Genomic DNA, 72,089 nt, shown 5'->3' on the forward strand with positions numbered 1-72,089 from the left:
GGGTTCACTCCTTTTGAGTTATTATATGCTCGAAGGGTACGGGCACCTCTTGACCTAGTCCAGGTAAGCTGGGAAGGGTTATTCCAGGAACCTGAGGTTCCAGTCTTAGAATATGTGGTACAAATGAGGGATAGACTGTAGAGGTTGATGCAGCTCACTCATGACCATACTTTGGTGGCGCAGGAACTGCAGCACCATTATTACAACCAGGGGGCTCGAGAAAGGAAGTTAGAAGTTGGATGGTGCTAGTACCTGCCAGAAAGCACATGTTACAGGTGACCTTAACAGAGCCCTATACTGTAGTGGACAGACAGAGCCAGGTAGATTACGTTGTTGCACTAGATTGAACTGGAAAGCGGATGGGTACCGATCACATTAATAGGTAAAAAAAGGTCCTATGTGTGCAGGCAGTTCCCATAGGCCAGCAGTTAACAGGAGCCCGACTCAACAGATGAAGGGAGTATTGGAGGTAGAGCGGCCTCAGTTCACCAACAGGCTTGGGCGCTCTCTAGTAGTGGTCCATTATGTCGACTTCGGGGAGGCTTGGTCTATTCGGCAACCCGCGTACAGAGTGAGTCCCGAAGTGCTTGACATGATCAAAAGTGAGGTCTACGAAATGCTGGCACTGGGGGGCCAGTATACCATCCAATAGTCCCTAGGCAGCCAGTGTGGTGTTAGTGCCCAAGAAAGTCCGGAGTACACACTTTTGTGTGGATTATAGGAAACTAAACCAAGTGATGGTGACAGGTGCGTATCCCATATCAACATCTCTATATTATTATCTATAGCCCAGACTGTTACGCTATTACAAGGGACCTGTTCCTAATATATAGATCTACTTGCTATCTGGAGTTACACCTATTGTGCCTATTCCATTGGAGTCTTGTTTCCAATATACCATAGTGTCTCTATACACTATTTGGGAAGGATTTTGGATCTATCCAATATACTTATTTCACAGATCAAGACCGTTTAACATTTCATATTATTGTCGGCATTAGTTTAAGAAGTGGTAATGGTATCAGCGCACTGATAATTAATGGTATATTGTTGTTTTTATATTTATATATTTTTATTTTTCGGTATAATAAATTGCCTTATTATATTTTCTACACGTGGATTTATTCATTCATTATAGGTGTAGTTTGGAGCCTCAGCGCTGATTCAAATTGTATATAGTTGTTTCTTCAAGCCCACAGGCTTTTACCAGCAGCGGGACTCCGGACAACACCTAGTTGTTTAATACAAAGACAGGTGTCACAGCGCCGAATTTAAAGAAATTCATTTGATATGCAGATGATAGGCTGATGTTGATGCCAAGGATTGTGCAGAAAGATCTCCAAAATTGAGCAATGAATTGAGAGCCACGGTCACAGACAATATCTTCAGGCAGGCCATGAAGACGAAAAATATGCCCAATGAACAGTGAAGCCAAGGTTTGGGCATTTGGTAGCTTAGTCAGGATAAGTGGGCCATTTTACTATAATGATCCACTACCGCCCAGATGGTATTGGGACTAGATGACCAGGGTAGATCAACTATAAAGAACATTGAAAGATGTGACCAAGGTTAGGTTGGTGTGGGCAAAGACATAAGCTGGCTCGGAGGGTAGCTTCTGGTGGACTTGTTTCTGGCACAATCCTCACAGCAGAGAACAAAATCTTTGACATCGGAAGGCAAGGAAGGCCACCAAATGGTATGTGAGAAGATTTCAGTAGTCTTGGAAATGCCTGGATGTCTAGCTATTTTATTTTCATGAGCTTCAGACAATATGGCCTTCCTGATATGGACAGGTACGAGCAACCTGCCTTTAGGGGTTTCTGGTGGTGCAGTTTTTGGAATGGTTGAAGTGCCTCCCTGAGATTTTGGGCTAACCAGGCAAGAATTGAAGAAGATGGAATAATAGGAAGAGGTTCAGTCGGTGGAGAATGGCAAGAAACAAAACTATGGGAGAGTGCATCAGCTTTGATGTTCTTAGAACCAGGTCTATAGGAAATGATGAACCTGAAGTGGGTGAAAAACAATGCACTGCCCCTTCTAGCCAATGTCCTCATTCTTCAAAAGCCCATTTTATGGCCAGGAGTTCACGATTGCCCACATTATAATTATTCCTGGCAGAAGAGAATTTCTGTGAGAAATAGGCATATGGAGGCAACTTGTGGTCACGAGGTTCCCTCTGAGACAACATTAGAAGTATCTACTTCCACTACGAAATGTAGATCTGGATTAGGGCGTTTTAAGATGGGAGCAGAAATGAATACAGCCTTCAGGACCTTGAAGGCAGAGATAGCATCAGAGGTCTAGTTAACGGTATCGGCTCCCTTGCAGGTTAAGGCAGTTATTGGACATATTGGTGCCACCAGGTCCGAGAAGGTATTATTGAATCTCCGGTAATAGTTTGTAAAGCCATAGAATCTTTGGATTGCCTTTAGATTGGTCAGCCTTACCCAATCCAAGATAGCTTGAACCTGTCACAAATAGTATTAGTTCTGTTGACACCACTCGACGGTACCATATCACCGTACATCTCCCTCCTGGTCGAATGCAGCATTCTCTCCTGACACAAGCGTGACTTCTGTCTGCAGGACTGGAGGCTGCCATCTTGGGTGAGACATTTGCTGGGGGTAAATGTATGAACCTCCGGATTCTTCAACTCCGGCGAGTTCAGCGTCTTCAGGGCTTAAATTTAAAGCGGCGCTGCCTTGTAACCCCTGATCTCATCCACCAATTGGCTTCCTCTGCAGACTATAAGAGTCTCCTCCTACACTCAGCAAATTGCCAGTGCAACACTTTCATAGTTCCTGGTTCCAGATCTCCACAATTGCTGTTTGTTTTGCTGTTTCAATCCTCCTGCTGTATACAGATCTCAACTATTTACCCTCTGAGGGAATTCAGCCTCATCCTGCTGCTGCACTATGGACCTCTCTGTGTGAGTTCAACTTCATCTTGCTGGCTGTTATATGAACTGCAATCCAATAACTCTCTGTGTGAATTCAGCTGCTTCATCTAGTTGCTGTTATATGAACTGCAAACCATTAAACCTTTGTGTGAATTCAGCTGCTTCATCTAGTTGCTGTCATATGAACTGCAAACCAATAACCCTATGGGAGAATTCAGCTGCTTCATCTTGTAGCTGTTATATGAACTCCAAACCATTAACCATTCGTGTGAATTCAGCTGCTTCATCTTGTTGCTGTTATATGAACTGCAAACCATTGACCCTTGTGTGAATTCAGCTTCATCCTGTTTCTGTTATGTGAACTGTAAACCATTAACCCTTGCATGAATTCAGCTTCATTCTGCCTGCTGAAATAAATACTTTGGTTATTTATTCCTCATGTGGATTCACCTTCATTCTACCTGCTTGTGTACAGATTTCAGCTGTTATCTTCTGTGTGGTTCCTCCTCCGAACATCCAGTGTACAGGATTAGAGCAAGCTCTATGAGCAAGGCATTCATCCGGCCTGCAGATTTCACTACAATCCTACCACAGCTAGTCCCAGGGATCCCGAGACGGATCCCAGAAACCTTATTGCTGTGACAGAACCTTACTAGGGTCCATAGAGAACCCAGTGGAAGAAATCACATATTCCAGGAAAGAAATCTTCCGGACTTCAAATTCGCATTTTTCTATCTTAGCGAGCCACAGTGTTCTCTGAGTTTTAAGAGGACGTGCTTGACATGAAGACGGTGCTGCAGTAAAGACTCTGAATAAATCAGAATATTGTCCCAGTATACCACAACAAATGACCGAGGAATCCATGGAGTACATCATTGATTAGATCCTGGAAAACCACGGGAGCATTACATAACACAAATGGCATGACCAGATACTCGTAATGGCCTGACTGTTTGTTAAAGGCGGTTTTCCATTTTATTCCCCTCTCTGATGCATATAAGGTTGTATGCTCCGCGTAGGTCATTATTGGTGAATACTGTGCCACCCTGGAGCTGTTCATACAGAACTGATATGAGCGGTAGTAGGTAGCTGTTTTTACTGGTGATTTTAGTTAACTCACAAAAGTCTATGCAGGGTTGTAGAGTTCCTTTATTAACACAAAGAAGAACTCGGCTCCTACAGGAGAAGGCCTGATAAAACCCTTTTGGAGATTCTCCCTTACATAACCTTCCATGGCCTGCGTTTCGGGTACAGAGAGAGAATATAATCTCCCCTTGGGTAATTTGGAGCCAAGAACTAAATCTATTGTGCAATCATAATCGCGATGTGGGGGTAAAGTGTCAGATGCCTTTTTGGAGAAAACAATCCTGGCTGCCATGATATGGTAAAGGTAACTGATCAGGCAGGGACAGAAGCAACCGGATAGGCAGGGATAAACTGGAGGAGAAACAGGATGAAGCCCAACTAATAATTTCTCCCTTGTACCAATCGATTTCCGGATTATGGTGTTGGAGCCAGAGATGCCCCAATATTAGTGGAACAGAAGGACAACGGATGATATAAAACAAAGACTCAGTATATAGGGACTCTAAAGTTAGCTGCAGAAGAGGTGTTTGAAAAGATATTCTTACCACCAGGTAATGGACCACCACCAAGACCACAGACAGTGATGGCTGTATTAACCTTAATGGGAGCAATTCCCAGGGAACTGGCAAAATCAATATCCATGAAATTCCCAGGAGCACCACTGTCCTGGAAGGCAAAGATGGGAACAGTATATGTACTCCAAGAAATCAAGGCTAGAACCAGAAGGATATTTTTGGAATACATGATCTGCAAAACTAGAGAAACCAAACCTAATCCTAGGCCTGCTCTTAACCCAGTTTATTCGGGCAGGAACGGAAAAGATGGCCCTTACACAGTACACAGTATAGACAAAGGCCCAAAGTACGTCTCTTTGTTCTTTGCTCTGGAGAGAAATGATAAGACCCTAGCTGCATAGGTTCCACAATTTACAGAGGAGAAAACGAGAACGAGGGTGTACAAGAAGAAGATGCTTTCTTCTCAGGATTCCTCTCTTGAATGCATCTATCAATATTCATAGCAAGTTGCATAAGTCCTTCCAAAGAAGTGGGTAAGGGATATTGAAGCAGATCATCCTTTCTTTGATCTGATAACCGAAATTCATCAGAATATTCCTCGGCAGAGTGCCGAACTTGCTTCAGCGACCACAAGTGTAACTCGGCAGAGACCACCCTATCTGGATCCTCCAATAGAATGTCCAATGCATTAAAGAAGGTATCCACAGAACATAGAGTGAAACTATCAGGAGGTAAGCTGAAGGCCCAGGACTGCAGGTCTCCCTGAAGCAGTGAAATCATTATTCCCACTCTCTTTAGCTCAGAGCCAGAGGAGCAGGGTCATAGGCTAAAGTACAATTTGTAGCTCTCCTTAAAATTCCGGAAAAAGGGTCGACCCCCAAAGAAACAACAGACGGGCCTAGAGTGGCCTCTGAAGACTTAGCCGCCTTCACTTGAAGGAATAACAGTTCCTTGACAACCTCGGACAATGTCTGGATTTGGGCTGCCAAAACATGGGCAGGAAAGGGAGTTGTCTGACTAGGGTCCATGTAAACGGAATCTTCTGGCAATTCCTTGTAAATGGCAAGTAAGAATGTAAGGACCACGGCTAATAGGTAAACTTTTAGAACTGAGCTAAAAAGGTATTCACCTTTAGCAGCTGCCTTTTTCATAGAACTAGAATTGCTAAAAACGTAAAATCTTAATTTTCTAAAGGGGTTTCACATATGTCAGCTCTTGCGGTAAAGGTCTGATTCAAATATTTCATACAATCATACGCATCTATCTACCTGCCAAATTCACATTCAGCCAGAGTCTCGTCTCCTTCCATCCTTTGTGCATCTCAAGTTACATATGGAAGGTATGTAGCTGGATTTAGTATATTACACCTCTTAATTGTATTGTTTGCAGGTGCTAACTCTAATTTCGTAAAGCTTGCTGAAGAGACATGCCTAATTTGAGCAGAATTTAGGAGGGCAGATACCACATGTGGTGGGTAGACACTACGTCCTTGCTCTTACTTACCAGAAGAGCAGTTGCTTCTAGATCTTGCCACAGTGTCTAATTGTGCACTGTAGTATACTACCGGTCTGCTAGCATCACCATGTTTTGTATCAAGACTCCTGCTGCACAACCAATAGCTTCAGTACTGTATAACTCACAAGGTTTTTCATAATCAGGTATTCCCACGGCAGGTGGTTTAGTCAGACTCTCTTTAAGGTTGAAGAATTCTTGCCCTGACTCCTCAGTATGTGAGACAAGCTTAGATTTAGAGGATGAGACTAACTCCTGCAATGTTAAAGCCAATATAGAAAAACCTGGTATCCAGGATCTGCAGTACCGACACATCCATAAAAAAGTATGAATCTGTTGCTGGTTTTGCAGTAGTTTCATGTCTTGTATAGCCTGAATCCTGTCCATTGTCAAATGTCTTAGCACCTGGGTGAGACAGTGCCCCAAGTATTTGACATTTGTCTGGCATGGCTGGAATTTATCATTTGCAACCTTGTCCTGTTTGTGAGAGATGAAGCAACAAGTGTTTATTAATAGATGCTGATGACATAAACGAATCAGAACACAGCAATACTACATATTAAATTAGAACAAACCCATTGCTCACTGGAAAGGATTGAAAACAGTAGTTCAAGACTTGTGAAAACATACTGGGGTTATCTATAAACCCTTTGGAGCAATCTGATCCATGTATACTGTACCCCTTTATAACAGAAAGCAAAAAGGTTCTGACAGCCAAGATTGAAGATAGAGCAAGGAACAATAACAGTTAAATGGTTTGCAGAAATATAATTAGAATTACATCAGGATAACAGCTGGATTGGGCACTAAGGGGAATTGGCTCTCAACTACTTTATTAATCCCCCTTAAATCTTCTACTAGTCTGTAGATCCTCCCCCATTCTTTTTAATCATAACGGGAGCTACATTAGCCATCAATCCAGTGTCCTGTCCAACCATAGTCCAAAAGGAACCTGGTATATGTGACAGTATTTCTTCTAACTGTGATGAACTTATCTCTATAACAGAAGAGTGGAACATTGGCCCTGGTGGGGTGTTCAGGATATGTTGTATTTCCTGTGAGTGGTTTCCTGGAATATTTAAAAACACCAATAGAGACACAGCAAATTACAAACCCCATTTTGCATAACAAATCTCAGCTAAGTAAGTAATTAGGGGCCGCTGCAGCTAGATGAAAAGACTGTTTAGTATGCAATGGCCCAATAGCAACTCTGCCGATGCAGACAAGGACGAATGTTACAGGACCTGATTCATTAAGGAAAGTTAAGCAAAAGTAAGCAAGTAAGACAAAACTATGTTGCACTGCAGGGGGAGGTAAATTTAAAATGTGATGGCAGATTTATATTTGTGGTTTATCGTGCAATCATCGGTCCAGTGTGTACCTAGCCAAAGTACCTGATGCTAATCTCTCTCTAGCCTATTGCCAATTCTTTGCCAATTACTCTGCCTCCTGTTATCTGCATGGGGATGGAAGAGTTTTTTTTATCCTGTCTGCATCTTCTAGCATTTCTAACATGCCCTTCTCTCCCAAAGTTATAACACTTTACGGACTGGTGTAATTCTACAGTATGACCAGGGACGGATAAAGCCGAGGTCTAACTGGGCTACAGCCCAGGGGCCTCGGGTATCCAGGGGACCCTTTAAAGTGCTCAGCTGAGCCTGTCACTGTAGTCCTTCTGCAGCGCTCAGTAATCTCCTTACTGAGGAGATCTCGTTAGAGTGAGACTATAGTCTCTCTATCACGAGATCTCCTCAGTAAGGAGCTTACAGCGCGCCGAGGAAGGACTACAGTGACAGGAGAACAGAGAGAGGTAAGTGCTTGGGGGAGGGGGGTGGAACGGCTCACAGGGGGGCCTCACACGGGGGGTGGCTCACAGGGGGGCCTCACGAGGCATTAGAGGCCCCCTTAGCCCAGTGGCCTCCATTCCCTTAATCCGGCCCTGAATATTACTACATCCAGGGTAATTCGCTGGCACTAATGTCTCTGCTCAATGGATATCCCTGTGCTTATTAGTGTGTGGGACAGTTTTATTGGTGTCTATAGCAGAAAATGACTGTGGGATTCATATCCCCATCCTAATCTCTGAGAACCTTCTGATATGAGCTACTGCAGAGATTAAAACAGGCTAATCATCCCTTTCACAGAAATCAATACATTTATTTTTTTACAAAACAGAATATAATTTACAGGGTTCACTGTTTTTCCTAGCTGTACTTTTATTACTATACACATAAGGTGGGGGTGGCGCTGTTGCGTGTTCAGGTTTTGAACAATTCTCTTTCTTTTTTCCTCCGCTAATTTTTCAAACCAAACTTTGCCCTCACACTGCCAGAGATTTACATTTTTTTGATCTTAGCATATAAATCTGATCTTTAACTACCGTATATACTCGAGTATAAGTCGACCCGAATATAAGCCGAGGCACCTAATTTTACCACAAAAAACTGGGAAAAAGTATTGACTCGAGTATAAGCCTAGGGTGGGAAATGCAGCAGCTACTGGTAAATTTCGAAAATAAAAATATTGGGGGGTGGCATCAATGCATTAGATTAATACACAATTTTTTTATTAAATCTCTGTTTGTAAACTAATAAGAGACTATCAGTAAATGTTAATCTGGTGTGGAGGAGAAAGAGGGGTCATTCTTGATGAATTGTCTTGTGACCTTTGAATCTTGGCATGGCCAGATATATGTTTTGTCATGGATGTTTCTTACATGTGATGAGTGTTAGTATAAATGTCTTTAAATTAAGTAGAAACATGGCTCAACTGGAGAACAGGTACACAAAATCTCTTTGAGAGAGAGATTGATTTTACTTACCGTACTTACTGGGATTAAACAGTTGGCATACCAAGCTGGAAATTCCGGTTACCCTGGTGTATTGAAGTCCGTTAAAACGACACTACACAAGGAGCGATCATCAGCAGGGTGTCCCCAAAAAGAAGAAGCAGAGTTTGGCTCCTAACTCACCCCCAAGACATAAGAGCCGCCAATACAACAGTCGAGGAAAGAGAGAGAGGTCTTCAGACTATCACTTCCGCAGTGGAACGCATGTGCGTTCCACAGACAGGAAGTTCGGCATTTGGAACGCAAGTTTGCGTTCCAAATGCCGAACTTCCTGTCTGTGGAACGCACATGCTTTCCACTGTTGTAGTTAAGACCTGAGGGACCGGAGAGGTAAGTTCACTCGTGTATAAGCCGAGTGGGGCTTTTTCAGCATAAAAAATATGCTGAAAAACTCGGCTTATACACGAGTATATACGGTATATTCAATGTATCAGGATCAAAGCTACCAACATTAGTAAATATTTGCACGCACTCAGCAGTTATGTTTGTCCACTTCTCGCAATACACGGGTGCTCTAAGACCCTATTTCCTACTCATAATGTATATTACAGACCCTTTGGGTACTATCTTATATTTATGCTAGTTTAATGTTGTTGTCCCATGTTATGTCAGCCCGGCTCCCAAGGTCTGTGGTCCTTCCGAACGCTATGGTAAGTTAAGAAAATACAGAATTATAACAAATACAGGTACTTGTCCACAATTGCACTTCCGCAAGGCAGGACATATCTAAAGCGAAATACTCTCACTCTTCACACTGGAAACTCTTTCTTCCAATGAGGCCCTCCTTCTCGCCTGGAAACTTTCTTCCTAAGAAGCTCATACTTTCCTGTCTGGAAACTCTTTTTTTGTCCAGTGAGGTTTATCCTTATCTAAGTTTAAGCTATAATATATATATATATATATATATATATATATATATATTTATTGTCGAAGTCAGCAAATTGGATAAAGTCAATTCAATTAAAATCGAGCAAACTTGGTTGTCTTTGTCTGAAAAGATGCGTACGGGACGCTACGACGTACAAGGACACGCTACAGCGTGAAAGGGCGTACGCATCCACTACACATGGCAGCAACAGTAACTGGTCTTTTACCATACATTCGCACAAACACGCATACTTATAAAATAGTACACATTGATGGTAGTTGCAACACATAGTCAGTTATGTCGAAATATAGTAGTATTTATATGTTATATTAGAGTTACATGCATATTAGTGAAATACACGGAACAGGTTGAAGGAATCCCATCATGAGTGATATCATAATGAACCTCGTTACATATCCTACTGTTTGGTTCACTCTGCGAGGGAATCGCAGAGTGCATACACAAGTTATGAATAATAGGGAATTATGAACTACTTAAGACTAAGGAATCTTGGCGGGAAGAGCCGAGCATACCCCCTGGAGAGGTGACCCACTCCTTTGGATTCCTTAGGATGAACTAGCCAATGATTGACAACCCCTTGGACCTTCTGAGACCTAGACCAATAGATGCAAGCTATACCATCTTCATTGTATTACTGTATTTCATTGTGTATATAAGCAGCAGCTTCACATCCAGTGTTCAGACATCTTGTCCCCAGACTTCAGGATTGAAGGACTGCACTGGATCCAGAGCGCCTGCGATAAGTAACGGCTGTATTTATTATTACTTCGCTTGAGCATATTATTCTACTATTTGCGAATAAATCTTTGTGCGTTGGAAACACAACTCGAGGTTCAACAATAGTTATTGGTTAGCGACAATACGCACATAACAATATGATACCCAAAAGTTCCAAGCTATAGAGCGCTTGTAGAGTGCAGATATAAAAAGTGAGTAATTGATACTTAAATTCAGTAGGCAGCTCCCCAGTCGCTATGCACCTGTCTGCAGGTGTGAAACCTAATGAAATAATAGAAGACAGGGGGCGCCACACATAGTGCAATTATAAGTGATACACAGTGGTATTCATCCAGAGATTTATAATTCCCGTACCACATATTCAGAGTAATCAAGCCAGTAATTTATGTGATGAAATAACGACTGGGGAGCTGCCTACTGAATTTAAGTATCAATTACTCACTTTTTATATCTGCACTTTACAAGAGCTCTATAGCTTGGAACTTTTGGGTATCACATTGTCTTTGTCTGCACTTCTAAGCTGAGCTGCTATACTTCTATGTTTCAATATGTTTAGATCTGAGAATATTGAAAGTAGAAGACTTGAATATTGTCAAAAGATTTTTAATGACACTGATATTTTATGTAATGAAAAAGAATCACTAGATGATTTCTTTTGGAATCTAGAGAAATTATTGGCCAAGGAAATTAGAATCTGGTGGAACATAGCTGGATTAGAAGAATACATTAAAACTAAAAGGGTCCCCAGAGGTTTAAGAATCAAAAAAACTCATTCTTTTGGTATAGATAATCCATTGTTTATGAAGGAGTGGGATAGAACGTTAGATGAGTGCTCTATTAATCTAATGAGACTGATCGTGATTGAGAAACAAAAAAATTTAGTATCAATCCAATTAGAAATTAAGGATAAAGAATCCAAGGCTGAAGGCTATAGACCTAAGGAGGATTATAAGATTAATGAGAAAGTGTTACATAAGAAATTAGATAGACTTGAGTCTGAGGTTGTGGACAGAAAGGAGAGGAAATATCAAAGAGATAAAAGGGATTATATGAATAATCAGGTTCATCGTTGGTCTAGACAGCAGAATGATGAAGTATCTTCTAAAGCATTGGATAAAATACAGATTGATGCTAATAGATTTGGCCATAGAACTAGAGATAGAAATGAGTGGACTAATGTATCTTACAAACGTCGAGGTTCTTTTAGGAGACCACCACAACATCTGAACCTGAGAAATAGATTCTCTCCCATACAGAGAGGAAGGTTTTGGAGCACTGAGGAAGATTTTTTTTATCCCTCGCCCAAACCCCCAAAGAAGACACCATTTACAAAAAATTTCATCTAAGAGAGAATATAAAACTAGCATCTCCTATGAAAAGGAGACATATAGAAGAAGAGGCAAACGAGGGGGATTCAAGGGACAGAAAGAGAAGACACTTTTAAAGAAATCTCCTGATCCTAAACCCCTTGATCCCAAATCTTTGGGTATCTTCAATCTTTCTGATTATACTCTTACTTCAGAAGAGCTTCAATTACTTAGTAAGGGGTTATCCTTTGCACCCACTAATGTATCTAATGATTTTCATCTGTTCTTGGATTTAAATAGATTCACTAGAAGACTCACTTTAAAAAGGCATTTTCTAAAAAGGAATGAGAAAATTATTGTATCTTCAGCTCTAAAAAAATCTGCATCAGGTTTAAAATTACCATCACAATTTTATCCCCTTGAATCCAGGGGTAGTAATATAGAGATGTTTCACCAGTTAGTTAAAAATGATCTTTGCCAAGCTAATGTTACAAAAAGATATAAAAGAAACATCTCAGAAAAAAGTGCTAGATAATCTAATGAATAATGAGAGGATTATTATCAAACAAGCTGATAAAGGAGGGGGGGGGGATTGTTGTCCTAAATAGGACTGATTACATTTTAGAGGCTACGAGACTACTGGATGATGAATTATCCTATAGAAAATTAGAGCAAGATCCCACTGCTGAGTTTGTAGAGGAGCTAAAGATTATCCTATATGAGGCTTTGAGAGAGAATATTTTAACTCGTGATGAGTATCTATTTCTCCTCCAGGATTCACCAGTTATTCCGATTTTTTACTATCTGCCAAAAGTGCATAAATCGCTAGAAAGGCCACCTGGGAGACCCATTGTAGCAGGGATCAGCTCCCTTACATCACATTCGTCTCAATATGTTGATTCCTTTATTAAGAAGTATGTCATCAGCTTACTGGCCTTTTTGAAGGATTCCACTTCTCTATTACAACTTTTGGATGATATACAATGGAAAGCCACTTTTAAATGGGTCACAATAGACGTACAGGCGTTGTATACATCTATTTGTCATGACAAGGGAATAGAAGCGGTTAATTACTATCTTCAATTAGATAAGAATTTAGACAATGGGCTCAAAATATTTATTTGTAAATTGATTCGATTCATATTGTCTCGGAATTATTTTAAATTTATGGAGCGCTTTTACTTGCAAATATGCGGGACGGCGATGGGGACTATTTTTGCCCCCAGCTTCGCTAATCTCCTTATGGGAAGATGGGAATCTGAGTTCATCTATGGGGAAAAGAATAATTTTTCTACACATATTGTCTTCTATCGTCCATATATAGACAATATTATTCTGATTTGGGATGGTCCCCTTCAACCATTGGAAGAGTTTTTATGCTACCTGAATATAAATGATTTTAATCTGAAATTCACCTATAAGATTAATAACACCACTATAGAATACCTAGATCTGGTTCTTGAAGGTAAAGACACTCAGATACAAACCAAAACATTTATTAAAGAAGTAGATATAAACAGCTATCTGCATTATGATAGCTGTCACCTTATGAAGTGGAAAGATAATATCCCTAGGTCACAATTTAACCGTTTAAAACGAAACTGTTCAGATGAAAATACATACAGGGAACAATCTCGTATCTTTGAAGAAAGATTTAAGGAAAGAGGCTATCCTGATTCAATCATTTCAGATGCATTGGTAAAAACAAATAATGTGGATAGAAAAGATATGCTGGTGTATAAGAAAAAAAATAAGGAGGAGCGGAAGGAGGTAGTTCCATTTATTACTGAATTTAGTAAAGATGATAGGAAAGTAAAATCTATCCTTAATAAACATTGGAAATGAATCCGTATGGACCCAGTTTTGGGCCCTGTGGTCCCGCCCAAACCAGATATCGTTTTTAAGAAAACTAAAAATCTAAAATCTCTGCTAGCACCTAGCCTACTGAAGAGTGTGACGGATAATAAGGTGACATTCTTGGATCAACTAGGCAAAGGTTCTTTTAAATGCAATACCTGTAATGTATGTAAATTTATTTCCCCTTTAAACCATGTATTCTATGATTCATCACATTTGAGAGAATATAAGATTTGTGATCGTATTGACTGCCTTACGACGTCAGTCATTTACTTATTAGAATGCCCTTGTGGAAAGTTTTATATAGGTAGGACAAGGAGAGCTTTAAAGCTACGTATTCAGGAGCATGTGAGGGCTATTAAAAGCAAGTCAGACCTGCATACAGTCTCTAGACATATCATAGTATGTCAACATTCCGACCCTAGTGGTCTTAAGTTTAAAGGGATTGAGTATGTGGTGTTGGGTGCACGAGGTGGTGATTTGGCTAAAAAAACTTACCTGCAGAGAGATGTATTGGGTGTATAGATTGGATACTTTGGCACCCAAAGGTCTTAATGAAGCCTTTGAAATGACCTCTTTCTTAATGTGATGTCTTATGCATATGAATTTACATTTTCCTTTCTCTTCGTAGGTGATCCCTGTTATGTTATATCCAATCAGGGTATTATATATTATTGTAATAATTTATCTAGCAGTCAGACACTTGATGTATTAGATAGCCATTTCTATGAATTTTATGTATTTGATGTAGTGGGGACCCCAGTCATGAGGACCCACCTGTATTCCTCTGTATTCATGTATATTTATATGTATTGTATCTGATATATGTATTGCTTGTACATTGACTGGCTTATGCCATTCATTTTATGTATGCTATTCATCTCTATATTCGGCCTTGGATCATGTATTCCTTCTATGCACATTGGTTTATGTAGTATAGTATTAACCCTGATTACCGCTGTTAATTAGATTAAGTCACTTGTTGACGATCGCTTTACCGGAAGTGTCCAACCGGAAGTGACGTATCGGGATAGCGATAATCCCGCCCATTCCGGAAATCACAATCGTATTGGCTCCATACTAAGATGTTTCAAGTACTTAAGAACGGGCTGCTATCTGTTTCCCTATGACTCCTTGAAAAAGTCTTCTTGAAGACAAAACGCGTTGGGGGTGTTGATATCTGAGTCCTATGATCATCTTTTGGATGTCTGGATTGTCGCCGGCTGGTACCTTCCTCATCTGCAAGTGTCCGTAGGACAGATAAGCTGTTTTAATTCATGTTTCATGTACGGGCATTTATTTTTATAGAGCCTGCAGTGTGAAATATTGTGCTATTAAATTCATGGCTTTTTAAGCATTTAGGTCTGGTTCATTTACGGTATCACACTATTGTGGCTTGTATTTGAGTTTGCAGCTGTTCATCTTGCCCTATGTCAGGAGGGGATATCTGCTATCCAGGATTATCTTGATTACCAGGTTTTACTCGTGGTGCCATCAGAGGGATTTCATCACATAAATTACTGGCTTGATTACTCTGAATATCTGGTACGGGAATTATATATCTCTGGATGAATACCACTGTGTATCACTTATAATTGCACTATGTGTGGCGCCCCCTGTCTTCTATTTTTTCATATATATATATATATATATATATATATATATATAGTGACAAAAAGGGATATTTTCCACAGTTCCCTGTAAGGGAACAGGTAGGGACACAGTTAGTCTGCAGCAGCAGGCTGCAAACAGGGTTAAGTTTTCCATAGGTTCCTCTCTTAGCACACACACACACACACGTGTTCCACATGGGTGTGATTGGTTTGCTGTGATTTGTTGTAGTGCTTGGGGTGGAGGATAGACACTGTCTGTATGTGTGGGTGGGACCACCGATGCCAGTAAGTGGCCGGTGAGTAGACAGGGAAGTAATGGCTAGCCAGATGTAGGTGGTGGGGATTTTCGTGTGCTGTTACTGGATATGATTGCTATACCAGCATTGGAGCTGTTTTACCATCCTGACAACTGCTAATAAACAGCTAAATGGATCAGCATACCTGTGTCCGATTCCTGTGAATGGTGTACTTTCTCACAATATATATATAATATATTATACAGTACCCTATATTCTAATGGTTTAGCCGCTTGGATAGATGGTACTATTAACAATCTGCGATGCGTACTAATACAAACTATTCATTTTGCTTCATATCCCACATACACACGCGATCACATACATACTTTATTAGTAAAATTTCCTATTGTTGGCAACTTTCATATAACAATTTACTTTAATATATTATAACACAACAGGGTCTCATATATGTATCTATATTTAAATCTGTGACAGTGTAGAAACGTAATATGAACTATTGAAACAAATAAACGCAGTGCAAAGCAATCGTAATTAGGACTATGCAAAACAATTTTACCTTGGTCCCTCCAGATCCACTCCAGCACCTCTGATAGACTCTCAAAGCAGGAATTTGGTTTATCAGCACAAGATGTAAAATACAGGTACTGAATGATATGTGTTCTTACTATGTGTTCTTATCTTATGTGATCTGTCTTTGACAAATCGAAATCTGTAGGTCTGTGAGTCCTAGAGTAGTGTGGTGGGTGTGTCACGAGCCCCCAAACTGTTTCAGCCGTATGTATCGTAGGAAATAAAGATTCTCCAATGCGATCGCTGTGGCTGAAAAGCACAAGATATTTTTTCGCAAAATAGATTACATGTATAGCATGCATACGCTTGGCACCAACATCAAGCTTCTAGCAGAACACTCTGGTTTCCAAAGCCAGAGATAAACAATTTATACACTGTACAATCATAAAAAGCAGTGACTTCTCAAAGTTACTCAGTTACGGTATTAAGGTCTACATTCATAGGTTGGTGGATCATGACCTCCCAAGAACTCAATGCGCCATTGGCTGATTCCTCTGGTCATTGATCCTTGAGGTGGGGGTCATCTTTCCAAAGTGTGTGGCCAGGTGTTCATTCCTCAGGCTCCCGCCTCTAGACCTGTATAAACTGGATCTTTAATGACATCTCTGGAGTTGCTATTTGGTGTTTGAAAAGTAATATTAGTTATAACTAGCGTCCTCAATGCGCCAACACTACATAAATAATACCGGAAACGTTCTAATGCTAATGCAATTAATATGTGGATACATTAATTAGCTTTTTCCCCACATTATATTTTCTATTAAATGATAGAAATACATTAAACTTATTTTCATGTTACTATGATAATGATTGCATATTAATCGCATCGCAACTGATTTTAGTGTCCAGAAATTATTTATTGCCACCCTTTGTTCAATTATTAAGCTTCAACAAGAGAGAGAGAGAAAGAGATAATAAGAGTTCTGGCAGCTTCCCTGGGGCCAAAACTTACATATAATGTGGAGGATTTGGAGAGGGGCTCAATATGTAGTTTGACGAGAGAAAAGTCAATGACCTCTTAACCTTTAACCTTAGATATATTAAGTTTAAAAAAATGCTGGGACATTCAAAATAAGATGGCCAAGAGACAGCAGGAGACATGAGAGATGAAGGAAAAGGAGAAGTCAGGAGAGGGAAAATAGATTTGGGTGTCATCAGCATACAAGAGTTACTGGAGACCAAAGGAGCCTATTATGTCACCAAGGGAGTAGGTGTAGAGATAGAAGAGCAGGGGACCAAGAATGAATCTTTGCAGAACTTCGACAGATCAGGGAAGAGGGGGAAGGTGGATTTAGGTGTGAAAACCGAAAAGGAGTTTGGTTAGGTAGGAGGAAAACCAGGGGAGGACAGTGTTACGGAGGCCTATAGAATGGAGAGTTTGCAAAAGGAGAGGGTAGTCAAGCGGTATTAAAGGCAGCTAACAAGTCAAGAAGGATGAGCAGAGAGAAGTGTCCCTTAGATTTAGAAGAGAGAAGGTTTTGGCTTGTGATATATTTAGCTTTTCAGTTTGCCGATTAACAGATATATTACAAGGATTTTAAACTTTAAAGGAAAACTTGAATGACTTTTTTTGAAAAATGTTTTGCAAAACTAAATACAACTGAATATTACACTTTTTTTATTACAAAATCTTACATTGTTTTAGGTTTATTATTATTATTATTTTTTATTTATAGGGTGCCACAAGGTATCCATAGCGCCGTACAGGGACAGACAGTATCACAGAACAGGGTGAGACAGCATGGTACAGTTAACAAGAAGCACAGTATCTCAGGAAGCTCAAAGTACAGCTAGAGGGGGTGGGGGAAAGGGACAGTCTGCATACGTTGGTAGACTGAGCACAAAAGGTTGGGCACAGATGACAGGTGAGAACCCCAGAGGGGTAAAGATAGTAGAAAGAGGGGTCGAAGGGCAGAAGGACCTCAAGGAGGAGGCTAAGTAGCTGGAGAGCAGAGTTATAAGTGGTGGAGAACAGCTGGAGAGGTGGCCCTGCTCGAAGAAGCGTACAATCTAAGGGGAGGGTTGGACAGATAGAGACACAAGGGTGGGAGGAGGAAAGGGGAAGAATGGAGGCTGAGACAGGGAAGGGGGAATAGGTGGGGGGGGAGGAGAACAACAAGGAGGGAAGTTAAGTGGGAGACTGGAAGCAGGGTAGATAAGTGGGAGACTGGAAGGCTTTTAAGAAAAGGTGGGTTTTTTAAGCCCGTTTGAAGCTGGACAAATTAGGGGATGTTCTGATGGAGCGGGGGAGCTAGTTCCAGTGGAGGGGGGCAGCGCGGGAGAAGTCTTGGATACAAGCATGGGAGGAAGTAACCAGGGGGGAAGAGAGGCGATGGTCATTGGCCGATCGCAGAGGGCGGGATGGAGTGTCAATAGAGATGAGGTTGGAGATGTAGGGAGCAGTGGAGTTAGAGAGGGCCTTGAATGTAAGTGTGAGGACCTTCAACAGGATTCCGTAGGGGAAGGGGAGCCAGTGAAGGGCTTCGTAGAGGGAGGAGACAGAAGAGGAGTGGCGAGAAAGGAAGATGAGCCAAGCGGCTGCGTTGAGCGATGGGGAGCAAGATGAGAGTGGGGGGCGCCAGTAAGGAGAAGGTTGCAGTAGTCCAAGCGGAAGATAATAAGAGAGTGGATAAGAGCTTTAGTGGCATCTTGGGAGAGGAAGGGCCGAATGCGTGCGATGTTGCGCAGCTGAAAGCGGCAGGATTTGGCAAGAGAGGGAATGTGAGGTGCAAAGGAGAGAGAGGAGTCAAGGATGACACGGAGGCAGCGAAGTTGGGGAACAGGGGAAATAGAGGAGTTGTGGACAGTGATAGAAAGGTTGGAAGGGGAGGGGGATTGAGTGGGAGGAAAGACAATGAGTTTGGTTTTAGCAAGATTAAGTTTGAAAAATCTAGAGGACATCCAGGAGGAGATGGCAGAGAGGCAGGCGGAAACCCTAGAGAGGAGGGAGGGAGAGAGATCAGGAGATGATAGGTAGAGTTGGGTGTCGTCAGCATAAAGGTGGTCCTTGAGGCCAAAGGAGCTGATGAGTTCACCCAGGGAAGAGGTGTAAAGAGAGAAGAGTAAGGGTCCGAGAACAGAGCCCTTCCCACCCTTCCACCCTTCAAATGGAAGGGTGGAAGGGGGGAAGAGAGACCCAGAGATGGTGACAGAGAAGGAACAGTCAGCAAGGTAAGAGGTGAACCAGGACAGGACGGAGTGGGAGAGGCCAAAGGACTGAAGGGTGTGGAGCAGGAGCGGATGGTCAATTGGGTCAAAGGCCGCTGAGAGATCCAAGAGAATGAAAAGGGAGAAGTGGCCCCTAGCTTTATCAGAGAAGAGATTGTTGGTAACTTTAGCCAGGGCAGTTTCAGTGGAGTGAAGGGGGCGGAAGCCAGACTGGAGAGGATCAAGGTGGAGAGGCGGTTGCAGACGAACCTCTCAAGTATTTTGGAGGCAAAGGGGAGAAGAGAAATGGGGCGATAGTTGGAGAGAGAAGTGGGGTCAAGATTAGGCTTCTTTAGAATGGGCGATACAAGAGCATGTCTAAAGAAGGAGGGGTAGATGCCGGCGGAGAGGGACAGATTAAAGAGGTGAGCGAGGTGGGAGCAGGTGGTGGGGTAAAGGGAGCGAAGGAGGCGGGAAGGGATTAGGTCCGGAGGACAGGTAGACGGGGGGATGATGAAATGAGAGAGTGGACTTCTTCACCCGTAGTGGGGCGGAAGGAGAAAAGGGGTTGGTGACTAGGAGGAGAGGAAGGTAGATTGGGGGGGGGGGCGAGGAGGAGATTTTGAGTCGGATGGCCTTGATTTTAGAGGAGAAGGAGGCAAAGTCAGTGGCAGTCAGGGAGGAGTGGAGAGGGGAAGGGGGGGCAGGAGAGTTTTGAAGGTGGTAAAGAGGCGGCGGGGGTTAGAGGACTGGGAGGAGATATGGAATATAAAGAAAGATTGCTTGGCGAGAGAGAGGGCGGAGCTGTAGGAAGAGAGAATTAACTTAAAATGGAGAAAATTAGCCAGGGAGCGGGACTTTCTCCAGTGACGTTCAGCCGTACGGGAGCATTTTTGGAGGAATTGGGTAAATTTGGAGTGCCAGGGTTGGGGTTTGGAGCAGTGGGGGTTGACAGAGTGGGCAGGGGCGACCGCATCAAGAGCGGTGGTGAGGGTGTAGTAGAGTGTAGAATGTGGAGGGAGACCGCCAGGTTGGGGTAGGCCTGGGAGGAAAGGGGAGAAAGGAGAGTATCGAGAGTAGAGGGCAGAGTAGCCGGATTAAGAGCATCAAGGTTGTGCCTGGACAAAGTAGGATTGGGCATGAGGAGTGGAGCGGGAGAGGAGGAGAGAGAAAAAGAGAGAAGATGGTGGTCGGATAGAGGAAAGGGAGAAATGGAGAAGTCAGAGAGACTACATAGGTAGAAGACAAGGTCGAGGGAGTGACCAAGGCAGTGGGTAGAGGAAGAGATCCATTGAGTAAGGCTAAAAGAGGAAGAAAGGGTGAGCAGTTTAATGGACGCAGGGTTGGTGTGGTTGTCGATAGGGAAGTTAAAGTCGCCGATGATGGAGGGCAGGTCACAGGAGAGGTGGTGAGGAAGCCAGGCGGCAAAGTTGTCGATGAAGAGGGAGGTGGGACCTGGGGGGTGGTAGATGACAGTGACGAGGAGGTGAATGGGGTAGAAGAGAGTGGGCTTCAAAAATGGAGAAGGAGAGGGAGGGTTCAGAAGGGATGACTCAAAAAGTAAAAGGCGGAGGAAAGGAGTAAGTCCACACCCCCGCCTGGGTGGTGTTTATACAGTGTTTTGTTCTAACAACCCTTAATTTCTGTATATAGCTGTCTTTGAAGGAATTTTAGCTACAAGCCAAATTTCTTTGTTAAAAAATTGGATGAGTAAGCATTCACATACTACAAATATATTAAAAAGATCTGGATTTTACTTCAACTTGTACGTACTCATTTATCCCAATTTCAAAAGTGTGTTACTTAAGTATTGCACAAGAGGGCAGCAATACACAGATTTCTACGCAACATAGGTAAGAATACAGATCATTTGCTTCTTAGACCCGGGCTCCGAAAACATGGGCGTAGACACTGATCACTTTGGAAACACCGACGACTTTTAACTTATTTATGCTCACTGTCGTACATTTAGAACAAAACGTCACCACACGACTTCGTGTATTTTAACTTTGTGGCGGTGGTAACTAGCAGCATATTGGTAATTAACATTTTAAAATGATGCATGTATTGCTGCATTTGTAGGTTTAGCGAGTAACCTTTTATAGTTTATTTGCTAAAACGTTGCCTACCGTATTACACAGCCATCATTTCTATATACTATGCGGACTGCAACACAAAATGGCAAGACCAACTAAAAAATGGCTGCATGTGGCTTCTTTTGTTGATGCGCATAACACTAAAGTGTCAATACGCTTCGCCTTACCGTTGCTAGGAGACCAAAGACTCGTTTTCGTTGTTTGTGAGAGCAGGAAAGCCGGGTAGCGCTAAAGGGTAAGTAAATAAAAGTGAAAATATATATTTATTATAAGTAGGAATAAACATATGATTTTGACGGGAGATTCCACCTTTGTCCTTCGCCAAGAAATCCATGTTATGTATGCGCATGCAATATATACAGTACATATAACCAACCAAACATTATTTATTCACGTTCTGCCTGCAAATGGCACTGCACCGCAAATAGGGGACAGTAAAAGTCAATTCATAATTTTCGAAATAGCAATTTACAATTCTAGAAATGGTTGTACTGCAAATGTTCTTAATTTTATAATCAGGGTGTCTCTGACCTAGAGGGTGGATTCTGGGCACCTCCACCGCTGTCTATTATAAGGTATGCATTAAAATACAAAAACAAAAGGACACTGCTGTGGAAAGTCACTATACATGGATCAATAATATGGTAAATTGATCTGTTTAAATATTTTAATGTTGTATTAAATAAAGGATTGGTTCTTCAAATAAAAACAAAATGTATTTCTCAACAATTAAACAAGAATAAGCAAATTCATACAAAACACTTCATAAAATCTACAAATCTTCAAAAATTACTTGCTCCTTCAGTGGTACCGCTATTTTAAATGGTAATTAATAACCATCACTTTAATCCATGTACTAGTAAAAAAAATGTAGTTTCCTTAGTCCATCTACCACATCAGATTGTAAGAGTAAAATCTCCAAATAATTGTATCCACATTCAAATAACAATAATAATTAATATCTCTAAATCAGAGACTTTGACATTGATGTTAATAGCCCAATAATCATTAAAAGTCCTACACCTCCCACATTAATATATATTAAAAGTCTCCGTTCCGGTTTCCAAGTAGAGATAAAAAGGCTTATATTACCAATATAAGTAGATCTTCCACCCTCCTGAATTAAGGCACCTTGAATTATGAGAGTGATTACAAACTCTGTTAGCCGTATTACTGTTCAATTATTCAATCCATAGTAGAACCGGCGTGTCGTCATCAGTTGTAACAATGTTGGTAAATCACCCACCTTCCAGAAGAAACAGTGATCAGCTTGAGCTGGGAGAGCACAAGCACTACCGTCTATTTAACCACTTTCTTATTTGCTCAGTGGAGTAAGCGGCATGTCGCCTTCTAATAGCCCTTCCAGAGTGTCACGAACGCCCAGCCTGTCACAGATACAGCAATCTGAACAGCTGGCCGTGACTGCCGTCACCTTAGTTACTTAGCAATGAATACACTTTATCTGCCACCACAAAGGATTTATTATGGTGTCCTCACGTTCACCAAAACCACTTATTAAAGTTTCATACTTAAATCACATACACATGTAGCATGAGCCTCCCTGGGCTTCGTAAGTTCACAAAGAATCACAGAGAATACACTAGATTTAATTTATTCAATCTGAAAAATTTCCAAGGCTTATTTACAAAAATTAATAACAAAGACATACAATATGTTGCACAGAAGAGTTTCAGAAAATAAAATAGGAAATAAAATCAGAGTACTACTTACGAGGTAGACTGGCTGTGTGTGAGGGAACACAATTAAAAAGAATGGGACATTTCAGTCTTGATAGACCCCTCATGAAATGCACAATCTGATGTCTAAGGCAAAAGATTTTAAACCATTTCTTGTTTGCAGCTTCACCCCCCACCTTAAGAATTTAGCTGTCAATAAAGACAGATTAATCTCCCAAATGTTACAGGGCTTTCGAAGTGAGCTGAGATCAGAAATGTGCACAGGACCTTGAAGTCTCAAATCTGCTTGTTCAGCTTGGCTAAGTCTAACTCCTCTGCATACACAAACTACTCAGAGATTTATCTGGGCTTGGCTACTTTCACAAGACCATTGACACTTGCCTAGGTCAGACTCAGGTCAGTTAACAAAATACACTTTGAAAGGTTACATAAAATATTCACAGTGTTATACATAAATTTAATAGAAAATAACAATCAGTCATTAGATATACTACATTTCGTCACACCTCTCCCTAACCTAGGGCACGGAGAACTGTGACCTGTCACTGTCTCTTCTGCCCATTGACCATTTCTGCCCCTTAGCGCGACAGGCCATCTGCGTTTTCATATTCTGCACACTTACGGTGCTGAATGGTTATATTGCTGCAAAATTAAACTCCATCTTAACAGCTTTCCATTATTCCCAGAAATTCTATTCGGTCAGCTTAGAGGATTATGGTCTGTAATAATGGTGAAATAGATCCATACAGGTAGGCTGTAGCTTTTGAAGTGCCTATACAATGGCTAAGCACTCTTGTTCAGTGGTAGCATACGCCACCCGGGGGAGGAGTTTTCTACTTAGGAAAATGATAGGGTGCTCCTCCCCCTGCACTGTTACCTGTCTAAGGACAGCTCCTAGTTCATAGTTAGACAGGTCGGTCTCTACTATAAACCTCCGTTTGAAATCTGGGAACTGGGCCAAAGTAGATTTCAAAGCTGTAAATCCATTTTCACAATCCTCTGTCCAATTAACCACCTGTGGTAATTTTTTTTTTTGTTAAGTCAGTCAGAGGTTTGACTAGGGTGCTATAATGTGGCACAAATTTTCGATAATACCCAGTTGTACCTAAGAAAGACATGACCTGCTTTTTCATGGTAGGAGTCGGCCACACCGTGATAGCCTCTACCTTGCCTGGCTCTGGGCAGGGGGTACCTCCCCCTATACGGTGCCCCAAGTATTGCACTTCACACATGCCAAGCTGGTTCTTCTCTGGTTTGATAGTCAGACCTGCCTCAGTAATTCGGCCTAACACACTATTCTAATGGATCAGGTGCTCCTCCCAGGTCTGGCTGAACACCGCAATGTCATCCAGGTAGGCAACTGCATGTCCCTCCTGGCCCTCTAGCAGGTCATTGACGAGGCGCTGGAAGGACGCAGGGGCATTTTTCATTCCAAAGGGCATGACCAAAAACTCAAACAGCCCAAATGGGGTGATAAATGCAGAGCGATCACGTGCCTCGAGTGACAATGGGATCTGCCAGTACCCTCTACTGAGATCCATGATAGTGATGTAGTGTGCCTTAGCAAGCTGATCTAGTAATTCATTTATCCTAGGCATAGGATAAGCATGAAACACTGTGGCATCATTCAACCTCCTATAGTCTACACTTAACAGGGTGCCCCCACATTACTTTGGGACCAGTACTCTGGGGCAGCCCAAGAACTGTGAGACTTTTGAATTACCCCTAGCTGCAACATCTTGTCTATTTCCATTTTCATTGCTTCTAACACTGGCTGTCTGAAGGGGGTCTGGTTGCCTGTGTTTACATGATGTGTGACCAAGTGTGTTTTTCCCAGGTTTCCCTGTGAAATGAGACTGATAAGGCCTTAGTGTGTCCGCGAGCTGTTCTAATTGATCGTCAGACAGCTCCACACTGCAGTGAGCAGCTGTTAGGGACAGACCCCCTTCCCCACCCTCTCTAGCAACATCTTCTAAATCCACCAAGGGGTCAGACTCCTGATCACTTTCAGGCAAGCTACACACAGCTAATACACAAGCTTCCCTGTCATGATAAGCTTTGAGCATGTTAATGTGATATACCTACTGCCTATTTTGGCCCTCATCTTTTGCCACTACATAATTGACATCATTAATGCGCTGTACTATGGTGTAGGGGCCCTCCCAGGCAGCCTGCAACTTGTTCTGCCGCATAGGGATCAGAACCTTTTGCCCCACCTCAGATATGCGTTCTCCCGCATTGCGGTCATACCACAGCTTCTGTTTTGCCTGCGCAGCTTTCAAGTTGCTCGTTGCCATCCGCATTAAGGACTGCAATTTTTCCATGAACTGCACTACATAGTTTACCAGTGACGTTTCTGAGGTGATCAATTTCCCTTCCCACTCTTCCCTAATCAAATCTAACGGGCCGTGCTCCCGGCGCCTGTACAGGAGTTCAAAGGGTGAGAAGCCAGTGAACTTCTGCGATACCTCGCGGTATGCAAAGAGGAGGTGGGGAAGGAACCTCTCCCAGTCTCTTCCCTGCTTCTCCACAAAAGTCCTAAGCATTTGTTTTAGGGTGCCATTAATGTGTTCGCACAACCCGTTGACCTGATACGGCAAAGTAATTAAATGATTCAACTGCATCTTTTTACACAGACTCTGCATGAGGTTAGACATGAACTGGGTACCTTGATCAGTTAATATTTCTTTTGGGAACTACACCCTGGAGAAAATAGTTATAAGGGAATCTGCTACCTTGACTGAGCGAATGGAGGAAAGAGCTACTGCTACTGGGTACCTAGTAACATAATCCACTACAGTCAGAATGTACTCTTTCCCTGAGCTACTGGGAATAGCTAGGGGACCCACAATATCCATAGCAACCCGCTCAAAGGGTTTTGATGTGACGGGCAGGGGAATGAGAGGGTCCCTCCCCACATCACCAGACTTCCCATCGACCTGGCGCACATGGCACGAGCTACAGTACTTGGCTACGTCAGTCAGCATGCCAGGCCAGTAAAAATGATGTACCAAATGAGCTTTAGTTCTGGCAACACCCAAATGTCGTGCTAGGGGTATCTCATGGGCTACTTTCAGCAACCCTTCCCTATAGGTTTGAGATAGAACTAGCTGCCTGTCAGCAATTTCATCTGGATGCATACTTGTGACAATTTTTAAAAAATTATATCTTCTTTACTTCCCAAATAGTCTTGACTTACCCTCCCTCTTACTGTTGATAAGCTGTGATCAGTGTTTTGTTCCGATTTCAAGGTATCACTTCAAAGCTTGTCAGTGAGGAACACAGCATGGGGTGGCTCATTCAAATCACTGCCTGAATCTGCAGCTCCTACAGTGAGAAAGGGGGGTGGAGGGGAATTAGTTTTTAGTGACCTTCCCTCCACACTTTCCGGGGTTAATGCACAGCTCCTCTGTACTGCTCTCTGGATCTCTACTGCTAATACATTTAATACATTTTCACACTTTGGGACACCTTCGGAATTGGGTACATGTAAATTGACCTGCTTACCTAAAACATTAGCAGACATGGTATCACATTTAGGCACAATCTCACACACTTTGCCCTGATCAGATTGACAACCTAGGGGATTTAAAGGGTTAGTCTCTCCAGAAAGAGCATTTTCATCAAACACATTGACACATAAGCCCTCCCTCTGCAAATCTGCATGAGTATTCTCAGCAGCACATGAAATTTCATTACATGGTCTTGCACTTATTTTATGCTGGTCAGCAGAGTTCGCCTGGGAAAGATTAAGGTTAGTTTGCATCAGTGCATCACTCTCAATTATATATATATTATATTATCACTTACCAAATCAGTCCCCAACAATATTATCTAGTACCCCAACGTCTCGTATTCCTCTGCCAAATCCCAAATCTTGATACATTCTGGCTAGGGGTGCTGCAGAATGTAGGCCCCCCACTCCTCACACAGCAATAGTCTTCATGGGAATAATGTTCTCAGGGCCCACTAGAGCTGGATGTACAGGAGTCAGTTCTGCGCCAGAGTCTAACAACCAACTTGGTGTCCTACCTTATCTGCTTGCAGATTGTCTCCGGGGCGTTCTTGGGGTCCTCTGGGGGAGTTGTTTTCTTCTTTTTGTGGTAACTCACAGTGATGTGCCCCACTTCATCACATGTAAAACACCTGTGGCCAGTTGCCCCCTCCCCCCCCCAAAAAAAGGTGCAGCAACAGCTGGTTTGGTTGACGGGAAACTTGGGTGATCCTCCAGGTTGCCTCTCTTTCCACTTAGTTTGCCCTGGCATTCCCCAACTCTTCTTCGTTACAGGAGCCCTGGTAACTGTGTACTTGTCAGCCAGGCTAGCGGCCACTTGTGCTGTCTTAGGGTCATGAGCCACAACCCATTCCCTCACCTCAGCTGGGCACAGTGCGAGGAACTGCTCCTGGAGAATAAGATCCTTTAGTTTATTACAGTCCAGTACCTGCAATCCCTCAATCCATTGATGCATCATGGATGATAACTGCGCTAACAGTCCGGCATAATGATCAGAGGAACTGCGCTTTGAGTCTCGGAACTTCCGCCTTAAAGCCTCAGGAGTGATGTTAAAACAAAGTAACAAGGCTTTCTCAATTGCGACATAAACGCCGTCCAGTTCCCGGGGAAGGTCTGCAAACGCTTCCAAAGCTTTACTTCTCAGTCCAGAGGTTAAATAGATGGCCCACTCACTGGGGTCCAGTTTAAACTGTCGGCAAGTCCTTTCAAATCCTATCAGGAACGTATCAAGGTCGCCATCCTTTTCCAATTGTTCGTGCCTGAGTTTTTTCCTACCCGGACCTCGGTCCGCTGACTGGCTGTTGAGCCTGGCCAGTTCCAGCTGGTGTTTGCGCTCGGCTTGATGCGCTGCAGCGGAAGCCTTCCTGTCTGCACAGCGCTCAGCAGCCTCCCAGTTTTCAGCAGCGCAATGAGGTTGCAGGGTCGGCATCCTTCAGCTGTTTGAGAGCAGTATGAAGGTAACTGTCTAGAATAGACTCCTCACTTGATTGAGCAGAGGTATTTGCTGTAATGTCCAATGTTAACTGCTCTCCTGAAGCAGAGAGGCTTTCTCCCTGGCCTCCGGCGTCACTTAGCTTCTGATCAGCATCCACAAGCGCTTGAATCATTTGTTCTTGCCGTGGTCGACAATTTCTCTGTCGACACACAAGGTCAAAATATCAGCCTTTTTCAAATGTTTATAGTCAGTGGCCATCCTGGACCTCACACTTCCACCAAATAGAAAATAGACAAGAAAAAGGGGGGGAGGGCAGAAACTATATGTGCAGTATGTCTTTTAACATTTTGTAAGCCTTGAGCGTAATCTCCGGTCCATTAGAATGCTGACTCTCTCTAGAATAAACAATGAGAGTCCCATATATTTGGGCCATACATATGTGTTTTTAAATTGAGAGCCAACTTACCAAAGAGGTACCCCAGAAGCCTCCAAACAGCAATTCAGTGCCAGTACCCCCTCTCAGCTACTGACACCAACATGCCTCTCAGACAAATACAAAAGTGGAAGCTGCTCAAGTCAATTTATAGGCCATAACAGGTGCTTGAAAGGGTGGGGTTATCCTGCAAGGAACATACACACATTTTTTTCCCCCAGCACACTGCTATAGCCAGCAACAGATCTGCCATTTCTACTGTAGATAAAAATGCAAAAGTCTTTGTTGCACACATTTGCAAATGTATGTTTAAGCCATCCGCCACGCCAAGGCGCTTTTGCTAATAGGATGGTCCTACTCTAAACAATGAGAGTCCCATATATTTGGGCCATACATATGTGTTTTTAAATTGAGAGCCAATTTACCAAAGAGGTACCCCAGATGCCTCCAAACAGCAATTCAGTGCCAGTACCCCCTCTCAGCTACTGACACCAACATGCCTCTCAGACAAATACAAAAGTGGAAGCTGCTCAAATCAATTTATAGGCCATAACAGGTGCTTGAAAGGGTGGGGTTATCCTGCAAGGAACATACAGACAACATTTTTTCCCCCAGCACACTGCTATAGCCAGCAACAGATCTGCCATTTCTACTGTAGATAAAAATGCAAAAGTCTTTGTTGCACACATTTGCAAATGTATGTTTAAGCCACCCGCCACGCCATAACACCTGTTATGGCCTATAAATTGATTTGAGCAGCTTCCACTTTTGTATCTCTCTAGAATAACACACCACTAATTCACTTAAGTTCTTATGATAAAAAGAGAAATATTATCTATCCCACCAAGCTGCCACCAGTTTGTCACGAACGCCCTAGCATGTCCCAGATATAATAATAGTAATAATTGAGGATACATTGTCTATACAATCTAAGTTTTTTCTTAGCAAAATATCTCTTCCTAAATAAGTTTGCATACAATGTCTCAGTTACTGACAGTAGCCCTTTTAGAGTTGATACGCTTATAAGCAGAGCCGGATTTAGACCTCATGGGGCCCTAGGCAAGATATTGGTTTGGGGTTTCAGGATTAGCAAGCCCAGTAATGAAAAAACAGCAGTCTCCTATCACTACTACATCATAGACCGTCCGCCACTACAGTTACTGACTGCAGCCCTCTACCTACAGAAACATGAAAAAGTGCTGGAATGTAATAATCATGTTAATATGTCAGTTTTCTGCATGAATCCCATAGTGCAACATTTAAACAAGTCAGACCTCCTCATAATATAAATCCCACCAGATTCAGGATAGTTGGCAGACTGTGCTGCTCTCTCCTACCTGTTCTCATCACTTTCACGGCTTGTGGCTGCTGGTGTCTTTAGATCAGTTGCTGCTTGTCTGGATCCTGGAATGTTGGAGACCCTATTTGGAAAAAAAAATGGGTACATGAAATTTAGTGAACTCCAACCAGCCCCAGTGTTAAATCAATATAGCACCCACATTTTATAAGTAGGCCTCCCTCCAACCAAAACATTAAATTAATGGTGTTACCATTTAAAAAATAAACCTATTTCCCTCCCACTAACAGCCCCTCACACACACATAATACACACAGACAATGGCCCCTCACACACACATAAAATACACACAGACAATGCCCCCTCACACACACATAATACACACAGACAGTGGCCCCTCACACACACATAATACACACAGACAGTGGCCCCTCAGACACACATAATACACACACAGTGGCCCCTCACATACACATAATACACACAGACAATGGCCCCTCACACACAGATAATATACACACACAGTGGCCCCTCACACACACATAATACACACAGACAATGGCCCCTCACACACAGATAATACACACACTATTAATATACTACCCTCCCCCTCCCCCAACTTACCTTTTTCCATCTAGGAGCTGTGCAGTCTTCATCCCCTTCACACATGGGACGGCACCTGTCATGTGGTGCACGCAGTGGCGGATCCAGGGGGGGGGGGGGGGGCGATCAGGGCGATTGCCCCCCCTAGCAGGGGCTTGCTGCCGACAGCTGCACACTGTGCAGGTCCGTTCAGCAGTGACAGTGTGCTGCCCGGCTGCTCTGATTGTGTTTTAAACACAATCAGAGCAGCAGGACAGCACACTGCCGAGGGGACCTGCACATACTGCCGGCAGCCTTAGAAGTTTGAAAGGGGGCGGGGCCTAAATCACCCCCCCTACATCGCCCCGGGTATAGCAATTTCCTAGATCCGCCCCTGGGTGCCCGTCCCATGTGACACACAGCAGGCCACACACAGGAGGGTGGGAGGAGACCAGCCACCACACTAGCCCCTCCCCTGACTCGCGGCCCCTCCCCCCCCCCCTCCCGAGTCGTGGGGGGGGATGTGCCGCGAGTCGGGGGATGGGCTGAATATTTTTTTTTTCCTCTCTCTTGCCCCCCCCAGCTGGGCCCCCGAGAGCTGCTAGGCCCTAGGCAGGTGCCTAGGTTGCCTAGCAGTAAATCCGGCCCTGCTTATAACTATTTAGAAGATCATTTTTATCACAGTTCTGAAAGATGTAATTGATGCCATCTATGATAGCACTTAGTTTCGCCATTACGGCAGTACATGAATAAAATTATTTTTTTTTTTTTAAAAATACTTTATTATTTGAATAATGTTTTTTTAAATATTTTGTAAATCATTTTTAGCTATTTTTAACTATTTTTTAAACAAGTGTAAGTGACAGCCCAAGTCTGGGCATTTAGTTATGTTCCACATACACGTTCAGGTTACACAGTTTCAGTAATTGGCTGAGGAGGGATCCTCAGAAATTCAAAGAACACTAGAGATAAGAGTGTTAAGCATCCTGGTGTCCAGCTGGTAAGAGAGGGGCCACGCAGTGAGGTGGTGTTCTGAATGGTGGCTTGTTTTTTTTTGTTTTGCTGGGTAGAGACCCTTTTGTGCACCAACATACAAGGCATTGACCAAAAGGTTTTTACCTGAGCTAATGCAAATATATAATCAGCCAAACACTCAAGAATGGAAAAAAATAATCGGCTAATCATGTGGCAGTAACTTAATGCATAAAAGAATGCAGAAATTGCTGATTTCCTGGGATTTTCATTCACAGCAGTGTCTAGAGTTTACAGAGAATGGTGTGCAAAACAAAAACCATCCAGAGAGCTGTAGTTTTGTTTGCAAAAACACCTTGTTAATGAGAGAGGTCAGAGGAGATTGGCCAGACTGTTGAAGCTGACAAGAAATGGACAGTAGCTTGTATAACCCGCGTTACAACAGTGGTATGCAGAAGAGCATTTCTGAATGCACAGCACATCAAACCTTGAAGCGGATGGACTACAGCAGCAGAAAACCATTTCCGTCAGCTATTGACAGGAAACTAATGCTACAGTGGGCACAGGCACACCAAAACTGTATAGTTGAAGATTGAAAAAACATTTCCTGAACAAATGATTCTCAATTTCTGTTGTGACCTACAGTCACTAGATCTCAATCCAATTGAGCACCTTTGGAATGTGGTGGAAGGGGAGATTTGCAGCATGAATGTGCAGCTGACTCATCTGCAGTTGTGTGAGGCTATTGTATCAATACGGACTAGAATCTCTAAGAATATTTCCAGCATCTTGTTAAATTCATGCCACAAACAATTCTGTAGGAAAGGTAGGGTCCTTCCAATAACTAGAAAGTTGTATCTAATAAACTGGACACTGAGTGTGTATGTATGTGTGTATGTATATACAGGCTGATCCATAAGTGTAGAAAAACACCCTTTTAAAAAAAATTGCATCCAAGATGGCCACCATACTGGCCACATACCATAAAAAGTTTTTCACCACACCCAGATCATATGTGTAGACACTTACATCTTATGCAGCTCTCAATGTAAAGCTACCAAATCTTACATAGTTATTTAGTATCGAAAAAGTGACCTATTAGACCACATAGAGACAATGCGACAGCAACAAATATTGAAAACATAATTTTTTTAAACAATTATTTGACTACTGGAAGGAAACCTCGCGACAATACGACATTACAACAACACGACAAAGCAACAAATCTTATTATCTAAATAGCATTTTTTGTCTATTTAGCAGATAATTTAGTAATATATAAAAACTGCTACACATTACAAATTGGACCCACATAATGTGGCTAACCTTACTATTATATATATCCTTTGCTTGTCCCTGTATTATATTCGATCCCTACAGAGAAATATTAACTCACCTATATTCTGTTTTATTTTTATTTTTTTCTTCACGTATATTTTAAAACATAAAAACATTCTGCAGTGAATTGGTATGATGTCTTGCTACCATATGTACCCTGGATTTTAATAATTTGTTTCTTAATGTCATTGAAATAGGTGGTGGATTTCTTGAATCAGAATGGATTCTGAATATTTGAAGAGATATTTAGGAATGTGTCTGGCACAGGGACTAGCAGAAGTAGCAGAGAAAAGACCAATGGATCCTATTCAATATCTTGCACACTGGATTTACAAATACAGAAGCAATTTGGATGAATATGAAAAAGTAACCGTAACCACCTAATTAAATTAATATGGGATTGTATGTTCTCCTGCATGAAATGTGAAGCAGTCAGGAGAAGCTCAATTTTATGCCATATAGTTGTGAGCCACTCAAAACCAGTTATTTTTTGCCCTTCATTGCACACCCCTTCCCTTTTTTAAACTGCTCATGTGACTGTTTGGGCATATGAAAGATTTTCCTGCCAATTATAGAATACTATATTTTGGTTATAAATCAGCAATACAATTTCTCCTCTCCCATATTTAGACAGATTCAATCAGAATATAAAATAAAAAGCACATGCCACCTGTATACATTTGAGGCAACTATTTAATGGTCCAATATCCATGTGTATGCTAGGGACCAGTGCTGGTACCTAGTGACTAAATCTGATTTCATGTCAATCAGTAGGCTATGTTCACATGAATTTATTGCTAAACCCATAAAATAGTTGCCTACGCTGTGGGTAGACAACAGTAGTTTTTCCATATTCTTTGCAGATAAGGATTTGTTCTTTTGCTTGGTACAATAAGTCTGAGTACTAGAAGGTAACCTTTATGTATCAATTAATTCGAGGAATAGTGTCAGCACAACAGATGCGTTTCAATCAAAACATGTTAGTAAGATTAGGACACATGTACTGCATATGCTGTGCTGCCACTGTTCCTAAATTGAAATGTTTATAATATACTTAAACGCTAAGACTAAACTGTACTTTCAACTAGAGATGAACGCACTCGGATTTCGTGAATCCGAGCCCACCCGAACGTTGCCGATCCGAGTCGGATCCGAGACAGATCCGGGTTTTGGCGCTAAATGAAAACCTGAAACCAAGGCTCGGAGTCATAATCCCGCTGTCGGATCTCGCGATACTCGGATCCTATAAATTCCCCGCTAGTCGCCGCCATCTTCACTCGGGCATTGATCAGGGTAGAGGGAGGGTGTGTTAGGTGGTCCTCTGTCCTGGTAGATCTCGTGCTGTGCTGTTTAGTGCTGTGTTCTGCAGTATCAGTTCAGTGGTGCTTTGTGCTGTGCTCTGTCGATTTTGAGTTCAGTGGTGCTGCTGGGTCCTGTGCTGTGTACTGTGTCCTGTGCTCTGTGCTTCTAAGGGCATAGTTATTTCCCCATTATTCCCAAGTGTTTAAAAAATTAAAAAAAAGTTATAAAAAAAACTACAAAAAAAAAAATAAAAAAAAAAATTAATTACAACAAAATTTGCAAAACCAATCCTGCAGTATAGGCCCATTGGTACTGCAATATTAACAAGTTCACACATTCTGCATATAATGGAGACCAAAAATTTGGAGGATAAAGTAGGGAAAGATCAAGACCCACTTCCTAGTAATGCTGAAGCTGCTGCCACTAGTCATGACATAGACGATGAAATGCCATCAATGTCGTCTTCCAAGCCCGATGCCCAATCTCCTAGTACAGGGCATGTAAAATCCAAAAAGCCCAAGTTAAGTAAAAGTAGTAAAAAGAGAAACTTAAAATCATCTGAGGAGAAACGTAAAGTTGCCAATATGCCATTTACGACACGGAGTGGCAAGGAACGGCTTAGGCCCTGGCCCGTGTTCATGACTAGTGGTTCAGCTTCACCCACGGATCTTAGACCTCCTCACGGACCTCCTCCCCCCCCTACAAAAAATTGAAGAGAGTTATGCTGTCAGCAACAAAACAGCAAACAACTCTGCCTTCTAAAGAGAAATTATCACAAATCCCCAAGGCGAGTCCAAGGGTGTTGGTGGTTGTCAAGCCTGACCTTCCCATCACTGTACGGGAAGAGGTGGCTCGGGAGGAGGCTATTGATGATGTAGCTGGCGCTGTGGAGGAACTTGATGAGGATGGTGATGTGGTTATTGAAAATGAGGCACCAGGGGGGGAAACAGCTGATGTCCATGGGATGAAAAAGCCCATCGTCATGCCTGGTCAGAAGACCAAAAAATGCACCTCTTCGGTCTGGAGTTATTTTTATCCAAATCCGGACAACCAATGTATGGCCATATGTGATCTCCATCAGATTCAGTCCTGCAGCCCAAGTCAGCAGCCAGACTGAGTCCTCTTCAATACGGGATTCATCCGAGGAATCCTGCAGCGGTACGCCTACTACTGCCACTGCTGCTGTTGCTGCTGTTAGTCGGTCATCTTCCCAGAGGGGAAGTCGTAAGACCGCTAATCTTTCACAAAACAATTGACCGTCCAACAGTCGTTTGCCATGACCACAATATACGATAGTAGTCACCCTATTGCAAAGCGTATAACTGCGGCTGTAACTGCAATGTTGGTGTTAGACGTGCGCCCGGTGTCCGCCATCAGTGGAGCGGGATTTAGAGGGTTGATGGAGGTATTGTGTCCCCGGTACCAAATCCCGTCGAGATTCCACTTCACTAGGCAGGCGATACCAAAAATGTACAGAGAAGTACGATCAAGTGTCCTCAGTGCTCTAAAAAATGCGGTTGTACCCACTGTCCACTTAACCACGGACATGTGGACAAGTGGTTCTGGGCAAACGAAGGGCTATATGACTGTGACAGCCCACTGGGTAGATGCATCCCCTTCCGCAGCAACAGCAACAGCTGCATCAGTAGCAGCATCTACAAAATGGCTGCTCGTGCAAAGGCAGGCGACATTGTGTATTGCAGGCTTTAATAAGAGGCACAACGCTGACAACATATTAGAGAAACTGAGGGGAATTATCTCCCAGTGGCTTACCCCACTTAGACTCTCATGGGGATTTGTGGTGTCAGACAATGCCAGTAACATTGTGCGGGCATTAAATATGGGCAATTTCCAGCACGTCCCATGTTTTGCCCACACCATTAATTTGGTGGTGCAGCATTACCTCAAGAGTGACAGGGGTGTGCAGGAGATGCTTGCGGTGGAGCGCAAAATTGCTGGACACTTTCGGCATTCAGCCAGTGCCTACCGCAGACTAGAGGCACATCAAAATACCATGAACCTGCCCTGCCATCACCTCAAACAAGAGGTTGTGACGCGCTGGAACTCCACCCTCTATATGCTGCAGAGGATGGAGGAGCAGCAAAAGGCCATTCAGGCCTACACAGCAACCTACGACATAGGCAAAGGAGTGGGGATGCGCCTGAGTCAAGCGCAGTGGAGACTGATTTCCGTGTTGTGCAAGGTTCTCCAGCTGTTTGAACTTGCCACACGAGAAGTCAGTTCCGACACTGCCAGCTTGAGTCAGGTCTTTCCCCTGATCAGGCTGTTGCAGAAGCAGCTGGAGAAAGTGAGGGAGGAGCTGGTAAACCATTGCGATTACACCAAGCATGTAGCTCTTGTGGATGAAGCCCTTCGTACGCTTTGCAAGGATCCGAGGGTGGTCACTCTTTTAAAGTCAGAGGAATACATTCTGGCCACCGTGCTCGATCCTCGGTTTAAAGCGTATGTTGTGTCTCTGTTTCTGGCGGACACAAGTCTACAGCAGTGCAAAGACCGGCTGGTCAGGAGATTGTCCTCTGAAGAGGACCGTGACATGCCAACAGCTCCACCCTCATTTTCTTCCACATCTATGGCTGTGAGGAAAAAGCTCAGTTTTCCTAAAAGAGCCGCTGGCGGGGATGCTGATAACATCTGGTACGGACTGAAGGACCTGCCAACCATTGCAGACATGTCTACTGTCGCTGCATTGGATGCTGTCACAATTGAAAAAATGGTGGAGGATTATTTTGCTGACACCATCCAAATAGACATGTCAGACAGTCCATATTGTTACTGGCAGGAAAAAAAGGCAGTTTGGAAGCCCCTGTACAAACTGGCTCTATTTTACCTGAGTTGTCCCCCCTCCAGTGTGTACTCGGAAAGAGTTTTTAGTGCAGCGGGGAACCTGGTCAGTGAGCGGCGAAGGAGGTTGCTTCCTCAGAACGTTGAAAAAATGATGTTCATAAAAATGAATTATCAATTCCTCAATGAAGTACAGCACTTCACTATGCAGTCCAGATAGAGGTGTATCAGATATTAAACAACATTGACTGTTGCTGCAAAATTTTTAAATAATATTGTGGGGAACACTACACTATGCAGTCCATAAACTTTTTTGGTGGAATTCAGACCCGTGGAGGGTTTTTTAATTATATTGTGGCCCCGGTAAAAAAATGTGTATCGGAGCCACCCCACTACGCAGTCAAGAAACTTTTTTTTTGGAATTCAGACCCGTGGAGGGTTTTTTAATTATATTGTAGGGACCACTCCTCTACGCAGTCCAGATAAATTTTTGGGTGCGATTCAGACCAGTTGAGGGTCTTTAAATTATATTGTGGTGACCACTCCTCTACGCAGTCCAGGTACATTTTTTGGTGCGATTCAGACCAGTTGATGGTTTTCTAATTATATTGTGGTGAACACTCCTCTACGCAGTCCAGGTACAATTTTTGGTGTAATTAAGAAGACCAGTTGATGGTTTTCTTATTATATTGTGGTGACCACACCTCTATGCAGTCCAGGTACATTTTTTGGTGGGATTCAGACCATTTGAGGGTTTTTAAATTATATTGTGGTGACCACTCCTCTACGCAGTCCAGATACAATTTTTGGTGTAATTAAGACCAGTTGATGATTTTCTTATTATATTGTGGTGACCACTCCTCTACGCAGTCCAGGTACAATTTTTGGTGTAATTAAGACCAGTTGATGGTTTTCTTATTATATTGTGGGGACCACTCCACTACGCAGTCCAGAAAGATACCTCGTTGCAACGTTTTGGACTAATAACAATATTGTGAGGTGTTCAGAATACACTGTAAATTAGTGGAAATGATTGTTATTGAATGTCATTGAGGTTAATAATAGCGTAGGAGTGAAAATAAGCCCAAAAACTTGATTTTTGAACTTTTTATGCTTTTTTCAAAAAAAATCCGAATCCAAAACCTTTCGGCAAGTGTTTTGCGAAACAAATCCGAACCCAAAACCTCAAGAAAATCCGAATCCAAAACACAAAACACAAGACGCCAAAAGTCGCCAGTGCACATCCCTACTTTCAACAATTTTAGACTATTCTTGCTGCTTTTAATCTTATCGATTTTTTTTATTTTTTTATTTAAGAGGCGTCTAGAAAGGGAAGAGCTGGAGATAGAAAAGGAAGAAGCTCGGCAGGCGCTTGAGACAATTGAAAAATTAAAAGAAGAAGAAATGTTAATCCAGAAAAGAATTGAAGAACAACAAAGGGTGAGAGCTGATAAGGTTGATGTGTTACACATTTTACACCACTACATTATTTACATGCTGCTATAAGTTTGTCTATAAGATGTCCTCAGATAAGTTACAATTTGGTAAGTGAATAACATTGATTATCCTATTACAATGGCAAGAGGTGGGAATTAATAGACAGCAGGTATGGTTCTCTACTGATGACAGACAGTTAGAGAGCTGTTTCTGGCATAAATTATGTAAAGGAACACTGAACTTGAAACACAAGCTACCCCAATAATATATAAACACACACACACACACACCATTAAAACCACTGATAAGTGAATAACATTGATAATCCCAATGCAATGGTAAGGACTGGGATTTAGTAAGCAGCAATTTAACAGTCAATTCTTGAAGTTGATGTGTTGGAAGCAGGAAAAATGTGCAAGTGTAATCTGAGCGGCTCTGACCAAATTGTAATAGCTAGACGACTGGGTCAGAGCATCTCCAAACTGGAAGGTCATGTGGTGTGTTCCCAGTATGCATTGGTTAGTACCTACCAAAAAGTGGTCCAAGGAAAGACAACATGTGAACTGGCGACAGAGTCATGGGCACCCAAGGCTCATTGATGCGTGTAGGGAGCGAAGGCTAGCCCGTCTGGTCCAATCCCACAGAAGTGCTATTGTAGTACAAATTGCTGAAAAAGTTAATGCTGATTATGATAGAAAGGTGTCAGAACACACAGTGCATCACAGCTTGCTGCGTATTCGGATGCGTGGCTGCAGACCTGTCATAGTGCCCATGCTGACCCCTGTCCACTGCCGAAAGCACCTACAATGGGAAGAATATGATAAAATACACAGCGAAGAAAAAGATCTAATTGGTGCACCTTAGTTCTAATTGAATGATAAAATGAATGTATAAAAATATAAAAATAAAGGGTTAAAATATCAATTATTAAATTTGATCAGTAGCGCAGCTGTAATATGGGGTGTGTAAGGCCCCACTAAATAAAGGCAAACTATAAATAAAGAAACAAATTATTACAGCGCTGCAACTGGTCAAAATATTACCCTGCCAAAAGCGATGCTAAAAAGGTATATTAGATAGAATTTATTTATATATTAACAGTATCACATCTAAATAGATGAAAAAGTATCTTATATATATAAATATAACATATATAAAAAATGACTGAATGTGAGCTGAAGATGATAAAAACAAATAGAAGTGTAAGTTGTAACAACGCTGTTCCAATAGCTTTTAAAAATGATAAAACTTAAGAACTCGTTTTGATTTTGTAATCTCCAAGATCACTAATGAGAATTGAACTAAGAAAATGATATGTAGAGACTCTTTCAATATAAGGTGCACCTTTTGTGATGAGTGATCCAAAGTGCTTAAATAGGGTGAACAGTGTGTAGATCTTTTTCCTGACACGTTTCATTACCTACACAGTAATTTCTTCAGAGGAGAAACACAACAACACTTAGGGCTAGATTTACTAAGCTGCGGGTTTGAAAAAGTGGGGATGTTGCCTATAGCAACCAATCAGATTCTAGCTTTCATTTATTTAGTGCTTTCTACAAAATGACAGCTAGAATCTGATTGGTTGCTATAGGCAACATCCCCACTTTTTCAAACCCGCAGCTTAGTAAATCTAGCCCTTAGTGTAAACTCCAGCTCACAATGAAAAGATGAAAAGGAAAAATACAGCAACACTTTGTGTAAAGTCCAGCTCACAATGCGAGCTGGACTTTACACAAAGTGTCATATTCGCTTACCACCTTTTATTCCAGCATGTAAATGGAAATGTTTTACAACATTTTCCATTGGGGTAACCTGTCTCCGCATTGTTGATTCATCATTGGTCTTTCCAATTCTAGCAGATGCCCTAGTAAAGCTTCTTCCACCACTTCTTTAAAATATGTCTCCCTTCCAACACAGTGGACAATGTTGGGGCATAACCCTTGCATTAATTAAGATGACCAAGGACAGTAAACAACTATTGTTCATTATTTCAGCTGTAGCCAGGAAAAGCATCTTACAGATGTGGAACCTCAATAATGCTATACATTTTTAGGACCAAATAATTTTTCGTCTTCAGGATGGATTGGTTTCAATTTTCCATGCTTCGAGAAAAGCAAGTTAGGAGCTTTTTCCAGATGTGGGAAACTTTCATTGATTCTTTGCCATGTTCAGTTAAATCCAAAGTTTGTTTTTGTTTTAAACACACCAACAGGTACGAATGTAGTCCTTTAGTGGAAGACTCTCCATTTGTTTTTCTTGGCAAATTGCCCAATTAAATCAATATAAATCACACTGAATAAACCAATGAAGTATATAGAAATTAAGACTCTTGAACAGATTTCAGCTATGTCAGGAGATACTCTGTTTCAAGAACGTTGTGTAACATGGATAGTGTCTACTCTGTGGGAGATATAATCCCTAAATACCTTACATTTCCTGTATTGCCGCACCTGGGGCCTGTTTTACCTTATTTAACTCTTCACTCATTTTATATATATATATATATATATTTTATACTCTATGTGAATATATATTGATTGTTAACTTTCTTGTTTTCTTTACGCATGTATAATGATTATTTTTATTTTTATGCAACTTTGGCATTTTTACTGTATTATTTTTGTACTGTTGATTACTAATCACCATTTTTATTTTATGTTTGCATCAGCAAAAAACGTTATTGGTAAAAAATATGTCAAGACCTAACAGCAGATAGTAACATTGTTATACTTGCTTAAGCCTTGAGACTAAGGAACACTTTATTTGTACTTGCTGTATTTAACCATTTAATTGTTTTTGTTTTCAGAAGAAAATGTCAGAGGAGTTTCCACAAAAAACTATTGGAGAACTTACAGAAAAGTTTGGTGCACCACAACTACCTACTGTGGAAGAGACAGATGAAAGTCCAATAGCTGCTGTAAGTATTCAACAAACAGCATATATTTTGAAAGACACTACTGCTTTTGTTTTAAATAGGCTGAGTAAGTGGAGTGTTTGAGAGTTTTAGTTTGAGTTATTCTTTACTTTAATAATTAAAGGGCTTCCTCTGTTTTTTTTTTTAAATGTTATGAACCACACGCGGCTAACTAGGCAGCCAGTATTTACATAGTTTTATGAAACAACAACTGTTTGTCTTACTCTCTGTGACCCACAGCTTTCCCATAGGAAATCCAAATCTCAGTCCTTCTGAAGCTGTTTTGTATTTTGTGTGCAGCTTAGTGAACCACACTATTTTAGTGACCATTTAGCATTTTCAATTTAGCCATAAAAACAATGTCACAAGTTGTCATATACATGCCAGATTTCTGAACGCACAAACATTGCTGGTAAATAAGACTTAATGTCAGTTTAAAAATAAATCTTTCAAGTATTTGTATCCTACATGAAGAGTATGTATGTGAATGAGAACTGTACATTCTATATATCTGAAAAACAACAAGTGAAAATGCTATTATAGATTGGCCAAATGTCTTTTTGTGTTGTTTTTTGGTAAACATAAGATAAAAACTAAGCTTCATTCTGAATCTACTAAGGGTGGCAAACAGAAGAACCTGGATATTTCTCCAGAGAGCGAGGACGGTGAAGTAGCACATGTTGTGGAACTGGGTGTAAAAATAACAGACCAATTGAAGAATGGGGCAATGGTCGGCCAAGAAAACTCCGATTTGATTGTTGGAGTGGAGGAACATGCAGAGGTTTTGGAAGTTCCTAAAAGTGATAGAGTACAGTTAGAAGATAATGCCCCCTCCTTGAATACAGCTGACACAAATACAGTGCAAAGTGAATTAAAAGAACTTGAGGACAAGGAACCTAAAGCTGATGCAGAAGAACAAAAACTATGACCCTCTTGCAATAATTGTGCATTAAAAGGTGGTATTTAGAGATTTTGTTTATTGATTGTATTGAATACTTTTTTCTCATTTTGTAAGATAAAGAGGGTGGCTGCCCCTTTCTCTCTTATACGGCCTAACCCATACTGTTTATATCTTTACCCAATATTTTTCATATTGATCACTCTCCAAAAAATGGAAATCCTGTGCACACCTTTGCTTGATTTCATCATGGAAAACTAACATTTACCTACTGTTGACTTGCTTCAATAAAGAAAATTATGATATAAAAGGTGGTGTTTAAAGAGTTTAATGACTCATTGGTTATTTGCAAAAAATAATGTATGCACTTAACGCACAAAGAATGGAATTCAGTGTGCATCTCCCTGTACTGTACAGATAAGCATCATTTTTTGTTCTGTTTTCCAAATACTGAAGTGTCTTCTGTGTCTGATTCATGTGTTTTCAGTGAAGAAAGCAGCAACTGATAAACGGAAAAATTACTAGTTACATTTTCAACATGAGCACCCTGTTTTACAGAAATGTAATAAATACATAAATCATTCACAGACATATGCTGCTATAATTTTTAGAGGCAAAAAAGGCTGCATGAATTATATATATAATTCCATGCTACATATATTATCATCACCATTTATTTATATATCACCACCAATTCCGCAGTATTGTACAGAGAATATTTCTCGTTCACATCAGTCTCTGCCGAGTTGGAGCTTACAGTCTAATTTTCCTAACACACAAACAAGCATTAATTTTGTCAGCAGCCAATTAACCTACCAATATGTTTTTGGAGTGTGAGATTGAAACACTTGTACCAGGTTCCTTAAGTATCTATTCCCATGATATAAAACTGTAACTTAAAAATAAATACAAATAAGCCCCGCCCTGCAGTTTAACTAGCCCCGAGCTAATAGCACTAGGGCTCTACCCACACCCCTGGATCGGTGGGTGTGGGGTAATAATAATAGCAAAAATACAATTTATCCCTAGTGCACTACAGGTCCCAGCATGCCTTGGCTATCATTAAGTGCCAGGGCATGTTGGCACTTGGGGAACCACAAATGGACCTTTAGTGCACCAAGGATAAATGTAAATAAAACACAGATGCAAGTGTAAAAATTATTTTAATTGAAATAACAACACCCCTACACTAATCTCGCCTAGAAAAACTACTTTCTTAGGACCCCATTTTGAGTTGAATGGAAGTTCATCTCTCAGGTGCAAAATTCTGCTTTGTTTTACACAGCACGGGGCATTTAGAGTTTCTCGTAAATTGTACTTACGCATGGAGATGTGGTTCAGGGTTGTGCATGTGCAACTCAAGTAAAGTATGCTCCCCTGAAAATGCACCTTATTTAGATTAGTACTCATCTCCAGTTACGCCTGAAAGTAGGAGTATCTCTTAATGCAAAGAATGCAAAAAAAAGAATGCAAAGATACATGCTAATTATTATGATCATCAGCACAGATGTTTACAATGTTTAAAAAATACCATAAAGTGCTCCTCACCCCAAAATAGATAAAGCACCAATATGTATATCCTGGTCTTGTTACAGGTAATCTAGGAGCTGAACAGAATCAGGTTCCCACTGCAAAAGCCAGAACCAGCATCAGGCTATGACAAACTGGAAAGGTTCCACTATGACAAGAAAACCTGCAGAATGGGGTTGATCTGTTATAATAAGGCTCGGCCTCAGGCAGTTAAGCACAGGGCTAAATTCTGTACATGAATTGGGCCTGTGGAAAAATATGTTCCTGCAGGAAAAGCCAGCCCTCTGCTAATAGCACTGTGGCACCATCCAACATCCATGGGCAGTGAAGCTTACCATAATAATAATAATAATAAAAAAAAAAAAAATGTCATAAAAACTATTTTAGTATATAGCCAGGGCCGGTGCTAGGTTCCGTGGCGCCCTAGGCACATTTTCAAAATCGGCGCCCCCTGCCCTGCGACCTCCCCCCGGCATATTTTCAAAATCGGCGCCCCCACCCTGCACACTTACAAAATAGTGTGTAAGTGTGCAGGGTGGGGGCACCGATTTTGAAAATGTGCATCTTTTCTTACCTTAACTTGCCTCCTCTCTGCTCCGTCTGCTCCCCTCCACTCACTGACACTGTCGAGCCGTGATGATGATGTCACGCCCGACAGTCAGTCAGTGAGTGGAGGGGAGCAACGGAGCAGAGAGGCGGCGGTGGTGAGCAATAGTCCCTCCCCCCTCCCTGTGGATGTATCCGAAGCTGTGTGGTGGCTGTGAAAGGTATGGTCAGCGGTCGCCGCACAGTTTTAAAGGAATTTTTAATCTGGCGCCCTCCAGAGCCTGGCGCCCTAGGCAACTGCCTAACCTTGCCTAATGGGAGCGCCGGGCCTGTATATAGCACTATAAGTCCCAGCAAACCCTGGCACCGGACATGCTTCTTTAGTAGGAAGCTTGTAAACTCAAGTGTGTGAACATTATAATATGCATCCCAAAGTATTTGTAATATCTTTAAAATATTCTTCTTTCATTTATTACTCAAAAAACAATTCCAGGCTAAGATTTGAATGAATAAATAAATACAAAATGAATAAGTAATAAATTAAGTTGTGACTTATTGTTGGCAGTAAAAATTTGGAATCAGGTTCATTGTTTTTCTACACATGATTGTTCACAAAATCCAATTTAATAACTTCAATGCATTAAAAAAATCATAAAGTTTATGTAGAAGGGCTCTAATATCTATATACATATTATTGTGGTTTATTTTGATCAATAACATATGCACATAAATATTCATAAACATCCATATTATAAATTAATCAAAAAGTAATTGTACACTAAATTCCTAAAAATGTACAGTGCTCGTTGTTCATTTAATCACCAAGTGAACAAATAAAAATAAATCAAATGTCCTATGCATAAGTGAGAAATTCACTATTACTTAGAGCTTAATGTGTAATAGACTACCCAAATTATCAATTAACTCTCCAAGCTAAATAGTTTTTTAATGCATACTTAATTGAAAGATATAACAAATGTCAGTCAATACTTAATAACTGATGACTGTGAAGTAACTCAACAAACTTGTTGAAATTGTTACTGTATTTATCAGCTAGATTCATATTCTATAGACAAAAAACCTTACGGTTTAACATGTACGATTAAGGTTTGTTACACTTACACACCATCTAAAATGTAAGAAAACGATTGAAACTCTTTCACTCAAACTCCAAAAAGCAATGAAATTACAATGATTAATGGATGTGTTCCTTGCACAATACAACCATGGTGTAACGATACTGGTGGTATTATCTTAAGCCCAATAGCCGGGTAGATATCCAAAGAGTAATCAGATGTTTGCCGGGTTGGTACACAAGCAGGTAGTCAGACGTTTGCCAGGTCGGTAAACAAGCGGGTAGTCAGACGTTTGCCGGGTCGGTACACAAGCAGGTAATCACAGATGCAAGGTAGTGTAGCGTGTAGCAGGAGCTGAGCAAGCAGAATACTCAAGCCCATGTCTGAACCAGGAAGTACCATTTATAGGCCCAAACAGGAAACAGGATCCAAGATGGTTCCTTTTCGATGCCAAACTGACCATCTTGGATAAGGGCAAATCTAAGGGCAAGTTTGCAAATACAGACAACTCTAGTGGTCGGAGGTGCAAATGTCAAAGTAATTCCTTACACATGGTTTGACATCACATCCTGTGGTTAGCTGGAAGCCCATGCAAACACGGGGAGAACATGCAAACTCCACACAGATAAGGCCATGGTCTTGAATCAAATTCATGACCCCAGTGCTGTGAGGCAGAGGTGCAATCCACTAAGCCACCGTGCTACCACCTCTGTTGGATACCTATTCCACCTATCCACTACTGTTTTGGTAAAGTAATTTTTCCTCTAAACCTAGCACTCTCCATTTCCAGTGCATGTCTTTCTCTCCCACATTCCCCACTACCCACCAGCTTTGTAATCACATGCACGCACGCCACCGCCAACTGCACCCACTTTTTTCTCACGTCACCTGCTATGTACCAGTCTCTCTCACATGACACCCCATTCTTACTAGCTTTTCTTTACATGTCACCAAATATGCCCAACAGATTTTCTGTCATGTGCCATGCCATATGCCCACAAGTTTTTCTCTCACATTCTAGCCTGTATGCCCACAACCATATCTTGTGCTGCACCAGGCCTGGCTAACCCGTGGCTCTTCAGGTGTTGTGAAACTTTAAGACCCAGCCTGCCCTAACACCAGGGCCGGTGCTTGGGTTTTGGCGTACTAGGCAAAATTTCAAACCCCCCGCCGGCGAACACACCAAATACCCGCCTCACAGACCCTTACATACTAGAATTTGTGCTTTCGTGTTTTAAAAAAAAGAAGAAATATATAAGCCTTACCTCCTCCAGCAGTCCAGATGCAGTGATGTTTGATGCAGAACGCTGTCCAGACTCCACTGCAGGCACAGAAATTTCTGTAATTTCCTGTTTGGGCCTATAAATGGTATTTCCTGGTTCAGACATGTGCTTGAGTATTCTGCTTGCTCAGCTCCTGCTACACGCTACACTACCTTGCATCTGTGATTACCCGCTTGTGTACTGACCTGGCAAACGTCTGACTACCCTCTAGTGTACCGACCCGGAAAACGTCTGACTACCTTCTGGTGTACAAACCATCTGACTACTCTTTGGATATCTACCCGGCTATTGGGCTTCAGATAATACCACCAGTATCTTTACACCATGGCTGTATTGTGCAAGGAACACATCCATTAATTATTGTAAATTCATTGCTTTTTGAAGTTTGAGTGAAAGAGTTTCAATCGTTTTCTTACATTTTAGATGGTGTGTAAGTGTAACAAACCTTAATCGTACATGTTAAACCGTAAGGTTTTTTGTCTATAGAATATGAATCTAGCTGATAAATACAGTAACAATTTCAACAAGTTTGTTGATTTACTTCACAGTCATCAGTTATTAAGTATTGACTGACATTTGTTATATCTTTCAATTAAGTATGCATTAAAAAACTATTTAGCTTGGAGAGTTAATTGATAATTTGGGTAGTCTATTACACATTAAGCTCTAAGTAATAGTGAATTTCTCACTTATGCATAGGACATTTGATTTATTTTTATTCACTTGGTGATTAAATGAACAACGAGCACTGTACATTTTTAGGAATTTAGTGTACAATTACTTTTTGATTAATTTATAATATGGATGTTTATGAATATTTATGTGCATATGTTATTGATCAAAATAAATCACAATAATATGTATATAGATATTAGAGCCCTTCTACATAAATTTTATGATTTTTTTAATGCATTGAAGTTATGAAATTGTGATCATGTGCTCTGCCTGTGACAGATCACATGGTTGCAGGGGGAATGATTCCTCTACCGCTGCGATCGCATTCTGGTGCACGGTAACAGCCAGGCTGAAGACAGAGTAGCGGAGACCAGCGGACTGCAAGACAGCGGGCCCCCAGGTAAGTATGTGTTGCGCTGTTGCTCATGGGTTGGGGGGCGCTCATCGGGGGGGGGGGGCATGATTTCTGAAGGCGGCCCTGTATGTATGTATGGTCTGGCATGCAGTGGCGGAGTACAGCATGTATGTATGTATGTATGTATGTATGGTCTAGCAGGCAGTGGTGGGGAGTAACATGTATGTATGTATGGTCTGACAGCATGTATGTATGTATGGTCTGGCAGGCAATGGTGGGGTGCAGTATGTATGGATGTATGTTCTGGCATGCAGTGGTGGGGTGCAGCATTTATGTATGTATGTTCTGGCAGGCAGTGGTGGGTGCAGCATATATATTCTGACGGGCAGTGGTGGGGTGCAGCGTGTATGTATGTATGTACAGGCAGGCAGTGGTGGGGTGCAGCATGTATGTATGTTCTGGCAGGCACTGGTGGGGTGCAGCATATATGTATGTTCTGGGAGGCAGTGGTGGGGTGCAGCGTGTATGTATGTATGTATGTAGAGGCAGGCAGTGGTGGGGTGCAGCATGTTTGTATGTTCTGGCAAGCACTGGTGGGGTGCAGCATATATGTATGTTCTGGGAGGCAGTGGTGGGGTGCAGCATGTATGGATGTTCTGGCAGGCAATGGTGGGGTGCAACATGTATGTATGTATGTATGGTCTGGCAGGCAATGGTGTGGTGCAGCATATATATTCTGACAGGCAGTGGTGGGGTGTAGCGTGTATGTATGTATGTATGTATAGGCAGGCAGTGCTAAGGGTGCAGCATTTATGTGTGTTTGGGCAGGCAGTGGTGGGGTGCAGCATGTATGTATGTTCTGGGAGGCAGTGGTGGGGTGCAGCATTTATGTATGTATGGTCTGGCAGGCAGTGGTGGGATGCAGCATGTATGTATATGTATGGTCTGGCAGGCAATGGTGGGGTGCAGCAAGTATGTATGGTCTGGCAGGCAATGGTGGGGTGCAGCATGTATGGATGTATATTCTGGCATGCAGTGGTGGGGTGCAGCATTTATGTATGTATGATCTGGCAGGCAGTGGTGGGGTGCAGCATGTATGTATGGTCTGGCAGGCAATGGTGGGTTGCAATATGCATGTATGGTCTGGCAGGCAATGGTGGGGTGCAGCATGTATATATGTATGTATGTATGTATGGTCTAGCAGGCAGTTGTGGGGAGTAACATGTATGTATGTATGGTCTGACAGCATGTATGTATGTATGGTCTGGCAGGCAATGGTGGGGTGCAGTATGTATGTATGTTCTGGGAGGCAGTGGTGGGGTGCAGTATGTATGTATGTATGTATGTATGTATGTATGTATGTATGTACAGGCAGGCAGTGGTGAGGTGCAGCATGTTTGTATGTTCTGGCAAGCACTGGTGGGGTGCAGCATATATGTATGTTCTGGGAGGCAGTGGTGGGGTGCAGCATGTATGGATGTTCTGGCAGGCAATGGTGGGGTGCAACATGTATGTATGTATGGTCTGGCAGGCAATGGTGTGGTGCAGCATATATATTCTGACAGGCAGTGGTGGGGTGTAGCGTGTATGTATGTATGTATGTATGTACAGGCAGGCAGTGCTAAGGGTGCAGCATTTATGTATGTTTGGGCAGGCAGTGGTGGGGTGCAGCATGTATGTATGTTCTGGGAGGCAGTGGTGGGGTGCAGCATTTATGTATGTATGGTCTGGCAGGCAGTGGTGGGATGCAGCATGTTTGTATATGTATGGTCTGGCAGGCAATGGTGGGGTGCAGCATGTATGTATATGTATAGTCTGGCAGGCAATGGTGGGGTGCAGTATGTATGTATGTTCTGGGAGGCAGTGGTGGGGTGCAGTATGTATGTATGTATGTATGTATGTACAGGCAGGCAGTGGTGAGGTGCAGCATGTTTGTATGTTCTGGCAAGCACTGGTGGGGTGCAGCATATATGTATGTTCTGGGAGGCAGTGGTGGGGTGCAGCATGTATGGATGTTCTGGCAGGCAATGGTGGGGTGCAACATGTATGTATGTATGTATGGTCTGGCAGGCAATGGTGTGGTGCAGCATATATATTCTGACAGGCAGTGGTGGGGTGTAGCGTGTATGTATGTATGTATGTATGTATGGTCTAGCAGGCAGTGGTGGGGAGTAACATTTATGTATGTATGGTCTGACAGCATGTATGTATGTATGGTCTGGCAGGCAATGGTGGGGTGCAGTATGTATGGATGTATGTTCTGGCATGCAGTGGTGGGGTTCAGCATTTATGTATGTATGTTCTGAGAGGTAGTGGTGGGGTGCAGCGTGTATGTATGTATGTATGTATGTACAGGCAGGCAGTGGTGGGGTGCAGCATGTATGTATGTTCTGGCAGGCACTGGTGGGGTGCAGCATATATGTATGTTCTGGGAGGCAGTGGTGGGGTGCAGCGTGTATGTATGTATGTATGTATGTATGTAGAGGCAGGCAGTGGTGGGGTGCAGCATGTTTGTATGTTCTGGCAAGCACTGGTGGGGTGCAGCATATATGTATGTTCTGGGAGGCAGTGGTGGGGTGCAGCATGTATGGATGTTCTGGCAGGCAATGGTGGGGTGCAACATGTATGTATGTATGGTCTGGCAGGCAATGGTGTGGTGCAGCATATATATTCTGACAGGCAGTGGTGGGGTGTAGCGTGTATGTATGTATGTATGTATGTACAGGCAGGCAGTGGTGGGGTGCAGCATTTATGTATGTATGGTCTGGCAGGCAGTGGTGGGATGCAGCATGTATGTATATGTATGGTCTGGCAGGCAATGGTGGGGTGCAGCAAGTATGTATGTATGGTCTGGCAGGCAATGGTGGGGTGCAGCATGTATGGATGTATATTCTGGCATGCAGTGGTGGGGTGCAGCATTTATGTATGTATGTTCTGGCAGGCAGTGGTGGGGTGCAGCATGTATGTATGGTCTGGCAGGCAATGGTGGGGTGCAATATGTATGTATGGTCTGGCAGGCAATGGTGGGGTGCAGCATGTATGTATGTATGTATGGTCTAGCAGGCAGTGGTGGGGAGTAACATGTATGTATGTATGTATGGTCTGACAGCATGTATGTATGTATGGTCTGGCAGGCAATGGTGTGGTGCAGCATATATATTCTGACAGGCAGTGGTGGGGTGTAGCGTGTATGTATGTACAGGCAGGCAGTGCTAAGGGTGCAGCATTTATGTATGTTTGGGCAGGCAGTGGTGGGGTGCAGCATGTATGTATGTTCTGGGAGGCAGTGGTGGGGTGCAGCATTTATGTATGTCTGGTCTGGCAGGCAGTGGTGGGATGTAGCATGTATGTATATGTATGGTCTGGCAGGCAATGGTGGGGTGCAGCATGTATGTATATGTATTGTCTGGCAGGCAATGGTGGGGTGCAGTATGTATGTATGTTCTGGGAGGCAGTGGTGGGGTGCAGTATGTATGTATGTATGTATGTATGTACAGGCAGGCAGTGGTGAGGTGCAGCATGTTTGTATGTTCTGGCAAGCACTGGTGGGGTGCAGCATATATGTATGTTCTGGGAGGCAGTGGTGGGGTGCAGCATGTATGGATGTTCTGGCAGGCAATGGTGGGGTGCAACATGTATGTATGTATGTATGGTCTGGCAGGCAATGGTGTGGTGCAGCATATATATTCTGACAGGCAGTGGTGGGGTGTAGCGTGTATGTATGTATGTATGTATGTATGGTCTAGCAGGCAGTGGTGGGGAGTAACATTTATGTATGTATGGTCTGACAGCATGTATGTATGTATGGTCTGGCAGGCAATGGTGGGGTGCAGTATGTATGGATGTATGTTCTGGCATGCAGTGGTGGGGTTCAGCATTTATGTATGTATGTTCTGAGAGGTAGTGGTGGGGTGCAGCGTGTATGTATGTATGTATGTATGTACAGGCAGGCAGTGGTGGGGTGCAGCATGTATGTATGTTCTGGCAGGCACTGGTGGGGTGCAGCATATATGTATGTTCTGGGAGGCAGTGGTGGGGTGCAGCGTGTATGTATGTATGTATGTATGTATGTAGAGGCAGGCAGTGGTGGGGTGCAGCATGTTTGTATGTTCTGGCAAGCACTGGTGGGGTGCAGCATATATGTATGTTCTGGGAGGCAGTGGTGGGGTGCAGCATGTATGGATGTTCTGGCAGGCAATGGTGGGGTGCAACATGTATGTATGTATGGTCTGGCAGGCAATGGTGTGGTGCAGCATATATATTCTGACAGGCAGTGGTGGGGTGTAGCGTGTATGTATGTATGTATGTATGTACAGGCAGGCAGTGGTGGGGTGCAGCATTTATGTATGTATGGTCTGGCAGGCAGTGGTGGGATGCAGCATGTATGTATATGTATGGTCTGGCAGGCAATGGTGGGGTGCAGCAAGTATGTATGTATGGTCTGGCAGGCAATGGTGGGGTGCAGCATGTATGGATGTATATTCTGGCATGCAGTGGTGGGGTGCAGCATTTATGTATGTATGTTCTGGCAGGCAGTGGTGGGGTGCAGCATGTATGTATGGTCTGGCAGGCAATGGTGGGGTGCAATATGTATGTATGGTCTGGCAGGCAATGGTGGGGTGCAGCATGTATGTATGTATGTATGGTCTAGCAGGCAGTGGTGGGGAGTAACATGTATGTATGTATGTATGGTCTGACAGCATGTATGTATGTATGGTCTGGCAGGCAATGGTGTGGTGCAGCATATATATTCTGACAGGCAGTGGTGGGGTGTAGCGTGTATGTATGTACAGGCAGGCAGTGCTAAGGGTGCAGCATTTATGTATGTTTGGGCAGGCAGTGGTGGGGTGCAGCATGTATGTATGTTCTGGGAGGCAGTGGTGGGGTGCAGCATTTATGTATGTCTGGTCTGGCAGGCAGTGGTGGGATGTAGCATGTATGTATATGTATGGTCTGGCAGGCAATGGTGGGGTGCAGCATGTATGTATATGTATTGTCTGGCAGGCAATGGTGGGGTGCAGCATGTATGTATGTATGGTCTGGCAGGCAATGGTGGGGTGCAGCATGTATGTATGTAGGTATGTATGGTCTGGCAGGCAATGGTGGGGTGCAGCATGTATGTATATGTATGGTCTGGCAGGCAATGGTGGGGTGCAGCATGTATGTATGTATGGTCTGGCAGGCAATGGTGGGGTGCAATATGTATGTATGGTCTGGCAGGCAATGGTGTGGTGCAGTATGTATGTATGTATGTATGGTCTAGCAGGCAGTGGTAGGGAGTAACATGTATGTATGTATGTATGTATGGTCTGACCGCATGTATGTATGTATGGTCTGTCAGGCAATGGTGGAGTGCAGTATGTATGGATGTATGTTCTGGCATGCAGTGGTGGGGTGCAGCATTTATGTATGTATGTTCTGACAGGTAGTGGTGGGGTGCAGCGTGTATGTATGTATGTACAGGCAGGCAGTGGTGGGGTGCAGCATGTATGTATGGTCTGGCAGGCAATGGTGGGTTGCAATATGCATGTATGGTCTGGCAGGCAATGGTGGGGTGCAGCATGTATATATGTATGTATGGTCTAGCAGGCAGTTGTGGGGAGTAACATGTATGTATGTATGGTCTGACAGCATGTATGTATGTATGGTCTGGCAGGCAATGGTGGGGTGCAGTATGTATGTATGTTCTGGGAGGCAGTGGTGGGGTGCAGTATGTATGTATGTATGTATGTATGTACAGGCAGGCAGTGGTGAGGTGCAGCATGTTTGTATGTTCTGGCAAGCACTGGTGGGGTGCAGCATATATGTATGTTCTGGGAGGCAGTGGTGGGGTGCAGCATGTATGGATGTTCTGGCAGGCAATGGTGGGGTGCAACATGTATGTATGTATGGTCTGGCAGGCAATGGTGTGGTGCAGCATATATATTCTGACAGGCAGTGGTGGGGTGTAGCGTGTATGTATGTATGTATGTATGTACAGGCAGGCAGTGCTAAGGGTGCAGCATTTATGTATGTTTGGGCAGGCAGTGGTGGGGTGCAGCATGTATGTATGTTCTGGGAGGCAGTGGTGGGGTGCAGCATTTATGTATGTATGGTCTGGCAGGCAGTGGTGGGATGCAGCATGTTTGTATATGTATGGTCTGGCAGGCAATGGTGGGGTGCAGCATGTATGTATATGTATGGTCTGGCAGGCAATGGTGGGGTGCAGTATGTATGTATGTTCTGGGAGGCAGTGGTGGGGTGCAGTATGTATGTATGTATGTATGTATGTATGTACAGGCAGGCAGTGGTGAGGTGCAGCATGTTTGTATGTTCTGGCAAGCACTGGTGGGGTGCAGCATATATGTATGTTCTGGGAGGCAGTGGTGGGGTGCAGCATGTATGGATGTTCTGGCAGGCAATGGTGGGGTGCAACATGTATGTATGTATGTATGGTCTGGCAGGCAATGGTGTGGTGCAGCATATATATTCTGACAGGCAGTGGTGGGGTGTAGCGTGTATGTATGTATGTATGTATGTATGGTCTAGCAGGCAGTGGTGGGGAGTAACATTTATGTATGTATGGTCTGACAGCATGTATGTATGTATGGTCTGGCAGGCAATGGTGGGGTGCAGTATGTATGGATGTATGTTCTGGCATGCAGTGGTGGGGTTCAGCATTTATGTATGTATGTTCTGAGAGGTAGTGGTGGGGTGCAGCGTGTATGTATGTATGTATGTATGTACAGGCAGGCAGTGGTGGGGTGCAGCATGTATGTATGTTCTGGCAGGCACTGGTGGGGTGCAGCATATATGTATGTTCTGGGAGGCAGTGGTGGGGTGCAGCGTGTATGTATGTATGTATGTATGTATGTAGAGGCAGGCAGTGGTGGGGTGCAGCATGTTTGTATGTTCTGGCAAGCACTGGTGGGGTGCAGCATATATGTATTTTCTGGGAGGCAGTGGTGGGGTGCAGCATGTATGGATGTTCTGGCAGGCAATGGTGGGGTGCAACATGTATGTATGTATGGTCTGGCAGGCAATGGTGTGGTGCAGCATATATATTCTGACAGGCAGTGGTGGGGTGTAGCGTGTATGTATGTATGTATGTATGTACAGGCAGGCAGTGGTGGGGTGCAGCATTTATGTATGTATGGTCTGGCAGGCAGTGGTGGGATGCAGCATGTATGTATATGTATGGTCTGGCAGGCAATGGTGGGGTGCAGCAAGTATGTATGTATGGTCTGGCAGGCAATGGTGGGGTGCAGCATGTATGGATGTATATTCTGGCATGCAGTGGTGGGGTGCAGCATTTATGTATGTATGTTCTGGCAGGCAGTGGTGGGGTGCAGCATGTATGTATGGTCTGGCAGGCAATGGTGGGGTGCAATATGTATGTATGGTCTGGCAGGCAATGGTGGGGTGCAGCATGTATGTATGTATGTATGGTCTAGCAGGCAGTGGTGGGGAGTAACATGTATGTATGTATGTATGGTCTGACAGCATGTATGTATGTATGGTCTGGCAGGCAATGGTGTGGTGCAGCATATATATTCTGACAGGCAGTGGTGGGGTGTAGCGTGTATGTATGTACAGGCAGGCAGTGCTAAGGGTGCAGCATTTATGTATGTTTGGGCAGGCAGTGGTGGGGTGCAGCATGTATGTATGTTCTGGGAGGCAGTGGTGGGGTGCAGCATTTATGTATGTCTGGTCTGGCAGGCAGTGGTGGGATGTAGCATGTATGTATATGTATGGTCTGGCAGGCAATGGTGGGGTGCAGCATGTATGTATATGTATTGTCTGGCAGGCAATGGTGGGGTGCAGCATGTATGTATGTATGGTCTGGCAGGCAATGGTGGGGTGCAGCATGTATGTATGTAGGTATGTATGGTCTGGCAGGCAATGGTGGGGTGCAGCATGTATGTATATGTATGGTCTGGCAGGCAATGGTGGGGTGCAGCATGTATGTATGTATGGTCTGGCAGGCAATGGTGGGGTGCAATATGTATGTATGGTCTGTCAGGCAATGGTGGAGTGCAGCATATATGTATGTTCTGGGAGGCAATGGTGGGGTGCAGCGTGTATGTATGTAGAGGCAGGCAGTGGTGGGGTGCAGCATGTTTGTATGTTCTGGCAAGCACTGGTGGGGTGCAGCATATATGTATGTTCTGGGAGGCAGTGGTGGGGTGCAGCATGTATGGATGTATGGTCTGGCAGGCAATGGTGTGGTGCAGCATATATATTCTGACAGGCAGTGGTGGGGTGTAGCGTTTATGTATGTATGTATGTACAGGCAGGCAGTGCTGGGGTGCAGCATTTATGTATGTTCGGGCAGGCAGTTGTGGGGTGCAGCATGTATGTATGTTCTGGGAGGCAGTGGTGGGGTGCAGCATGTATGTATGGTCTGGCAGGCAGTGGTGGGATGCAGCATGTATGTATATGTATGGTCTGGCAGGCAATGGTGGGGTGCAGCATGTATGGATGTATATTCTGGCATGCAGTGGTGGGGTGCAGCATTTATGTATGTATGTTCTGGCAGGCAGTGGTGGGGTGCAGCATGTATGTATGGTCTGGCAGGCAATGGTGGGGTGCAATATGTATTTATGAATGGTCTGGCAGGCAATGGTGGGGTGCAGCATGTATGGATGTATGTTTTGGCGTGCAGTGGTGGGGTGCAGCATTTATGTATGTATGTTCTGGCAGGCAGTGGTGGGGTGCAGTATGTATGTATGTATGTTCTGGGAGGCAGTGGTGGGGTGCAGCATTTATGTAAGTATGGTCTGGCAGGCAGTGGTGGGATGCAGCATGTATGTATATGTATGGTCTGGCAGGCAATGGTGGGGTGCAGCATGTATGTATGGTCTGGCAGGCAATGGTGGGGTGCAGCATGTATGGATGTATATTCTGGCATGCAGTGGTGGGGTGCAGCATTTATGTATGTATGTTCTGGCAGGCAATGGTGGGGTGCAGCATGTATGGATGTATGTTTTGGCGTGCAGTGGTGGGGTGCAGCATTTATGTATGTATGTATGTTCTGGCAGGCAGTGGTGGGGTGCAGCATATATATTCTGACAGGCAGTGGTGGGGTGCAGCGTGTATGTATGGTCTGGCAGGCAATGGTGGGGTGCAATATGTATGTATGTATGGTCTGGCAGGAAATGGTGGGGTGCAGCATGTATTTATGTATGGTCTGGCAGGCAATGGTGGGGTGCAGCATGTATGGATGTATGTTTTGGTGTGCAGTGGTGGGGTGCAGCATTTATGTATGTATGTTCTGGCAGGCAGTGGTGGGGTGCAGCATATATATTCTGACAGGCATTGGTGGGGTGCAGCGTGTATGTATGTATGTATGTACAGGCAGGCAGTGGTGGGGTGCAGCATTTATGTATGTTCTGGCAGGCAGTGGTGGAGTGCAGCATGTATGGATGGTCTGGCAGGCAATGGTGGGGAGCAGCATGTATGTATGTATGGTCTGGCAGGCAATGCTAGGGTGCAGCATGTATGGATGTATGTTCTGGCATGCAGTTGTGGGATGCAGCATTTATGTATGTATGTTCTGGCAGGCAGTGGTGGGATGCAGCATTTATGTATGTTCTGGCAGGCAGTGGTGGAGTGCAGCATGTATGGATGTTCTGGCAGACAGTGGTGCGATGCAGTATGTATGTTCTGGCAGGCAGTGGTGGCGTGCAGTATGTATATACCACCCCTGGCACTTACCTATAGTGGTAATGGCACTGATGGCAAAGTAACAGGAGCCGGAAAATTTCCACTGGACTCCGGACTGATGAGGCTCAGACTGCATGATGACAAGCTCCATCTGCCTGTAGTCCTCATTGGTGATGTTATAGTTCACTTTGAGACAGATCTTCTCTGCTTTAAGCTTCTCTTCCTCTCTAATCTCGTAGTCCAACTCCAGGGCATCAAAGACAGTTGTCTCGACCAGCAGATAGGTTAATGTTTAGATGATGAGGGACAAAGTCTGCACGTTCTGCCGCTTCATGGCTACCAGAAATCGGCTAGGGAGGGGATCATGTCCCCCATTACTGTCTTTAACTCAGTTGTCACTTGTCTGAATTCTGGAATTTTGGTTGACCTATTTGTAAAAAAAAAATGGGTACATGAAATTTAAAAAACTCCAACCAGCCTCGGTGTTAAATCAATAGCACCTAGGTTTAATAATTAAATCTCCCTCTAGCCCCAACATTAAAATAATAGTACTCACATTTGATAAATAAACCTATTTCCCTCAATCTAAACAGCCCCAGCAATAAATTAATAGCATTTACATTTCATAAATATAACCATTTCCCACAAACACCCCTGTCAAAAAATAATTCATATTCACATAAAATAATTAGTCCTCCTCCCCAAACTCAGTCCCACATTCAATTAATAGCCCCAAACCACCCCAGCCTTAAATTAAACGTCCCGTCACCTTACCTTACCTTAAATGAATAGACCCCACTGTTAAATTAAATAGCCCCACCATCATCAGATCTGCGGCCACAGGAGTTAAGTGGCTGGTCTCGGAGGAGGAAAGAAATCAGCCACCAACTACCACTGTCCTGATTGTAGAAGGTTGGGAGCAAATATAACGGACAGGTTACTGCTGTCTATTTTCATCAGATCTCTTAGACACAGTATGCAGAAAGTTGAAAAGGTAGGACCACCACTGTGTGTTCAGGTATTAGGCAGGAGATGAGCATGGTGACAGAAATCCTGTTCTCTTCATTGTTTACGTTTTTGGCCTTTTACAGAGCATCCTGGAGATCTGCAGGCACTATGGGCTCTGGGCTCTCTAAAAAACTGCTTGAGAATACAAGCTACTTCACAAGGAGGAGCATTTGATAGACTTTTATGCTGCTGCTGATGTTGTAGCAAGGGCTAGACTAACTGCATTGATAAAGTTGAATATTGTACCAGCAGTATACCAGTCTGTCACCAACGTGTTCTTACCTAGATCAGCACCATACTTGTAAGGGGATACCTACTTTATCTTTTCTCACCCTTCACTAAAACCCTTCCTACGTTCATCAACCTTAGTTACCTTAGATGAATATACATACACTGCAGAGATTACGTTCCAGTATATGGTATTATGAGCACCAAGTCACCACTAATCACTCACTGAGTGTCCTATGTACTCACAGTCTGCCCTCTACCCCAGTCATTTCATGTTTTACCCTCCCACCACGTGACCGACAACTGTCCCTTGCCCTAGTGTCCAACACTCACATACTCAATGTAACCCTCAATATCAGTGACTTCAGGCTCGATCCTCTCTTCACTTCCTATCCCCATTTCACTTGCTTTCCCATCTATTCCATACCTTCCCGGCTTATCCCCCCTTCTGTGTCATCCGTTTCCTCATTCTCTTTACCTCTGAGTCCCACTCTTCCCAAAGAGGCTGGCTCCTCTTTGTCCCGGCTCTCGATCCTCCTGCTCTCACTGCTGCTGCTGGGCAGGGCCGGATCTAGACTTTTCTTTTATGGGGCGGTCTATCGATTAATTCTGACTCCTCGCCCTCTCTAGTCCAAACTCCTCCTACTCTCCAGTCCAAACTCCCCCTCTACAATCCTGAATTCTGTAGGACCTGTGCCCTACAACACTATGTCTATCACAAATTAATGCATTTTTGGTCAGGTTTCTTCTTTGTTTTATTTTAAGTAAAACACTATATAGCTTTAAAATCATAACATTAAGAGATACAAATAACAGATATGTCTGTCCCATTAATACTTTGTGGCCCCCTTTATCACACTCTGGCCCCATTCTGTTTTTTCAGTCAGCTGCTCCTCACTGCGCAGCTCCTCACTAACAGTATCATGATAATGTTACAAAGGGAGGACGACACGGGAGCGAGGCGCTGTCCAATCGCACTGGTGTTGGTAGTGTGCAGTTTCGGACTGGGGCATGAAGATCCATGAAAAAAGCTTGAAGGGGTGTGGCGAGCTTACTGGGGGGGGGGGGGGGAATGAAGTTACAGCCCCAGTCACTTAATCTTAATTATTTTACTTTGCTTTGGTACAGTAACAGAAAACAAGAAGAATCACTCAGATGACTGGAGCAGTGATTCTTTTTTCCTTCCAACATAATGCATGGGACACATGGCTTGTTGAAATGGGATAGTGCGGAGGCAAATGTAGGATTTCTAGTGGTGGGGTTTCACTCCATGCTGCCAGAGTTGGCATGACCAAACATCGTTGGCTATTATTTTAGCCAATGAGAGAATGCATTCCAACTCCTTCCCATCCATTCTAAATACACGGACAATGCTGCATGCACTACTGTTAGGTGCACACAGTTCACCTTTCACAAGCACAGTAGTGTGAAACGGGACATACTACCCAACTGTCCATGCAGTGGGGACAAAGTCCTGACTGAAAGTCACCCAAAACAAGAATCAGTACAGTCCTACCTTTTCTTGCAACTCTCCTTTCCAGCTGCTGCAGATCTCTAAAACTCAGTATATGCTTGTCTAGACCCAGGAATTCTCCCTGTTTAGGAAAAAAATAGTTAAATTAAATCAATTGGGAAGTCTCGCAATGAGTGACCCTCTAGGCCTCCCTCCTACAATCCAACCTAACATTAAATCAATAGCACCCACATTTAATAAACAGGCCTTCCTCCCTGCTCCCAGCCCTGGCATTAAATCAATAGCACCCACATTTAATAAATTGACCTATTTCCCCCCAACCTGCCCTAACATTAAATATTAGTATTTACTATTAAAAAATATAACTATATCACCACCAGCAGCCCCAAGATTAAAATTAAATTGTTAGCACAACCATTTAATAGACAAACCTACCCTGATCCCCCACACACACCAATACCAGCTCTGACATTAAAATAAAAGTCATACCATTTAATAAATAGGCCTATTTTCCCCAACCAGCCCCAATATATTGATAATAGCATTCACATTCCCTGCAAGCCCTGGAATTTATTTATTAGTCCCCCCCATTTCATATAGACCCCACACTGCATTAATAGAACCCAACACCACAATAATACAACCCCAAGTAACATTAATGCCCCCACCAGCAACCGCATATAATATTAATACTCCTCCAAAAATACTTACCTGCTCTCCAAATAAGATGTTGGATTTGATCTATTTTATGTATTCTTCCCCCACCAGATTGCTTCAGTTTCTGAAGTGTGAGAGAGGGGAAAAAAGGAAAAGGAGAGGAGAACAAAATTACCACTCCATTGCAATCTCCAACAGAGCTGTTTCTACATCCTCTCCCAGAACTATCCAGCACCCAAATCTCACTGCTTTCCCCGTTCTCTCCAGCACCCTCTTCTCTCTGCTTACCCCATTCTCTCCAGCAATCCCATTCTCTCTGCTCCCCCTGTTCTCTCAAGCACCCCATTCTCTTTGCTCCCCTGTTCTCTCTAGAACTCCATTCCCTTTGCTCCCCTGTTCTCTCCAGCACTCAATTCTATCTGCTCCCCTGTTCTCTCCAGCACCCCCATTCTCTCTGCTCCCACTTTTCGCTACAGCACTCCTATTCTCTCAAGCACCCCCATTCTCTCTAGCACCCCCATTCTCTCCAGCTTTCCTATTCTCTCTGCTTCCCACATTCTTTCCAGCACCCCCATTCTCTCTGCTCACCTCCATTCTCTATACTTTCCCCGTTCTCTCAAGCACCCCCATTCTCTCTGCTTTCCCCATTCTCTTTGCTGCCCAAATTCTCTCCAGCACCACCATTCTCTCCAGCACCCCATTCTCTCTGCTCCTCCGTTCTCACCAGCACTCCCATTCTCTCTGTTACCCATTCACTCCAGCAGCCCCATTCTCTCTACTTCTCCGTACTCTTCAGCACTCCTATTCTTTCTGCTTCCCCCATTCTTTCCAGCACCCCCTGTTCTCTCCAGCACCCCCATTCACTCTGCTGACCCATTCTCTCCAGCACCCCCATTCTCTCCAGCACACCCATGCTCTCTGCTCCCCCTGTTCTCTCCAGCACCCCTATTCTCTCTGCTCCCCCTGTTCTCTCCAGCATCCCATTCTCTCTGCTTACTCCGTTCTCTCCAGCACCCCCATTCTCACTGCTTCCCCCGTTCTCTCCAGCACTCCTATTTACTCTGCTTTCCCTGTTTTCTCCAGCACTCCCATTCTCTCTGCTTTCTCCATTCTCTCCAGCACCCCCATTCTCTCTGCTCCCCCTGTTCTCTCCAGCACCCTCATTCTCTCTGCTCCCCCTGTTCTCTCCAGCACCCCAATTCTCTCTGTGTCCCCTGTTCTCTCCAGCATCCCATTCTCTCTGCTCCCCGTTCTCCAGCACCCCCATTCTCTCTGCTTACTCCGTTCTCTCCAGCACCCCCATTCTCTCTGCTTACTCTGTTCTCTCCAGCACCCCATTCCCTCTGCTTTCTACATTCTCTCCAGCACCCCCAGAAGGATGCAGCAAGACGGAGGTAATTCGCTTGTGGGTGGGACCACATTCGGGGGCGGGTGGTGGCTGAGGCTGGTCCAAGGGCGGATTCGGGGAGGGGGGTCGATCGCCCCCCTGGCATACTGTCAGGAGCGCCCGGCCAGGATCGAACCACGCACACACATTGTGCACTGCTCCTTGCACCATGAACACTAGCTGTGGCAGCGGTATGCTGTTATTAGCTGAGAGGAGCAGAAAAAGAGTTGAACCTGACAGGCAGGGCTGTCGGACGATGGTGGGGGTGCCGCTGCTACCTGCCATTTGGACGTGCGCTGGTCCAAATGGCAGGTAGCAGCGGTGCCTGGGGGCTCGCAAAGCCTACGGATTTCGGTTCCTCAACAAAGGGTGGAGACGCATCATATATGGGTAAGAACGCAATGTGTTCAAAACCTACTATGTTGTGAAACTGAATGTCCATTTTTGTATAATCCAAGGAGCGCTAACTTGAATCTAGGGACAAAAAAGAAAACTGATTCTTTTTATTGTCATTTTGCGTTGTAAATGTGTTGCATAGCGTATGTGTAATTCCTGCATTGTGTATTCCGGTATTGTTGCCACGTATTTAAGCAGTTGTTTTGATAGTCTGTTATTCATTTGTTAAAGCCTCTGAAAAGTTATTTCAATCGTTTGGAAAATTTATTTTCTGCTCAGAAAACAAAGGTGTATATTGTGTGATTATAAAGAGAAAATTTTGATTTACTGTTGAAATGAGACAGAGAGTATCGGTTGCTGTTTGATGAGTTGAGTAGCACAACCGGTGATCGGTATTCACGGCAGGTATACAGGTAGGTGAAAATAAACAGGTTATCGCAGCATGCCCAATAGTAATCGCAAAGTTTATTGATAGTATCTCTAAGCGGTGCGATTGGACAGCACGGTACAACGTGAGACCGTGATTGTGACTTGGGAGAGTAGCTGGAGGAATAACACTGGCAAAGTTGGGTAACACTAGTGCTACCAGTAGTAATATGCTCAGCAGATGTCCTGGAAAGGCAGGATATTGAGAAGTTGATATTTCTGTATTCCCAATGTCTGTGTTAGGTGTTCCTCAGTGAGTACGCTGACAATAGCGTGTTATTGTAACTATCAAAGAAAAGAGAAAGAGAAAATGGTACTGACGGAGCACTCTTTTAACCAGATAATTGAATATTGGTATAAATCTGTGATATAAAATCAACAATTTTTATTGGTATATTTTAAAATAGTCAAAGCGAAATATTAAAAAGTGATATAATTTATTGTAAACCAAGTATTTAACTGTTAAGAGGTAGATACACTACCACGCTGGCTTGCTGTTTTAAGGTAATTAATTGGGGCTGATAGAAGACATTATTATAACCTAACTTATTTCTAGATGGCTATAAGATGTTAAATAGGGACCTAATGATGTGTCCCATTTCCTAAGTAGGAATGGTCATACTTTATATATAGTAAACCATAAGATACTCCAATAGTCTATCCTCATATATCTGCTATATCGCTCGGGTAAGTATATCCCTCAGTAAGTTATTACTGTTGTGCAATTTATATAGTGATCATTGCTGATTATTGATTTTATAGCATGTAGCATATAGCCGATAATAGCCTTTGATAATATTAAGATCTCATATATGATATGTAAGGCTCCAACTTACTGGTAGACCCTATAGCCTTAATAATATGGAATTGGGCTTAATGATGTTCACCTGTAAAGCGTAACCATAGCCTCAAGTTAATGCTACATATGCAGATAGGTCATTGCTAATGGATCTAATGGACTCCTATAGTAATCTGTTGGTGCATTAGTAATGTTATATTGGATAACACTCCCCCTCTGTAGGTTAATGTTATCTTGTTTATATAGTTATTCTTCTTGGTTGATAGGTAACTTAATATCAGTTAGCAATTCAGTAACCCTCAATATTGTCAAGAGTTGCTGATGAAAAACAAGATCTTATAGAGTCTGGGCAACAGGTTTGATATTATAGTGTTAACCTGTACAACCTTAATTATAACCTTGCTTGTTGCTAATGGATAAGTCCTAAAATAGATCCAAAATGAATAGCTGTGTGATCTCTATTGGGTAAGTTTCTATAATGACAACCCTAGAGCTACTACTTTCAAGGATAGAACACGGAATAGCGCATCTTCTAATATGTTTAGAAGTTTCTCATCAGCCTATTATTGCATATTGTAAACCCCTAACATGCAGCTCAGCGTTACGCCGACGCGCGTTTCGCTTATGAGCTTTTACAAGGCAATCCCGATGTCCGGTTAGATTGGGCTTTTTAAAGGGGGGAAATCCACCCCTAACATGACGTAAGTATCAGCTGTATTGATGAGCCAATAGGCTCATTTACTCTAGCAGTCTTGGATAGGTCCTGCGTATCACATGACCCCTCACATGTTGTAGTGACATCACTTTGTAGTTTTTGTTCCTGGAGATGCGTGACATCATTTTGTAGTTCTATTGTGGTCTCGGAGGTACGTTCAGATTGTAGCATTTTAATTGGTCCTATATTTCTTGAACGTCTCCCTTCCGTTTAATAATGTTATAATATATATAATATAATGGTAAGTAAGTTGATTATAATAAAAACATTAAGACTACAACATTTTGTCCCGTTATTTTGGTTTTGAGAAAATTATATACAGATCCTTGCTATATTAGCCCATATTTCCTGATAAGGACATACCAAATGGTTTATGATGATATATTTGTTTACATATTTAACATAATATATTGGCTTAACTAAACCTATATTATACATCTATAGTGAACTATTGATTACCAGTTAAAATATTAATGTATATTAATTTTGTGTTTGATAGTGCTTATATCTATATTAATATTTATTGACATCACTACTAATTACGATGCTGACAATAAATTGGGTGTTGTTTCCTTATTTTGTAAAATCATAAAGGGGGTGAAAAATACATTATAGCTTGGTGATCATAACTTTGTGTAAGTATTGGTGGAATGAATTAACTTGAAGGTATGCTAAAATATGCATACTTAATAATGTTGCTAAAAAGCAGTAATAAATATATTGGGTTAAGACTGTATAGGCAACTCAATGATGCAGACTGCTATAAACGTATCATCTTCAATCCGACAGCTAACTATTTATCAATTTACAAGAAACTTATTAAACAAACATATGATGAAGGAACAATATCTAAAGATGATTATGAATACATTGAAGTACATAATCCCAAAATATCTACGATGTATCTGATTCCCAAAATACACAAAGATGAGTCAAATCCCCCAGGAAGACCTATAGTGTCGGGGGTGGGATGTCTTACAGAAAAGGCGAGTAAATATGTGGATCTCCATTTGCGTAAACATGTAATAAGCCTGGATTCATATGTAAGGGATACACTAGATGTATTAGCCAAACTCAATAATGTAACAATTAATGATTCCACCAAACTGGCTTCACTAGATGTAGAATCCCTTTATAATAACATTCCTCACCAACATGGCATCAATGCCGTACGTTATTTTCTTAACATGGAAAAACAGAACAACATCAATGATTTCCTCATAAAATTGCTACATTTTATCCTAACCAAAAATTATTTTATTTTTGAGGACAAGTTCTTCCTGCAGATACGGGGGACTGCAATGGGGACGGCATGTGCCCCCACATATGCCAATTTGTTTCTAGGTTGGTGGGAGAGGGAATATGTATTTAATGATCAGAATGACCAATATACCAAACATATTAACTTATGGCTACGTTACATCGACGACGTGTTGGTATTATGGGACGGCCAGGATTCCCTCTTCCATGAATTTATCAGGGCACTCAATTCCAACGATATAAATCTTAAACTAACTTCAGAAATTAATGAAACAACGGTTAATTTTTTGGACCTCACAATTACCAAAACCAATGATGGAAGATTAAATACAGATATATACAGAAAAAAGACGGCCACGAACAGCCTTCTACACTTTACAAGTTCCCACCCGTTATTAAGGGGGTACCCAAAGGGGAACTGTTAAGGGTGAAAAGAAACTGCTCTGATGAGGCAGTATACATGTAACGAGCAAATTAAGTGAAAAAAAGATTTCTTGACCGAGGATACAGTAAAAGGATTATCAGACAAGCAGAGAAAGCAGTTAGAACAAGGGACAGAGAGTCCCTCATATATCCTACCCCTAATAATAAGAAAAACACACAGAATGATAACATCAGAATGATAGGCACGTACTGTTCAGAATGGAGAAATATAACAACTATTTTCCAAAAACATTGGCATGTCCTCCTGTCTGATGAGGACCTTAATCAATTTCTGAAAGATCGAGTACAAATTACATGGAGACGTTCTAAAAATCTTAAGGATCAACTAGTTCATAGTCAACTTCAACCATTAGGAAAACAATTATCTACAAGACCCAAAGGTTTCTTTCGTTGCGGAGTATGCAAAGCATGCCAATATATGGTTCCAACCAAGGAATACACAGATAAATTCCAACAGAAATGGACAATTGATCAATTTCTCAACTGTAACACTCCAAACGTAGTATACTGTCTAACTTGCCCCTGCCAACTTAATTACATAGGAATGACAAGTAGACCGTTCAAGAAAAGAATTCTTGAACATGCTGGCAACATACGCAATGCTGTTAGAGACAAAACCAATATGAGACCATTATCTACAGTGGCAAAACATTTTTCTACTCATCATAATAATGATCCGAAACATCTCAAAGCATATGCCATGGAACAGATAATTTTGGGTCTTAGGGGAGGAGATATACAAACTGAGCTCCTAAAACGTGAAACCAAAAAAATCTTTTTGATGGGGAGTCTTACCCCCAAAGGCCTAAACGATAATACCAACTACATGGTATATACATGATAGGACAGCAATAATAAATGATTTTTAAAACTTAATGCCCTTATAATAAAAAACATTTAACATATATTCTTAATATTGAAATAAGTATTAATATTGAATGAATAATTTCTGGTTACCAGCATGTTCTCTATACACTATAGAATGAATAATTCTGATTTAGTCGAATTTAATCTATTGGTCCTAATATAAGTTTTAATATTTTTTCAAATGATATTGAGAAGCATGCATATTCTAGCATACCTCAACAATCACTATTGAAAACACCTAAATTTAGTTTAAAATATGAAGTTATTACTTACTCACATCAAAATATAAAATAATCACTAATATTAAATTCACATTTATGATCACAGGGGTATAGATCTTTAGTTATAGACTATCCAATAATTATCTCTGATCCAGCCTGATAAGCTGTATCAGTCTTAACCCAATATATTTATTACTGCTTTTTAGCAACACTATTAAGTATGCATATTTTAGCATACCTTCAAGTTAATTCATTCCACCAATACTTACACAAAGTTATGATCACCAAGCTATAATGTATTTTTCACCCCTTTATGATTTTACAAAATAAGGAAACAACACCCAATTTATTGTCAGCATCGTAATTAGTAGTGATGTCAATAAATATTAATATAGATATAAGCACTATCAAACACAAAATTAATATACATTAATATTTTAACTGGTAATCAATAGTTCACTATAGATGTATAATATAGGATTTATATTGGTTTAGTTAAGCCAATATATTATGTTAAATATGTAAACAAATATATCATCATAAACCATTTGGTATGTCCTTATCAGGAAATATGGGCTAATATAGCAAGGATCTGTATATAATTTTCTCAAAACCAAAATAACGGGACAAAATGTTGTAGTCTTAATGTTTTTATTATAATCAACTTACTTACCATTATATTATATATATTATAACATTATTAAACGGAAGGGAGACGTTCAAGAAATATAGGACCAATTAAAATGCTACAATCTGAACGTACCTCCGAGACCACAATAGAACTACAAAATGATGTCACGCATCTCCAGGAACAAAAACTACAAAGTGATGTCACTACAACATGTGAGGGGTCATGTGATACGCAGGACCTATCCAAGACTGCTAGAGTAAATGAGCCTATTGGCTCATCAATACAGCTGATACTTACGTCATGTTAGGGGTGGATTTCCCCCCTTTAAAAAGCCCAATCTAACCGGACATCGGGATTGCCTTGTAAAAGCTCATAAGCGAAACGCGCGTCGGCGTAACGCTGAGCTGCATGTTAGGGGTTTACAATATGCAATAATAGGCTGATGAGAAACTTCTAAACATATTAGAAGATGCGCTATTCCGTGTTCTATCCTTGAAAGTAGTAGCTCTAGGGTTGTCATTATAGAAACTTACCCAATAGAGATCACACAGCTATTCATTTTGGATCTATTTTAGGACTTATCCATTAGCAACAAGCAAGGTTATAATTAAGGTTGTACAGGTTAACACTATAATATCAAACCTGTTGCCCAGACTCTATAAGATCTTGTTTTTCATCAGCAACTCTTGACAATATTGAGGGTTACTGAATTGCTAACTGATATTAAGTTACCTATCAACCAAGAAGAATAACTATATAAACAAGATAACATTAACCTACAGAGGGGGAGTGTTATCCAATATAACATTACTAATGCACCAACAGATTACTATAGGAGTCCATTAGATCCATTAGCAATGACCTATCTGCATATGTAGCATTAACTTGAGGCTATGGTTACGCTTTACAGGTGAACATCATTAAGCCCAATTCCATATTATTAAGGCTATAGGGTCTACCAGTAAGTTGGAGCCTTACATATCATATATGAGATCTTAATATTATCAAAGGCTATTATCGGCTATATGCTACATGCTATAAAATCAATAATCAGCAATGATCACTATATAAATTGCACAACAGTAATAACTTACTGAGGGATATACTTACCCGAGCGATATAGCAGATATATGAGGATAGACTATTGGAGTATCTTATGGTTTACTATATATAAAGTATGACCATTCCTACTTAGGAAATGGGACACATCATTAGGTCCCTATTTAACATCTTATAGCCATCTAGAAATAAGTTAGGTTATAATAATGTTTTCTATCAGCCCCAATTAATTACCTTAAAACAGCAAGCCAGCGTGGTAGTGTATCTACCTCTTAACAGTTAAATACTTGGTTTACAATAAATTATATCACTTTTTAATATTTCACTTTGACTATTTTAAAATATACCAATAAAAATTGTTGATTTTATATCACAGATTTATACCAATATTCAATTATCTGGTTAAAAGAGTGCTCCGTCAGTACCATTTTCTCTTTTCTTTGATAGTTACAATATTGACACAGGAGTACAGGAGCACCTCCCCTTAGAGATCAAACTATATATAAAAAAGAAATCAATATAAAAGGGGTTTATTAACTTGGTGCGGAGTAAAACTGAATAATAGCGTGTTATTGTTCAGGTGTACTTAGCCGAGAAGAATCGTGTGGACGCGGCTTGTGTAATTCGTCCACGGCCAATAAAAATCTATAGTGGTCGTTGTGTGTTGCAAAGGGTTGGGAAAATTCTGTTTCCACATGGGTGCTAAGCAAACGCTAGAGATGGTCAATGATGGTTCGGCGAGGCTTCTTATGTTTAAGAAATATGGTGCGTACGCAACGGCGTACTGCGACAAATGGATCAAGATGACCAAGGATTGTGTGAGACCTTTTCCAAAGATTGGTAGTTTCGATTCAGAGGAGTTGAGTAATGTTAGAGATAAGATATGTTTGATCAAATCAACAAAAAAGAGAATTGAATACAATGACTGTTTAAAGTTGTGGCAACAGGAAGGGAACACTTAGCAAGGCAGCGCATGCACACCCGAAGGAAGCGTTGCGAAAATCGTGTGCACACCAGAAGGAAGCATTGCGAAGCGTGAAGAAGTGAGCGCAAGCTCACCCCTGCCGCCCTATGCGGTTGGGGGAGTAAGTACAGCCGATACCAAAAATGTTCAAAATGAAACAAGCAATTTATATGCAGTTTTAAGTCAGTTTAAAGGTAATGTTTCTGAAGAAGATGATGAACCCACTGTTATTTCAACCATTGCCCATGCTATTAACATGCTAGAAATACAGCGCAGACAAGGAAGGGGAGCTGTCCCACCAGCAGGTGCAGTGGCTGAAATTGGTGAGAATAGTGGAGGAAGTAATAGGAGGGAGAACATTCATTGTACCGAAACAGTAATTCCTGTAATTAATCCTGAAAGTAGCGATTCGATTGGTGTTTTTCCTGTCCGCACAATAGCAGTTCCCAATGGGAAAGTGAACAAAGATGGTCTAGTTCCTATAAAACATGTAGCAATGCACTGTCCTTGGTCTAGATCGGAGCTACATTCAATTATGTCTGATTTCCCACATCCTAGAAAAGAGTTGGCCAGGTGTCAGAAATTCGTCAAAAACTTAGGTAGTGCGCATGAGCCAACCAATAAGGATTGGCGAGTGGTGTTGAGGGCCTGTCTTCCTCCCAATATTGATATACAAAAGTTTATTAAGGATTGTATGTTGGAGGAGAACAGATCTTTAACAGATGAGAATAACCAAGAAAATATTAAGCAAATAATCTCACAGCTGGCCATATATTTTTCCGGTTATAGTGAATTGGAGCAAAATTTTCACTATCAAAAAGATAGTGAAACAGCAACAGAATATTTTGCCAGAGCTCTGTCAGCAATGACACAGTTCACTGGGATATCTGACATAAAGGATAATGTGCATCACAGGGAAGTAGCTGTTACGGTACTAATGGATGGTCTCAAAGAAAATCTGAAGACCAGGGTACAAACCTCTTTACCTGATTGGAGAGGCATCACGATAGATGGTCTTAGAGAGTTTGCCGTGGAGCATGATAAAAACATTTAAAAGGAAAGAGGCGCAGGGTGACAGGCTATGTATGGTGAGTATCCAGACTCTAGAGGGACTGCACACACGACCACAAGCTTACAAAACACACAGAAAGAGATATGAAACAGTGAAGTGTTATAACTGCCATAAAGAGGGACACATAATAAAACACTGTAGAGAGAAAAGATCGAGGACACCTAGAGGGGAATCACATAGATACCCACAAAGCCACAAAGAAGACACACACAAGGTTTAGAAGATTCACAACAGTTACCCACACTCTCCTGCAAAGCAAATGCTTTACGGGAGAGTGATAGTCAGCGCTAGGGATCAGGTCATACCTGTAGTCTACAGCCAGTTAGGTTAACTGAGAATCTTAGGGAAGAACCTACGATGACAGTTGATACAGGGCCAGCCAGGTCAGTGATAATTTCTCCTTTAAATCTACAGGTCACTAACATATCCGTTCCAGATATGGGAGTAATAGGGAAAGTGTTACATTACCCTTTGACTAAACTCGTAGAAGTAACTATCGGGCCTCTGCACACCAGGCATTCATTTCTCTTGTCTGCAGCGGCTCCTACTAACTTACTAGGCAGGGATTTGTTGTGCAAAACGGGATGTGTCATTTACTGTACCCCTGATGGTGTATTCCTAGACATACCAGGGAAGGTTGCACATGAGGTACAGGACATATTGAACACCCCACAAAGGTTAATGTTATACTCTGCCGTTCTAGAACAAAGTCCTATATGCATTGAGATGCCCAAAGTGTGGAAGGAGAAGAGACTCTGGTTGGGGATGAGTTTTGCAGGTATACTGATACACATGATTGTATGTAATATCACACTTTTACTGCGAGACACAACATACCTGACACACCCATAGAAAATGTAGATTTTACGTTTTAAAAGGACGGGAGTTGTCATAGACAGACTGAGACGGGAGAACTATGCACCGGTTATGCTGTTGGGCGATCAGGATGTTGTAGAAGCTGAACACCTTGGCCCACCTCACTCTGCCCAAGTGGCCGAACTAATAGCTCTAAGGAGAGCGTGTGAGTTGGCAGAGGGTAAGTCAGCTAATATATACACTGACTCTAGGTATGCCTGTCACGGGCACTAGGAGTCTTTGCCCAGGAAATCACCAGATGATGTTCTTACCAGAGTAATATAGCTGCTACTATGTTCCTCTGGTAGCAGGGGGACAACGGAACAGGAGAATCAGCAGATGGTGAGAGAATGCTCAAGAAAAGTCTATGACTAGCAGCAACTGGTAATGACTTAGATGTATGAACACGAGGAACCAGATGGACAAGTAAATGTGAGGAGAGTCAGTGGTCTGCGTACAGCAAGTTGTACCACTGCTATAGTGAGGAGGAATGTCCAGGAGTAGAGAGGAGGTAGTGAAAGTCAGTGGTCTGCGTATAGCAAGTTGTACCACTGTCTA

At 42.4% G+C, this 72,089-nt stretch overlaps 1 protein-coding gene across 1 annotated transcript; it reads left to right on the top strand.

Annotated features, from left to right (window-relative positions):
- The first annotated feature begins 21,130 nt into the window (after positions 1–21,130).
- LOC142160350 (DPY30 domain-containing protein 1-like) lies at positions 21,131–42,253 on the top strand. The gene is made up of 5 exons (XM_075215267.1): positions 21,131–21,572; positions 32,803–32,971; positions 38,027–38,149; positions 40,953–41,063; positions 41,680–42,253. Exons 2-5 carry the CDS (start codon positions 32,825–32,827, stop codon positions 41,986–41,988), a joined length of 690 nt encoding a protein of 229 aa, XP_075071368.1. The 5' UTR covers positions 21,131–21,572; positions 32,803–32,824; the 3' UTR covers positions 41,989–42,253.
- The last annotated feature ends 29,836 nt before the right edge of the window (positions 42,254–72,089 follow it).

Source organism: Mixophyes fleayi, chromosome 6 (assembly GCF_038048845.1).
Source record: "Mixophyes fleayi isolate aMixFle1 chromosome 6, aMixFle1.hap1, whole genome shotgun sequence".
In the NCBI taxonomy this organism is placed as follows: Eukaryota; Metazoa; Chordata; class Amphibia; order Anura; family Limnodynastidae; genus Mixophyes; species Mixophyes fleayi.

Excerpts from the sequence above, each read along its gene's own strand:
- LOC142160350 (XM_075215267.1), top strand. The coding sequence starts at position 32,825 with ATGGATTCTGAATATTTGAAGAGATATTTAGGAATGTGTCTGGCACAG. Across the intron at positions 32,972-38,026 it reads ATTTGGATGAATATGAAAAA|AGGCGTCTAGAAAGGGAAGA; the intron begins GTAACCGTAACC and ends TTTTTATTTAAG. Across the intron at positions 38,150-40,952 it reads GAATTGAAGAACAACAAAGG|AAGAAAATGTCAGAGGAGTT; the intron begins GTGAGAGCTGAT and ends TTTTGTTTTCAG.